The 72,089-nt window shown below is 34.7% G+C and overlaps 1 protein-coding gene across 1 annotated transcript; it reads left to right on the forward strand.

The window, feature by feature from the left end:
• The first annotated feature begins 16,783 nt into the window (after positions 1-16,783).
• Positions 16,784-54,427, forward strand: LOC138309243 (pumilio homolog 2-like). Its single transcript, XM_069250397.1, is given in 22 exon segments — positions 16,784-16,861; positions 17,106-17,384; positions 18,727-18,786; positions 25,920-26,052; positions 26,442-26,548; positions 28,566-28,738; positions 29,704-29,965; positions 30,639-30,720; positions 35,742-35,825; positions 39,328-39,555; positions 39,905-39,996; positions 39,998-40,046; positions 40,616-40,729; positions 42,139-42,285; positions 44,971-45,156; positions 45,424-45,562; positions 45,850-45,984; positions 46,360-46,618; positions 47,065-47,202; positions 47,776-48,023; positions 48,350-48,433; positions 49,824-54,427. Coding segments are annotated over 21 exon segments (3,210 nt in total). The 5' UTR covers positions 16,784-16,861; positions 17,106-17,138; the 3' UTR covers positions 50,068-54,427.
• The last annotated feature ends 17,662 nt before the right edge of the window (positions 54,428-72,089 follow it).

Below are 72,089 nucleotides of genomic sequence, written 5' to 3' on the forward strand. Positions count from 1 at the left end.
CCGCAGTCTCCCAGTACACTCACCTCGCACAACATACACGCAACACACCGCATACATGGGAGGCCGTCCTTACATGACCATAGCTGTTAATAGGACGTTAATAAATCAAACAAACAAACAAACAAAATTATTTGCAAAGACCTGACTGGTTTGATTAAACAACTTTAGACAATATTCGTACCAGAGGCCGTTTCAAGTGAAATGGTAATTTTTGAAAACTACAAACTATAGACATATTGTAGAAAATAATTTACTAAAAAATCTATGGATTTATGTGAGAGAGACGTTATTCCAAAAACACCATCTACAGCACCTAAAGTAAAGCTTTACCAATGTGATACTACCACTCTATCCCGCAGACATTTTTGTTTTAATAAAGATTTCATTATAGATGTCTTGGTAATATTCTCTGAAGCCAAACCTTTTATTTAAAATTTGTCTACACAGGATGTATATATACCATATTTTAACGGCTTATCATGGTATTGATGCCGAGATGACACTCAGGACCGTACACCATTTTATAACCATATGATCTATCAACCCTGTATGCTAATGAGATTTTGGACCCGGTAGCTAGTAGTTTGGGAAAAAGGCAGATTTTGACAATGTTTTCTAGGATTTCTCCAGTTGTGTTGCAGTTGAATGATACGTTAAATGAAAGATGAACATTTCTGAAATACGGGTTTGTATAATTTGTAATATGTTCTGCCCTGCAGGTAGGGCTTTAAAATTGTACCTGCTGCCCCTATTGCATGATCGTAAAAGGCGACTAAATTTAGGAACTTATCTTTTATCTTCTTTCTAACTGACTTTATTATTCCTAACGTCTCTCTTGACGCCGCCTCACGTTTGGCCTTTTTGTGGAACGCTTGCACCTGTGAGGCAGGCTCTGGGTTCTGCCCCTTGCCGAGACACGCTAAAGTCTATAAAAGTGGTAGTTTCTGCTCCTGTTTAGCGCTCAGTAGAGAAGGAGTAGGACGACTGGTTCGCCCGTTGTCAGTTTAATGTGACCGGGTGGGGTGTGTTGCTTGGTGTCTTTGGCGGTATGCTTCAGTGATATAGCACTATAAAAAGGGCAATAGTTTTACTATACAAGAAGACACTCTACCTTCATTTCTGAAGGTTTTGTTTCGCTTACTAATGATATTACCAACTTGAAACCTGTGAAGTTTTTGCGAGATACTGGGGCTTCTCATTCTTTGATATTAGATGGCGTAGTGCCTTTGTCTGAGGAGACCTCATGTGGTAGTAGTGTTTTGCTTCAAGGTGTAGCGTTAGGTTTTGTTAATGTTCCACTCCATTGTGTTTATTTACAGTCAGACTTGGTTACTGGGCCTGTCACCATTGGTGTTAGACCGGAACTTCCCATAGAGGGCGTGTCGCTCATTTTAGGCAATGACTTGGCTGGAGAGAAAGTTAGGGAAGATCCCTTAGTGTCCAGTATCCCTGATAAAACAGGTGGTGCTCAGACTATTCAACATGAATTTTCTGGTATTTTCCCTTCTTGTGCTGTAACTCGTTCAATGAGTAAGAAGAGTTGCAGTAGTTGAATATCATTATAGTCCAGGGTTAGGTGACACGTTCTTGGCTCATGATATAGAGGGTGTCGGGGGCAAGTGAGATCTTTTGAGCAATCCTGTAGACTTTGATGGTTGTTCCTAACACGGTACTTCTTTGGATGACATGATGAGTAAATCATCTTTATCCGGAGAGGAGCTTTTAGTAGAACAGGAAAAAGATCCTAAAATACCCTTATTGTGTAATCGGGCTTTGAGTGAGGAAGGGGCTGAGAAAGTCCCAGTTTGCTACTTCCGTAGGTCAGGTTTTTTTATTCGCACGTGGCGCCCCCTGATGTATCTCCAGAAGAAGACTGGAAGGTTGTCAATCAAATAGTTGCCCCACAAGGTATAGGCAAGGTATTCAGAGTTTGTCTCATGATATACCTATGGAAGGGCATTTAGGTGTGACCAAGCCTTATAACAGAATCTTAGATAACTTCTTTTGGCCCAAGTTGAAACGGTATGTGGCAGATTTAGGCCATGGGCTAGGAGGGTCCCACATGCCACCCCCCCCCCCCCCCCAAACCTCCGAACCAATATTTTTCTGAACCCTTATGACCCACTTATCACAAATCCAAATGTTAACATTGCTTAAGTTGGGATGAACTTCCGGTTGTGACGTCATCAAGATGGCCGCCATCTCGAATTTCACTAAAAATTGAAAAATAGTCATAACATTAACATTTTTCAACCGAAGTAGACAAATGAGGTACCAAAATGACCACAATAGAACAACAAATACATATCAGGACCAAAAAATCCAATATACGTAGTGATTTCTACGCAGGAAATGAAAAAATCGGATTTAAAGATCAAAAATGGTGATTTTTCAGCAAATTTTTCATATTTTGTTTGACGCAGCAAAAATGTTTCCCAACAGCAATCTATTATTTCTAATAAGTTTTTTGACCACTTGTCAATCAGTTTAAGCAACAAAAACAACCAAAACCAATGTTAACATCGTATAAGTTCCGGTAATGACGTCATCAAGATGGCCACCATCTCGAATTTCACTGAAAAATGAAAAATAGTCATAACATTGGCATTTTTCAACTGAAGTAGATAAATGAGGTATCAAAATGACCACAATAGAACAACAAATACATGTCGTGACCAAATAAGCCAATATATGTAGTGATTTGAACGCAGGAAATGAAAAAAAATAATATTTTAAGCTCAAAAATGGTAATTTTTCAGCATTTTTTCATATTTGGCTTGACGCAGCAAAATTGTTTCCCAACAACAAATTGTTATTCACAATCAGTTATTTGACCTCTTATCAATCTGTTAAAACAACAACAACAAAAATATATAGAAATGCAAAAAAAAGAATTATTGTTATACCCTCAATTTGATAGATTAGCAGCGTCTCAAAAATAACACAACACCTACTGATAGCGTAACAAATGTAACCTAAGCTAAGCCTGTGTTTCCGTTAATATCATTAACAGTTCCCAAAGCGTTTGTGTCTTTGAAAATGAGCACATTCATTGTTTATTTCCTATGCATAGCATAAGCAAAATGCCATATGGTTACTACAATATCACTAATATGTCTTTCACTGGTTCTCAATGATAACCATTATCATTGTGCGTGCTTTCTCGCCTCACTGACCTATCCACTGAAGAGACTCGGCATATCTGGTAGCTGGTACATGCAGTCCGAATCAGAGTACTCGAGATATCAGTATTCAATTCGTCGAAATGTGACACTGCATAACCAGTGTTGTTCTAGCCTTTTATGACCCATCCATGACCAGAGTTCATATCAGGAACAACAGGTTCAGGGATGTGGGATCTCTTTCAGATTCTAACATATCGTACGTATATGCTGTTTCAGACTTCTCCGGCATAATGGAAATTACACCAGATGCACATTCTTCCAATGGTGGAATTGGTTCTCTTAAGCACATAACTCCATAATTCGTATGAAGTACTATTCATCAATCTTGTGGACCCTCGTGCAACCATAAATGGCACTGGTGATATCATCGAGGTCATTAATGAGGGCATAAATGTTAAATGTTTTTCATTGGTCTGACTTTTCCCACTCCCTTGAAGGTGCTGGTTGTGTCACATCTGGTGTATGCGCAAAGAGACCATTGAAGACTCTCCAGTAAAAAGTTCTCTAAAGTGCTTTCCAGACTTGGCAAAGAGTGAAACTTCACTGCAGACCTCATTTATGACCTCAAAGAATCCACCTGTGCCACCTATGGTCACTGAGGTTCACAAGAATGAGGAATTGTGCTTCATACGAATTAAGGAGAACCAACTCAACCCTCCACAGAATGTTGATCTGGTGTCTTTTCCATCATGCCGGGGAAGTCTGGAACATCATATACGATATGTGAATCTAGGTGAAACTAGGTTGGAAACAGGAAGAGCTCCCACATCCCTGAAGCCGATGTTTCTGATCTTAACTCTGACCATGGACAGTTGACAAGTTAGAACCACGATGGTAACCCGGTAATGTAATGTCACATCAGGTCACCGAGGTCGAAGACGACACTCTGGCGAGAAAGCACGCACAACGAAAATGATAAGCATTAAGAACTAGTGAAAGAAATATGTGACACTGTAGTAACCATCTTATATCTTGCGTTATACACAGGAAATAAACAATGGATGTGCTCATTCTAAAAGACACAATATGTTTCGAAAAGTGTCATGGTATTTACGGAACTTTAATTTGATACCCTATAGCTATTAGTTAGCGTTTTGCTGTAATAATTCAGTTTGAGAGGCTACTAGTCTACAAAATTTCGAGCATGAAAATGGATTATTTTGAAGTCCCACTTAGATATTCAGCCAACTTTAAATTCAAATTTGTTAAGATATAAATCGTCAATAGCCAATGTTATATTCAGGAAATTCCAATACACCAGGAAACTGTAGTGTTAGCGGTTTGGAAAAAAATAACAATCATATGCCGCATCCGGTGATGTTTTGTAAACCAAATGATGGTATAACAAATCTCTGTTGCATTTCTATATATTTTTGTTGTTGTTGTTTTAACAGATTGATAAGAGGTCAAATAACTGATTGTGAATAACAATTTGTTGTTGGGAAACAATTTTGCTGCGTCAAGCCAAATATGAAAAAATGCTGAAAAATTACCATTTTTGAGCTTAAAATATTATTTTTTTCATTTCCTGCGTTCAAATCACTACATATATTGGCTTATTTGGTCACGACATGTATTTGTTGTTCTATTGTGGTCATTTTGATACTTCATTTGTCTACTTCAGTTGAAAAATGCCAATGTTATGACTATTTTTCATTTTTCAGTGAAATTCGAGATGGTGGCCATCTTGATGACGTCATAACCGGAACTTATACGATGTTAACATTGGTTTTGGTTGTTTTTGTTGCTTAAACTGATTGACAAGTGGTCAAAAAACTTATTAGAAATAATAGATTGCTGTTGGGAAACATTTTTGCTGCGTCAAACAAAATATGAAAAATTTGCTGAAAAATCACCATTTTTGAGCTTTAAATCCGATTTTTTCATTTCCTGCGTAGAAATCACTACATATATTGGATTTTTTGGTCCTGATATGTATTTGTTGTTCTATTGTGGTCATTTTGATACCTCATTTGTCTACTTCGGTTGAAAAATGTTAATGTTATGACTATTTTTCAATTTTTAGTGAAATTCGAGATGGCGGCCATCTTGATGACGTCATAACCGGAAGTTCATCCCAACTTATGCAATGTTAACATTTGGATTTGTGATCAGTGGGTCATAAGGGTTCAGAAAAATATTGGTTCGGAGGTTTGGGGGGGGGGGTGGCATGTGGGACCCTCCTAGCCCATGGCCTAATTTATTTAGGTCTTGTCATACTTGTCAGATGGTAGGGAAACCTAATCAGAAAATCCCTGTGGCACCTTTGCACCCTTTTCCGGTATTTGAGGAACCGTTTAGTGGAATCATTATAGACTGTGTAGGTCCTCTACCTAAAACTAAGTCTGGGAATGAGTATCTTTTAACTATTATGTGTGCTTCCACACGCTTTCCTGAAGCCATTCCACTCAGAAATATTAAGGCCCCTAACATAGTCAAGGCTTTGGTTTAACTCTTTACACTGGTTGGTCTTCCAAAAGCTGTCCAATCGGACCAAGGTTCGAATTTTATGTCTTGTATTTTTCAACAAGTCATGTACCAGCTCCAGATCAAGCAGTATAAGTCTAGTGCTTATCATCCAGAGTCTCAGGGTGGTTTAGATTGTTTCCATCAGACATTGAAGAATATGATGATATCTTATTGTTTTGAAAACAAAAGAGATTGGGACGAAGGTATACACATGTTGTTGTTTGGCGTTAGAGACTCTGTACAATAATCTTGTGGCTTCAATCCCTTTGAACTTGCGTTTGGACACACTGTACGTGGTCCTTTGAAAATTTTGAAAGACAAAATTTTGGACGAAGATTCTACAGTGAATCTCTTAGAGTGTGTGTGTAACTTTAAGCAAAGGTTGACAAGAATATGTGAATTGGCAAAAGAAAATTTGGTCGTTACTCAAACCAAAATGAAAACATGGTATGATAAAGATGCTCGTGCCAGAAGTTTTGATCCAGGTGACAAAATTTTGGCCTTATTACCAATACCGGGTCAGCCCTTGCAAACTAGATATTTTTGGACCTTAAATTTTTGAGAAAAAGGTCGATGATGTAATCTACATTGTACAAACTCCAGGGAGGCGCAAGAAAATTCAATTATGACATGTTAATATGCTTAAGAAATATGTAGATATAGAAGAGAGCAAGACCTCTCAACCTATTGTTACTTTGGCCTCTGTACCATCACAAAGTGAAAGTACAGCTGATATTTGTAAATTAGACTTAGATGGTGGTGTACAAGATGTAGTCTTAGACTGTGGTGTTATGTTACGGAACTCAGATGTGCCCGCGAACTTGGACATGGAACTATGTCATCTATCGGAAAATGAACGAAATGAACTGAAAGGTCTGATACTTGAGTTTAAAAAATTGTTTCCGGATACACCAGGCAAAACAGATGCTATCTATCACGACGTGGATGTGGGCGATACACCACTTGTCAAGCAACATCCTTACCGTGTCAATTCTTTGAAAGAAGAACATTTAAAGAAATAAATTCAATACATGTTGGACAATGATATTATTGAACCAAGCAAAGTGAATGGAACTCTCAGTGTATTCTGATGCCAAAGCCGGACAAGATATGCCGGTTCTGTACTGACTTCAGAAAAGTAATCTCTGTCAGCAAAACAGACTCTTATCCAATTCCAAGGATTGACTCGTGTATTGACAAAGTAGGCAAAGCCAAATCTGTAAGCAAGTTTGACCTGTTGCAAGGTTTATACCAGTACAAAGTTATGCCGTTCGGTATGAAGAATGCCCCGCCAACATTTCAATGTCTTCGACACGTGGGAGGACAATCTACGCGGTATTCGCGAATTCCTCGAGAGACTCACTACCATGAAATTGACTGTAAACTTACTGAAATTTGGATTTTGTCATGCAACTGTTTAATTTTCAGGTCATGTTGTAGGACAGTAGTAGGAAACATGTTGTAGGATGTAGTAGAAACAATTACAGATTTTTCCAACACCTAAAAGCAGGAGAGAGCTGATGAGATTTCTTGGTATGACTTGATACTACAGAAAATTTTGTCAAAATTTCTCTGTTATAGCAGCGCCACTTACTGCTTTGTCAAAGAAACATGTAAAATTTGTCTTGTCAGAAGAATGTAAGTCTACTTTTGAGAAATTGAAAACCATACTATCAAATTCACCAGTTCTGACTGCTCCAGATTTTAATATACAGTTTAAAGGTAGGTTTAGCCCAATGAAATATAAAAACCACTAAATTTAAATTTATTCTGTACATAGACATAATCTTCAGATCATTTTCAATGCATACAGTGAACAATATGGGTGGGCAGTTGCCTAGCTTGACCAGGAAAATACTCCTCTAAAATAGGCGAAGTCAAGCTCTACATAGAACATGACATATTTTTTCCACAACGAGGCCGCATCATCAAACGGAAGCGTGCAACAAAAAGTCAGATAGCAATGACAGTTTGCCACGGCATGTTTATTGAAAAAAATAACAACAACAAATCGAAGTGCGATGGACTGTTTATACATATCATGTAATCTAAAACACTTTATGTTACTTACATCACTCGCTAGCTTAGTACAACAAACATATATGTAATTAGTCTGCGGCTGTATGTGCGCTAGCATATGTGTTGAAACTCACCACGTGCAACACTAGTCCCAAGAGATCCGGGTAAGTTCCGCTTGAGATGTGGCTTCTGTTTCTTCTATTGCTACATGCCATTTCATTCATGTTTAGCGTTGATTTCAATCTGATTAAAATACAGATACTTATTATCTCTACATTTGATAAGAGGATCTGACAACATCCCATTAGGGGTCACGTTCTGGTGACCTTTGAAAATGGCCAATTAAATTGCTGCTGCCAGAATCTTGACTGGGGACGAAATAGTTTGAAAAAGCTGCCAGAATTATTTTCCTGTATATAGTCATCTCGCCCAAAGAGCACTCTGCACTACAGTTGTGCCCGTGTTGGTCTTCACCGACCACAACCCTTTGATAGTCATTGGGGAAACTTGTGAACTTAGAGTTTTTGGGATATATTTCGGTGACAGCAAAAATATCGCTGTCTAAACCTTTATTATCCATCTGATTTCATCAATTTTGTTTGGAAGACTATTAATATTTGTGTAGGTACATTTAAGTTTTTTCTTGTTCTTTTCTCATCGTTACTGTTCTGCGGTTCCATGGTGGGCCGCGTACCCAGTATATGAATTACCTCGATGATTTGTTAGTTTTCTGCTCGGCCTGATTTCGAAATTCAGTTTCTTCATCTCTTTCCTGTTTTGTTAAGTCATTATTGATGGAGATGTTTTGATACTTAGCGTGGTCATGGATTTTGTGTATATTTTTGAAAAAGGTTCTCTTGTCTTCAGCTGAACCAAAGCTGACCAGGATTGGTCTCCCCCTGGTTCCTGTTGCTTTTTCTTTATCATATTTCCCCAGCCTCACGACCTTTTTCACGCCATCCATTAATGTTGGCACTTGGCAGGCAGAGAGGATATCTCTGACTACTTGTTCGTCTGCTCTTTTTCGTTCCTTTGTGTCCTCGTTTACTTGTAAAGTGCCAACATTAATGGATGGCGTGAAAAGGGTCTTGAGGGAAGACAAGAGAGTCTTTTTTCAAAAATATACACAAAATCCATGACCACGCTAAGTATCAAAACATCTCCATCAATAATGACTTAACAAAACAATCACGACTTCGTGTATATTAGGCAAAATGAATAAATAAACTAATGATATAAGTATGTGTAGCGGACTATGTAGAAATATGTAGAGCATGGTCTTTACCGATTTTTATGGAGGCGTGTATCCGCGATTTCATTATAAAATCACTTTGATTCTCAAGATCACTGGAACACTATACCTTGGTAATCTTATCGGCAATCTCCGTAACTACGGGAGATAACTTTCACTGTGTATTGTAACGTTCGTTGTGTAATGTGCAGAGGTTAAGAACTGTCATTGGCTTTCTACATTTTATCACATGCTTCACCTTTTACACATACTTTATACTTGTCTTATTATTTCCCAAAGTCATGAATGGTTCAAAGACAGATTCTCAAAGAATATTTGATTCGATACTAGACGCCCACTGTTACACCCACCAGTTTCTGATACAATCGTTCTGCTAGAACCGTTAGCTTACAAACTTCGAATCTGATTGTATATGAAAACGTGATTGTTAGCTAAATTAATCCGATCCACATCATAAATGTATTTTAATCGCCGGTATTCAAACGAATATTGAAAGAATATAAGAATCTGCTTCAGGCTTGCGCGACAGTTTTACAAAATGTCAGCTACATAAGTAACGTTTACAGCTCAGTACTAGGATTAATCAGCACAAGGACGTGGATCCTTGATCAATATATATAAACACAGCTATATTTTATCAATATCAGATATCTACAGTTATATTACATTGTAGTAATTTTCATCCTATTGTAAATAGATATCATAGCGTCTCACTGGAACAAATTTTGAGATAACTTGATGGCCACGATCTTTTGTCTGTCGACTCACTGTGGTGTACCCGATCTGGAGTGGACACTTCAAGATGGCGGCCGGTTCAGAACGAAAAAGGTAGGTGTTGGATACAAAGTGAGGTTTCTGCAGAAATAAGGAGCCGATTTTTCCATAGCATGGCTAGATGTTGAGATAATTTGACAAGGAACACGCACATCCATTCCTCTGGATCCATCATTATGTTTTATGGTTGTATCACTGCTCAGAAATTGGCGTTAGTTGCGATTTAAAAATCGAAGCGTAATAATCATTGTAAACATGCGATTTTCGGACGTTTTGATGCTTATATACCGAATGTTTCATCACGTATATCACAAAATGGCGTTTCTACTTAATTCTGCTAAAGCACGACTCATTTGGTCAACTTATTAATTAGTTATCGATGTTTAAACAATTTCGCATTGACATGGAGTGGACCCTGAAAATTTACGATCTTTTGATCACGGAGTGGACTCGAAATTTTGGGTACTGAGTATACTTTTTGGATACGGAGTGGACACATTTGGATACGGAGTGGACAATTGTAAATGATAATAATTACACCCATTCATGTGTACGGTATGATATTCATACGAGTTGCATTAAATTACTTTCGTTTAACAATTATTGTATTAATTAATAATTGATGTTTGTAGGGACCATGAGTTCTATGCAGTAGAAAGGGCAAGGGGTGCGAGGTAACGAAGAAAAGGAAACGTGAGCAAGCCAGATGAACCTTCTCGAAAGCCGCTTTTTAGTTAGGGAATTTCACCGAGCCCACGACACCAAAATCCTTTCACGTGTTAAACGTGGATTCAATCTTTAAGACTGTGAATGAGTGTATTTAGGTCCAATTTTGTGAAAAACAATAATCAGTGTTGATCGATGCTATGAAAGAATAAAACAATTTCACTTGTAAAACAACTTGGTTTCTTTATCAAGTTAATCAACATACATGGACATGTATGATTATGATTTTTGCACAACAGCACCTAACCGAAAAAAAAACTTATCAGAGAACTTTCTCTTCTTGAGTCATTAAAAACTCCGGACAATATTTCGTAAAACTATGAAGTAATAAAATATTTCAAAGCCATGCTAAAGTAAATCATTATGATTCACTATTAATTGTGATGACAATATATAATACAAAATGATATTATGTGAAAATAAACACCGATAGTCGGCGAGAGCTCCACTCTAAAAAACTGAATATATTTCTGACTCCTGGTTACGTAAATTCTGAAAATCAAATGAAAATAAAAATTATATCTTTTAAGCATATGCAGTCATCAAAGTGAACTTGTGTCAAAAAGAAAAGTAAAGGACTAGCTATATTTTAATACAAAAAACATCTGTTCTGCAAATGTTCCAACCAAATACATGTATGTAAATATTAATCATGGGTTAGGATGTCCTTACGCAACGTGTCTTCAAAGGCCAGGGGCCCACCTGTACTGCTTGTCGCAGTGTCGACATGGATATTTCACAAAGTGATGGACACGCCTCTGCTATCGGCCCTAGTAAAATGTTTGTCACAGTTCGGACACTTTAACGCTTCCTGTCAATGGCTTTCCATGTGCCTCTTGAGATTACAATTGTGCAGTCCACTCCGTATCCAAAAAGTATACTACGTACCAAAAATTTCGAGTCCAATCCGTGATCAAAAAATCGTAAATTTTCAGGGTCCACTCCATGTCAATGCGAAATTGTTTAAACATCGATAACTAATTAATAAGTTGACCAAATGAGTCGTGCTTTAGCAGAATTAAGTAGAAACGCCATTTTGTGATATACGTGATGAAACATTCGGTATATAAGCATCAAAACGTCCGAAAATCGCATGTTTACAATGATTATTACGCTTCGATTTTTAAATCGCAACTAACGCCTATTTCTGAGCAGTGATACAACCATAAAATGTAATGATGGATCCAGAGGAATGGATGTGCGTGTTCCTTGTCAAATTATCTCAACATCTAGCCGTGCTATGGAAAAATCGGCTCCTTATTTCTTCAGAAACCTCACTTTGTATCCGACACCTACCTTTTTCGTTCTGAACCGGCCCCCATCTTGAAGTGTCCACTCCAGATCGGGTACACCACAGTGCGACAGGGTCAAGCAGACGCATGTTTTATGCATCAAAACTATTAATTTTCACTACAGTGAATGATGATAATAAAGAAACTGCCAACTTACGCTTAATCAGTGAGATACATTTCTAATCTAAACATTTTGACAGAAAAATCGTAAGAAAAAGACCGCTGTCAAATGGAAGTAACACTTCAGTATTGTAGGGGAGGTAACTCTAAGTTTAAATTGGATTAAAGTTGAAAAATAAGTTAAAATCAAAATATGCTACTCTGCTATAACAAATCAATGTAAACAAAATAGATATACATAATATTATTTTGGAAAATATTTAAATATTAAAAATAAAATAAGATTTTCATCATTTTTTAAAATGTTAAATGATGACATTACTTTTACCAAAAGAAATATACAATGAATTTAAGACTTGCTTTTTAATAATAGTCAATAAAAGGTAAAACTGGTAAATGATTTCTTAAAGGCCCACTACCTTTCCGAAACGGCTATCATTTTTTTAAATGGGAATGTAAAACGAAATTGATAATTTTGTAGAGTCGCAAAAGTTATTAACTTACCGTTTATACTACATTTATCATCACCTTCTGAACAAAATTATTCAAAATAAATAAAATGTAAATTTTTTAACGCGGGTCGTCTTATGTTTCCCGCCGTCGTCCTTATTACCGCGCGGTAGTTGAATATCACTGCGCCAGACGCCAAAACAGCGAAATGAATCTTCATTGTTAACATAGATTATAGAGGGAATCTTGCATTTATTTGGTGTTGTAACCTCCTTTTAGGCCATCAATACACATTTTCTAATGTTATTGTTGTTTTTTTAAGAAACTTCAAATTTTGGTTTCGGAAAGGTGGTGGGCCTTTAAAATGAAATGAAAGGGGTGATTTATTTTATTAAATTCCATATATATAAATCTTTTTCTTATTAATAATGATTGATGTCATGTCTCTTTCTTATTAATAATGATTTCATTTGTTTGTTCAAATGAAAATAACTTGTCATTGATTTATTCAAGGTCGCATGAGTTAGATAGTCTAAAATATTTCAAGAAATTTTTGTTAATTAATAAGAGTTATAGAGACCTGTCTTTAGGGCTGTAACAAGTTGGGATGAATGGCTACAAAAAGTGTTTAAATGAATAAACTTAATTAAAGGTCACATGGATCAAAAAGGCAAACATGTTTAACTGACTTCTTGTCATTAGCTAAGATGCCAATTGACTTTATAAAGTATGGAACTGTAAAAATTTTAATATAAAGTACAGGGCTTCTAATTATGCCCAAATAATTTATTTATCATGTTGAACATAATTCAAACAATGTCACAGGAGTCAAATACGCTATTTTTTTAACAACTTCATATCAATATTATAGCTAACAAGCTTAAAGACCCGATATTTAACATGTATTATAATTCATCGAAAAATTAGAGATGCAACTCCTGAGCCAGGTACTAAATGGTACATTCTAGGTTCATCTGGTGCTGCTGGTTGCCGACATGTTTCGGACTTAAAGGCAGGCCGTCATCAGGGCACAGCTTACATTGATATTTTTTACTGTATTATATTTATTAGTATTAAGTAAATACAAATTCGTCCTTAAGATTAATGACTTTGTTTTAATTATAAAAAAGTCTAGTCTTGTGACCAATGCGTTCCATTGCACCCATGTATTTACTTTCAGTCACAATGAGGAAATTTTATAACGTGCATGAATAAATTAAACTAACATAGGTAGCAAAAACCACAAGGAATCACTTTAACAAACGACTTAAAAGGTTATTAGGTTATTTGGTGGAGGACAGATGGCAGAAAAATGTCAGTCTATGTCAAAGTTAAAGTTTGTTGAAGTCTTTTTAGTATAAAACACCGGGAAAACTTAGTTCATTATCATAAAAGGTCAAGTGTTCCTGATGAATATATTGTCATTAAATCTATTTTAATGGTAAATTATAGAAAATATATAGCACGGCAGTAAAATTAAGAAACCTGGTGTAATTATTACTATGATTGATATGCATTAAGTCTGCCTTTGGGACAAGATATTTGAAGAATATACATAAATGGACTTAGAGGAAACTGTTGTATGATTTATCTTAATTAATAAAATATCATTCAGGTTTGAAATTGAGACCATTTTGTCTGTTTCATGAATTTTTAACAACGCCTCCTTCAGTACTTACAGTACTTTGATTTAAAATAATAATCTTGTACGTGTTTTATCGATTTTTGATCTAGACCCATCAAACGTGTTTTTATCGATTTTTGATCTAGACCCATGAAACGTTTAAAATGCACAAAAAGGTGTTAATCACATATATCTGCAATGTATATATATATCTACACGCAGGGGCGGATTCAGGTTTTGAGGTTAGAGGGGGCGTGTGACCAAGCAAATCAGGCGAGGGGTCTGGGGGCCGCCTAGGCCCCCAGAAGCTCTAGAATAAATGGTGCAAAATCCTGCATTCTGAGGATTTCATGAACAAATTTTCCAGAAAATAATTGAAGCCATTTAATGATGTTTATTTATGGTTTTCGTGTCAAGTGTCATATTTTTTATTTGAAGTTTTGATTTAAATTTTTACTTACAGAATTGCAATATCAAAATCTTAATATTTATATGGACATAAAGCGATGAAGGGTGCGGGTCTGGGGGCCGCCTAGGCCCCCAGAAGCCCTCGAATAAATGCTAATAAATCCTGCTTTCTGAGGACTTCATGTACACTTTTCCCAAAAAATATTTGAAGCCATGTAAAAATGTTCGTTTATTATTTTTGACGTCTAATGTCATATTTTGAATATAAAGTTACAGAATTGCACTGCCTAAAATCTAAATATTTGTAGAGGCACGAAGCAAAGAAAAGGATGGGGGTCTGGGGGCCGCCTAGAACGAATATACGTACCCGGCCTACTATGCATTTACATATTATTTTTGTCCAAAACAAACATAAATACCATGCTTACTATCTACCGTACCGCTCATAAAACGTCAAAATCACATTTTCTGAACTTGCCGTAAAAATTCCCTTCTGAAAGACCTTCATATGTATAATGTAAACAAATAATGCCTCGATGATGAGAATTTGATATTTTATGTGGTTCGTTTTTATTGCCTAGTAGGTAAGCTATATCAAACAAGTACGATAAAATGTAAAACAAACGTTTTATAATGGTTTACATAATCATCACTTTGCTCCATTTGCAGTAATAAGGAACAATTGTAGCTCTAAAGAAGACACCATTTTCAGTCTAAAATACTTTTGAGCTACAATATTGCAGCTAGGGGTCGCCTATTGAAGGTTTTTATAGGACTAATAAAAATGTATGTGAACTTTTTAACGATATAAGCTTTTACTTTTATACATTATTTGTCGGATTAGATAATTTATTTTCACTAACATACACAATCTTCATAATTCGTGTATTGGACAATGACAGAAAAGTAGGCTAGTGGTCTGTCTATGGCCAGACGCTGCCTGGAATTATTACTATCATCCTGTTTTCTAATAGGGAGCCTTTTGTCATGTGCATTAATTTTTTAACATCGTTTGTCCCATCTTATAACATTATCGGTAAGATATGTTTTTGTTGAAACAAAAAAGGAAGGCATCTGGCCATGGTGTGCACCCAGACCCCTAGAAGCTCTCATTTTCTGTCGCATTTGGTTCTCCATTTGGTTTGATTTTCCACTTTTTTCTTTACACACATTTTCTTAGGACAAATAAAAAGCTTCTAGAAGCATTCGACGTCAGTAGTAATCTTGTAACTGGCGTTTTGAAAGTACGCACACATTTGTGAATTGATAGTCGGATTTAATACATGACTTTAATGCTGAATCAAAAATGTGTATTATATCATTTACAACCTAGAAAACGAAGGGCATGACATATAGTCAACCAGCGAAGACTCATGGCCAGCTACAATTCCTTATACCCACCCCTCCCCCTTTTCTTTTATTTGCTATGGATATCGAGATATAACCTGTCAATATTGAATATTAATGACAATAAATTATCTAATATATTGGGATTTTATCGGGTTTTTTTTTAGGAAAAAGTAAACACTTGAAGGAATTTACATTGTACCTTTTAAGCGATGGAGATAAAATCTATGTTCATGCATGTATGTACCACAAAGTCGAATACATTTAGATTTTAAAATGATAACATCAAACGGTAAAGGTAGGAAATGGAGCTTTCTGTCAAATTCTCACTCTTTATCTAATTCCTTATTTTTTCCCCTTTTCCTTTCTCCCTCTATTTTTTCTTTCTTCCTTCTTTTCCTTCCCTCCCCTCTTTCTTTTTCCCTTTTTCTCTTTTTTTCTCTCTCCTATTTTAGGGGGGGCGTACGCCGGGTCCGCCCCCCTAGGGATCCGCGCCTGACACGATTAAACGTCAAATATTGTTCAAAAGACGAGTAGCGTTAATGCTATGTCGGCGGTGGAGCATCTTTAAATGTAGGCATGACAATAAAATATGAATTTTTATTATTTTATTCTATATATTGTATCTGGGTGCATTGCACGACTAGTTTACCTGTAAATGTACTGTAATATTGTGTATAGTGCATGATTCGGTCAACAGGTGTAAATGTAAGCTTCACACTCAATTATATGATGTATGTAAGACAACCTGCGTTATCGTAAATTAACAATCATTTGTTTCCCTTTTAAAAAATTATGGTGGTATTAAGTAAAGTATTATAACAGGAGGAAATTAATGTGCTGCTAGCCGGGCTCGAACCCGCATCCCTGGACTAACAATATTATGTAGAGCTACTGGTCGCCGCTCAGTGCATCGATTTAATCATTTTAATTTCGGATATAAAACCTATTCCATGTAAAAGATTAAGTTTAAGACACATTTAGAAATGATCTTTCGCGTGGGTATAATAACAGGGAAGAAATACACAAAGAACACCTTTACTTCCGCAACCTGTCAGTCATTTTCCCTCCATGTGACGTCATTATTGTGTCTGGCACATGTTACCCAGAATGCACTATCAAATCAAAAACAATGTCGATCGTCATGAAGTGAAAGAACGGATAGGAGGGTAAGAAAAAATCCTATGTCATCTAGGTGAGATTTGAGACCATCATCCTTTTATTTATAGTGCATATTGATTATGAAACTTAGAATTTTGCATATTTTTCCTCATTTTCTCGACGACCTTGTCCATAACGGAAATAAATGACTATAAATACCAGCTTCCTGTCTCGACTCCCGCCATGTTATTATTTATCGTTCATTGATAAGAGGTGAATGCAGATATCTGACGAAACCGTTTGTGTCATGCAAATATTTTCACATTTGCATGTTTCAGGTCGTGTAAAGGTTAGGATAGAATGTGTAATAAATGCCAGTTTTAAGAATGAATGACGTTTCATGGAACAACAACCCTGGGATGTTGGGAGGACAGCCCGAAATGGCGGGTGTTGTTGGAAGACAACAGAACCCTAATGTGAACATGGGCAACAGGTCACAGCATTCGCAAGACGATGCAACTGTCGGTTATTTCTTCCAGCGACCACAAAACGAAGCAGAAATGAACAGTTATGGAACAAAACGCTGGGCCGTGGGAGATGACAGTGTTATTGAACAGGTAAACAAACCGAGAATGTGTATTGCCTTCACACATGTGTACTATTAGGGTCACGGGACGAATGTCAAGTATACAGTATAGTCACTATAGAAAGGTCGGGCCATTTAGTTATATTCGCCGTTATATTTAATTCTACAGATATATAAATTTGTGAAACATAATACTTCAGTGCTTACGGCAGTATAAATTCTTGTTTTGAATTTGAGTGAAAAGTTATCTAGTGCAAACGGGTCATGTGAAGTTTGATATGGACTTTTTTGTGATTCACATGTCAGCATGTGCAATACTCTATAGGTAATATTGAGTAAATGTATTTGATACTGTTTACCCATCATTAAACATCAATGGCTGGTACAATGGAGACTTGTCTAATAAAATCTGTGAGAAAAATAATTCAAGGTGTACTAAGAATGAAATTGTTATTTAATTGTTTAAATATCAATGAAAAAGAATCGTTCAGCTTATTCTTATCGACCTAAAGTTTTACCCACAATAAATCATTATGCAACTTTGCCAGATAATTTCCCATAACATCCTTTCAAATTTTATCTCCAAGCTTAAAAGTAAATAGTCGGGCAAAGGATGGTTAAAGTTGGTAAAAATGGTGTTAATATATCCAGTATAATTTCTTATGAAATTAAAGAATGAAATTTCCGGTCAAAGTAGCTCCGCATGTGAAGAAATTAATCGATATTATAGGAATCCAAAAACGTCCTCCTGGCTGGCTTTGTCCATGTTGACATTTCCACACAACCTTTCTTTTAAACAGTTGGGTGAATTTATTTTTAGAACTGTGCTAAATTTACACGGGGCTTTTCCATGCTTTCAGTGGTCAAAACAGGACAATGTAAGCAGAACCTGGTCATTGTTTTGACATGTTATTACTTTTGGAAGGCAAATGAATGCATTTAGACTGGTTTTCTTTGCCCGATTATTCACTTTAAGTAAAAAGGAGGTATTAGTCTAAGTTAGCATGAACTCTCTTACAGTAAATCACAGTTATAACTTAAACGAATATCTAAAAATTTGCCTTGTTATATATTTCGAACTACTTATAATTACCTTATTTGCCGTGATAAGTATCCAGGGCCTTTAAAACTTGTAACAAAAAGGCTGGGCACATTTATATAACTTCTTAATATTCCTTCAGCAGAGGAGAGGTCTATGGGTATTTATAGAGGAAACGGCGCTAATTATGGTGTATACAATATATGAACCATGATGAAGATCAAAATAAATATTATTACTATTATAACAATTACTTGTCTTGGGTGTAAACATGATTGATTTAGGTTTAGATTATAATAACTTAATCTACATTTATCTTTCCTTCCTTATGCAGAGAAATATGGCAACAGTTCAAGAACTGGAGAAGGAAATGCAAGGAGTGTCTCTACGCGAGGTAAGTCGACCTAGGGGTGATATTAAATTTTATTCGATTGCCAGCAACACCACCAGATATTAACTTTTATTCCGTGGCCACCAGCACCACATTAAATTAACTTTTATTCTGTGGCCAGCCCCACCATATATTAAATTGTATTTCGTGGCCAGCACCACCATCAAACCACAGGGACTTGTAACGTAGGTTGTGAGAAAGTCTGCTGTGTATACATGTGTACTATATACTATATAAAAGGACAAGGGAACCAACGGCTCGCTTGGAAGAGGTACACCTGCCTCTACAAAAGTCGCCGGTATTCCGTCAAACATTGATAAATATGTACATATTTAATACCAATATATTCTTAAATAAATTTTCGACATGGAAAACACAACTTCAAACACGAAATAATATATTAACATACCTTTATTTCACTATGAACGTGGAAAATGCAGTCAGATATCACCGATGTCGTTTTTGGTCACTGCTTTGAGAAAGGGACCCGTGGCTTTGAATTTGGGAAACTGCTACAAAACCAATATTTGAGGAAAATTATGAAAAAGGAAATAAATCAACGAATAAGATTTTTAGTGCGAGTGTACTCGTACTATTATTTTCCTTGTCGGGTGTAGAGTCTGTCTACATCCGCTATGCACAGATTCCAACTGCGCACGCGATACAGAATGTAAGTGTCTAATAGCGTTTAATTTATTAAGCCATGATTTAGTGACACCAAACTTTCAAAAACATATATTAAGATATACTTGTCAGCGATAATCTATTATAAATTACCAAAAATGACAGTACTCAGTACTAAACGCATTTGTTTTGTGTAAACGTCAAGCGGCGTATCATACAAACTCTTGCATTGGTCACAATTTCTAAGCATCTGATCGACTTTAGAAAATTCCGGAACAATACAATGCAATTTAGGTTTATACTGTCAATAAAAGAATGTAACGGATAACTTTTAGTACCGGCCACATATTTAATTATTTCACATCATCCTAGCTATAGGTGTGCGTTGCACTATCGCTTACTAAACCCTGTGACCATAGACCGCATTTGCTGCAGTTCTAATTAATATTTATAAAATTAAACAGCTTGGCGTAAGAGAAACAAAATAAAGAATGCATCATAAAATATTAGTCTGAGTGTCTGAGCTCTAGATCTAATGTACCCCAGAAAGGCGTTCAAGCATGTCGCAAGTAAGTCACCACGTTCCCAGAGACTGGACAGTATTCTAGCGGACGACTATTTTGAACAGCGAAATAAGTGAATCGTATCAATATCAATATGATAATAAACACACTTTTTTGTAACAAAGAACTTCAAAGTAATTTCACATTTAAAGTTCTGATGAAATAAAGGACTGTATTTATTACAATGCACAAAGGGCGTAAACCATCTCCTTACAACAGTCCCAAGGATAATGAGCAATAGTGCTACGTACACCTGTTACAGAGGATGATTTCATAGCGGAAATTAAGGTTGGAAAGTATTAAGCGAGCACTTAATGTCTAACAGACATATTTCTAGGTTATTTCCAATGTAGTTAATATACGTTTCTGAAGCCAATTTACAAATATTGAATCCTTATTTAAGACTTGAATTGAGAAAAATTATAAGGCTTTGTCATGGGGAATGGGGCCCGTTCTCTATGGATGCATTTGAGTGTGAGCAATCTTACACAACTAGCTCGTTTCCAACACTACGCAGCTAAACTTATTCTTTGTGTACACCTGCAGTGATCAAGATCGGACATGATTGAGCCCATACTTGGGTTATTTCGTATATCTGCCAAAATTGACAGAAGAAAGTTGCGTTTCCTTCAAAAACTGATATCCTTAGAACAGTCGTTTTTGGTCAAGCTAATCTTCACCGGAAGATTGTATTCCTATTTGAATGTACAAGTAGTAAAACCAGGATCTTGTGGCAAAGGATACTTTCTAGATATCGTTGGAGTCCTTCAAAGATACGAGCTACTCTCATATCTTGACACGTACCTCAGGACATATACATTCCCCTCTTAATGTAAATGGAAGTCAATAGTGAATACCACAATATCATCTACTGAAAACGCGGCCTTGAAAGTCCGTATGACAAATGATTCAGATTTTGAGATGTTTCGGCTCTGTCATTCATCCTACAAATTTAAACAGCACGTCGTGTTGCAAGCAGCAACATCCTTATTGGATGTTCAGGTTATTTACTCCTTGTGTTCCCTGTTGACATTATCAGTCACCCATGACACTACAGTGTGTGTTTTGTGCCTTCAGCCCTTCCACGACGCCATAGATCATTTCTGTGCTAGTTGTGATCATTCCAGAGCTCTCCATGACAGGTTTCTGCAGGAAATCATGACTGAATTTGGGCCCTGTGTCTTCAACACTATCCTAAGCAAAAATGACATTTCATTTGCTGGAACCCTTTTAGGCGAAACGGCAAGAGTCCCTTAATTTCAAGGATGATGCTGCTAGAAAGACCTCGGTTCATCTTGAACGCTTCGCGTTTATTCCATCCGTGAAAGTTACTTTGATAAAAATTCGCGCAAAAGAGTAATGGCTTGCCTATTATTCTTAATTTATACTGATTGAACTCTCTTTGTTCTCTTTTTGTCGATTTATATTGTATCTCCACCTGGAGGAAATAACGTTTGATGATGACTGGCTGTTTATTTAAAATTTTTGTCATATGTTTTGTATTGTATGTTGTATAATGTGTAAATTTAAGAGAGAGAGAGAGAGAGAAATATGAAAATAATATATTTGCATGCTGCTACATACAGTATATGTATATACCCACCTGCTTTTCAACAAATTATTCCAACAGTTATAATAATCAAATGGAGTGCAGATGTTTAATGTATAATATGCTCATGGGCATTACTTGAAAGTCCTAACAGTACATATAATGCTTGTGATTATGGTGGCATTTAGTTTTAAAGGTCAAAGTTCATATTTAATAAAAAAAAAAAAAAAGGAGAAGTAAGATGATATTTCTGTAAGATCTAGAGCCAAATCTAGGCCCTATTAATTGTCAATGCAAAAGCCTAATTTTTTTCCCCGATTCATGCCATCATTTTACCAAAAATTTAATTACAGTATCTTCAAAATTACCATATTCGACCTAATTATCTCCTGGGGCATTTAAAATACTGAAAAATGAAAAGGTACTGACGAAAATTTTTGCAAACCTATACAGTTTTGATTTTATGGTCATATGCCTGTGCCATTGAAATTGAGGCCTCACAAGTGAAGGGAGAGGGGCGCTTATTGGGTCGAATACGGTATTCAAACAAGTTTTGATGAACAAGTCATTCACATCTTAAAATAATTATTTTCTTCATAGAGGAAAATAAATAAAAGCCACAGTAGAGGTAAAAATTCCTTCAGTTTTAATTAAAATAACAAAAAAAATTATTTTGTCAGAAATTTTTCCAAATTCAAAGCTACATGTCTCATTTTGAAATTAATATTCATTCACTACTGGAACTAGCAATTTTCAATATAACCTGCAAAAGTAGGTCACTGACCTACATTTTGACCTTGAACATTTATCTAAGAATTAGAGAGTTTAATATATTCTCATTAAGGAACTAAATCACCTACGTTATTTGTAAAATTGCAATTGGAGTATTACTTCTAAACCTTGAGACAAAATGTGGAGCACAACAATTTGAGGTCACTGCGACTATGATCTCTAGGTAAATGGTCAAAGAACTTGAAGTGTATATTTTACAGTAATTCCTTGTCCGGGCTAGTGGAGTTCCGATTAATTGATTTTGTCAAGTATCGTTTGTTTGTGGTATTCACCATGTTTGACCTATTAATCAAGTAAGAAATCTGTGATCGAGTTTCGTCGGAATTGTTTGATATCATAATAAACAAAAGTGTAATAGTAGCCAATCATTAAAATGTGTGTGTTCATATCATTTCAAGTATCAAGCATCTTAACAAATTCAAGAACGTATAAGCACTATGTAGAAATGTAAAGGTTCAGAGGATTATGTTTTTAATTGTGGAAATATAAGCGACCTGAGAACATGTCAACATGTGTAAAAGAAAGTTTTACAATTTTCATAGAAAATGTTCGCTGTCTTCAGTGGGCAAGAAAATATAATCAATTTTAATCGATCATTGATTGGTTTCACAAAACCGCTGATCGATCATAAAATTTCAACCAATTTCCATCACTAGTCCGTGCCTTTCAAAAGGATATATTCATAGATCTAGATGTTTCATAAAACTTTTACACCAATTACTCTTGTTCAGATATATTGTATAAGAGTTAAAATTGAAATTTGTTAAAGCCACTTGCTAATATTTTGGATAACTTATTTTTAATTAATAAAGATGCTCCACCGCTGACAAATAGTATTTTTTCACTATTAAAAACAAGAGCAGACGATTTAGTATTTTTCTTCAGTTACAAAAGTTACTTACTTTACACCATTACCACCATTGAAAAGTTTGAGCTTCTAATTTTACTTCAAGTTTAAAATATGAAAAATAATTAATTGCATCCCGAAAAAATTCTGTGCCACTATATCCTATATGGAATGAAGTACTGATTGCGCTTGCACCAAAGGCAAAATAAGATATTTTATATCATTTATATAGATATATATAATATATTGATTTGTAATATAATTATTGAACTTAGCAGAAAATCTTCAAATTATATAAAGATGCATGGGCCTGTTATAATGAAAAGAGGATGAAACCCTAGCAAAATTCATTCTTATTGTCTTGGAAATGTCTGGTGAATGATAAAAGATACAACTGATGAGAATTGGTGGTAATGGTCGACTATATCCTGTTGCATGTACATGTGAAGTTCATCCGACCATTAATTCAATTGATATTTTATTCTGGTACTACTGACTTTATAACTACATTCATGTTTCAAATGATATATAGTTTAAGGTAATTCATTTGCTTGGCGATTCAGTTTGGTAACCATGACAGAGGTGATGAGTCATCAGCTGTGTGTGTGAGTTGGTGTAGTATGGCTGTGTGTACGCTGCAGTATAAACATTGAAAAGGGAGATTTTGTGTGCACCACTGAAAACTGTCTTCTCACCAGCTTCTCCAAAAAATGTGTGCTCTTTCACTATACAGCTAGCAAAACCAGAGGCTTATATTATTTTCTTTGACTGCATTTAACGGGATTGCAATTATTGTTAAGAATTTCCCAGATTTTGTTCCAAATACAGCTTCAAAACCAGAGGCTTCTTTTATTTTATTTGACTGCATTTAACAAGATTGCCATTTATTGTTAAGAATTTCCCAGATTTCGTTCCAAATTCAGCTAGCAAAGCCTGACTTATAGACTTCATAGACTGCACTTATTTTAACATGATGGTCATTTACTGATAAGTATTTCCCAGATTTTGTTTGTGGAGGAAAATCGAGTTCCAGAAGGGATAAAAGTTGGAAGCTGACATGCATGCTATAACCTTGATCAAATGTCAAACTGTACTCTGCCACCCCAGTTTTTGTTCCATCTTGTGAATATTATTACTGTGATATGCATATAGCATAACTATCTTTTATTTATTGATTATGAATTAATCATTGTTATATGTTGCCAGTATTATTAGTTGCAGAACTTTAACTTATCCATTCAAGGAAGGTTAAATTTATTGATCAGATATTTATAAGTGACTGGCTTGAATATGTATGTACATGTATATCGGTATGATATACTTTCTTCTGAGTTTGTGTATTATATTAAGTTTGTCCTGCTGTGAAACTGTATAATCTTATAAATGAAAAGTGAATTCAGTTCAAATTTTGAAGAAATGTCTCTTGAAAATTTTCAAATTATCTTTCCATTGCAATATTGATTTAAGAAATGTTATATAATGAACTTATATCACCATTGCCGGCTTGTCGAGGAAAACAAAATATAATAAGTTTGTTTTGAACAATTAAGTACAATGCTACATGTTCAATTATAATCGACAATTGCTCATAGATCTAAAGGTCGAGTAGTATATATAGCATTAGTCATAGTTAGTTAACCTGATTTAGGGCCTGTTCTATAGTTTGAAAAAAATGGGGTCTGGTCCTTTTTGAATTGTGGAATTTTAAGTCATAAAATTCCACAGTTACTGTAATTTCATTTTATCTATCGTCAGTACACACATGTATACAAACTATACGTAAGTCTGAGTATCATGGCAATGGGAACTGTATGCAGCCACCAGTTTGGGGGTGGGGGTAATTATGACCATTTTTGATTTGGAATAGGGTCCTCTTTAAGTCCCAAAATGAGATCATGGCGGTATTTTAATTTTTATCGGCCCCACTTCAAAGTGTACGTACATAGATTCATGACTTGGTAGTCAGAGATAGATCTGTGTATATTTTACCCCAAGTCTATAAATAGAATTGCTTACTGAAATTTGTACAGCAATGAACTAGAATGACCTATATATATATATATAGGGTATACTTCTGTATACACACAGGGCATGGGCTACAATTGTTATCATGTAAATAAGGCTTAAGATAGTCATATGACTATAGTATTCATGATCAGCATAGTAAAATTAAATTAAGTAGAACAAATTGCAAACATAGGCAAACTCCATCAGTGTAAATGTATCAGCTATTCATGTGACTCTAGTATTCTGCACTGAAATTAAGGAAAAGTCAACAAATACACATAAACTCCATCAGTGTTAATGTATCAGGTAGTCATAAGAAGCCAGAAAAGGTTGGGATCTGTAGAACTGAAGAGGTCAAACCTTTTTACCTGTTGACTGACACCTATTAAAATGTTGGTTGAGTCACTGCATGCATAGGTCTATACTAACTTCATTGGAAGTGGAGACTGCAGATCTCCCTAAAATAAGGGGAAAAAAGTGAGGGCCCTGATAAAAATATATCTAGGGACTCAAATGCTGGACATTTAACTAATTGATAGCTAATCATGACAATTAAAGGTCCATTTGCCTCCGAGTATTTGAGTGGGGTTTCAGTGGCCAAGTTAAAAGGTGTGTGATATTCTCTGTGCTGCTGTTACAATCGGAGCTGACTATATTTTACTGTGCATGTAGCCTGAATAAGATAAATGCTGTATTACTTTATTACAGTAAACAGATATGGTCAAATATTAATTTTAGAATTGTTATATTCCAGTTTCCGCCAAACCAGTCAGCCAAAAAGTTATTATGGGAAGACAGAGCCAAACACCCAGGAGACCCAGGGAAGCCGGTCTTTCCAAGTCCATGGACGACAAGTGCCAGGGAAGACACTTGGGGAAATCCCCAAGGTAATCTATTTATAGAACAATATTATTAAGTATTGGCATCCTTTTGTTTCTTAATTTGTGTGTTCATTTGATATACAGGTATATCTCATGTAATTACAAATTAGATAATTACTCTTATTTATTTTAAATTTCATAAAATATTTTCAAATTAACAAATGTCTTAATTTTTGCAGTATATTTCAGTGACTTACAAGAGTTGATGTTACAGTCTGTTAATTACTGCTTTACTGCTTACATAGCACTGCCTATTGCTAGATTTTGTCTCCTACATGATTGCTTATTGCCAGACTTTGTCTCACCGATTAAAGTCATTGTTCTGCTGTATTATTTAAGGCTATTTTGTCCATTATATGAGGCTATGTGCTAAATGATTGTGGTTGTGTTGACAGAGCCTGTGGCCCTCGGAGTAGACCTGGTGGAGTACGTTTTAGGGGGCGGGTCGCCTGGAAACAAAGACATGGATCCCAGGATGAACCGCATGCCAAAAGGACCATATGTAAGTGTATACTGTAATTATGTAAACATCATCAGGGATCAATCTAGCTCTGATTTATTACTATTTATGGGTAAATTTCCACTCAAGGAATGAATTCCCCTCAGGCCTAAAATTCCCCTGAAGATTTAATAATTCACCATTTGAAGCTAAAAAATGACCGTTTTTGTAACACAATTTCCCATGTGACTTATTTTTCATTAATTTTTTTTAGACTTTTGTTCGCAGATTTCTTCATATTTATCATACAGCTACTGCATATTTTATGATAAGCTAAAAATTTTCATTATTGAGCTTAAAATCTTGCTTTACGAAATCTAAAAATAAAATTAGTTGTTTTACAGTACTTTTTCGTCAAAATGAATATAATTTTGGACCAAAATAAGAAGATTCAAATTCACCTATATTTCGCCAAATTTCCCCCTCCCCCTCCCTATTTTGAAAGGGTAGTTTCCCTAAAAACCTAGATTGATCCCTGATCATTGATTTGTTAGATTCTGTTTGAGAGAGTTAGTTCAAATGTACCATACGTAAGTTTATATACTTTTAAAGACTATATCATCAGAGCTCTAGATAATTATTTGAGGGATGGGTAATTTTACTCACACTTTTGAAAGAGAGGGATACAACTCTGACTTCAGTGTGAACCCAAAAGATAACTGAGATGTTTTTAGCCCACCATCATCAGATGGTGGGCTATTCAAATCGCTTTTTGTCCGTGGTCCGTGGTCCGTGGTCCGTCCGTCCGTCCATTAACAATTCTTGTTATCGCTATTTCTCAGAACGTACTGAAGGGATCTGTCTCACATTTCATATGTAGGTTCCCCTATGGCCCTAGTTGTGCATATTGCATTTTGGGACCAATCGGTCAACAAGATGGCCGCCAGGCAGCCATCTTATATCGCTATTTCTCAGAAAGTACTGAAGGGATCTGTCTCAAATTTCATATGTAGGTTCCCCTAGGGCCCTAGTTGTGCATATTGTATTTTGGGACCAATCAGTCAATAAGATGGCAGCCATCTTGGAATTTGATACTTAAAGATTGTTATGGCTATTTCTCAGAAAGTATTGAATGAATCTGTCTCAAATTTCATATATAGGTTCCCCTAGGGCCATAGTTGTGCATATTTTGATTTGGGACCGATCGATCAACAAGATGGCCGCCAAGGAGCCATCTTGGATTTTGATTGTTGAAGTTTGTTGCTGCTATTTCTCAGAAAGCACTGAAGCGATCTGTCTCAAATTTTATATGTAGTATGTTTGCAAAAGTTTGAAAAGCAGAGAAAAGATCCCTCTTTCCATTGTCAGACATAGATCATTCTTTGGTGGGCGCCAAGATCCCTTTGGGATCTCTTGTTATAAAAGTTATGTGAGTATAGTGTAATGTGCTCGGTGATGTGCTAGCAATTGTGAAAATATCTATCTACATCAAGGGCATAGTTGATGCAGACTCTTAAAATGACTGGAATTAATCTGATTTTCCTAAATATCTTCTGAGTTTATTTCTGGATGTAAGCGCTCATACTACTTGGGTTGAGTAATAACAAGTATTGTAGGGGTAATTTGTACATGTTCATACAACTTTTAGGGGTAATTGACAGGTTTACAATGGGTATTTTACCTGTGTATGTATCTGAACTGGAAAAAACAAGGAAATAAAAGAATCTGAATCTGAACTGGAGCACTGGACTACGTATACTGTAAACATTAGTGCAATTAGAGTGAGCTATTTGATGCACACGATTATGTCCCCGGAATACTTAAATAAAGTCACTGCTGAAATATGTATCTTGCTCCTGAACACACGTGTGATCCCTTCAATGTTAAATGCTGGAATAGGTCATTATGACCAACTAAGGTTCAATGTGAACTCTGTTACAGCAAACTCATGAAGTTTGACTACTCCAAGTTTAAAGAAATTGTAGCATTTTCAGTACTTAGAAAACGATAGGTTCAATTTAGTCAAGTAAACCCTTTCTGAAGCTGGCTGTAGATGTAGAAAATGTTAAATTCTGTTTAGATGTCGAGAAAGTATCCAGGACAGCAACAAGACCATGGAATCCCTGATCAGGAGAAGAAGAGTAAAACACCGTCACCTTTTGAAGGTCATGATGACCGCGGCGATGAAAACAAAGAAAACCTACAAAGTAATGGACTGATGCAGAATGGGCTTGATGACGACCAGGGATACAGGTATACATGGTACATGTGACCATGACGTTCACTTCTTAGGACGAGTCGCGTGTGCTTGTTAGGGTCCAGTATGAAGATGCTGCAGTGCTGTCATAACCACTATGTAGTTTACCGATGTTTTTCACAAAATATTGTTGCTGTTTGTAAAATCTGTATTCTGTCTTTGCATATTACAGTACTTATCTGCCCTTTGAGAGTAGGAATAGATTGCTGCGTCATTATATTGTGGGCGTAATTATGTTGTTTTTCCTGAGAAAAAAATGTGATGATACACTAACAAATTAATGTCAACATTCAATACCTATACCTGGAAGGGCAAATATATCTATAATATGAAAATGCTGAATATCCTGATGGCATGAACTCTGAATGATGATAACAAAAAGATGGTGTAAATTTTCACAGGGTTTAATGTTATAAATATTTCTATCAGACAACAAGAATAATTTCATATTTGAATTATACTGTGTAAAATGAAATTTTTGGTCTGTAAAAACTTTGGTTTTATATATTATTGTCACAATGGGACTCATTCACGTACCATGTGATACTCGATCATGTTTGTGCGGGACTATTCTATTGGTGATAGAATGACGTTATCGCGGGATAACGTCATTTCAGCGGGAAGATTACAAAGAGCTACGTTCCATCACCACTGGAGATACTAGTCCCGTACAAACGTTATCGGGTATCACGTGGTCCGTGAGTTAGTTCCATTGCTCCATCAGTAAATTATAAAAACGTATATTTCTATCGACAATTGATAGGAAAGCTCCAAACCACAGATTAAAGTACACACAAAATATTTCATGTTATACAGTAGATATTTGCTTACACTCATTCTTCGTTTGAGATTTGTAACTGATAACAAGGAATAAATCTGCTACAACTGGTTTGAAAAAAATACACAAAACAGTAAAGTATCCTGATGAGGTCTAGGGTATATAGTGAACTATGTGTTACAGTAATCGACGAAGCAGTCGACAGAACTCGCCTCCTGGAGAGGAAGGGAAGTCTATGATGGACAACCAGAAAATGTCGATGAACAATAACAACAATGAACACGGGGACTTTCGTGATGGCCCTGCCCCTCAGTTCCAGCAGCCTGGCTTCCAGCTCGATCCTCCACACTTTGAACCTGTGGGTATAGACCCTATACAATTTGACTACAGCAATCAGCTGATGCAGTCAATGGAGAGTCCAAATTTTAACCTGGACTACTCCCAGGTATGTAGTATACAACCTCCCAGGATTAATAACAGGCTTTGGGATAACCATTTACAAATATATTAAATATGTTTCCCTAATGGGAAAATGATTTACAAATATATTTAACAGGTTCCCCTCATAGGAAAACTATTTATAAATATATTAAACAGGTTCCTATCAAGAAAACTATTTACAAATGTATTGAATAGATTTCCCTCATAGGAAAACCATTTATAAATATTTCTAGCTTCAAGATCAAGACTTCAATCATCTTAAACACACTTTTAGATTCTCCTTCAAATACTTTGAACAGTCTGTTAGGAAATTTTAGCTATGAATGAGTTAATATAAATACGTTGGTACATTAGCACCAAGCTGTATATGAAATCATAACTGCTATGGATTTTTTCAAAGACTAAAGAAAAACCATTCTAAGATGTAACAGATTCCACTCAAACCTTGACTATTTTTCTAGGTTTGAAACTTTTAAAATCAAGACTGTCTGAACACTTGGATTCCAATCTATTAAAGAAATATCTATAAAACTTACTCTTTTATTTAATTTACACACACTTATGCACATTTGAGCTGCATTTAGGCCTAATAAGCGATTTCTTATCCTGAGTGTAACATGTTTGATTTATATTATACAAATAAAATGTAATTTCTGTGATTTTTTTCTATCCAACAGCAACAGTTACTACAGCGACAGCAACAGCCGATCGCAGTGCTGACACAGCAACAGTACGCACTGGCACAACAACAACAGCTGGGTAGGTGTTTCTATAGTAACGGTGTTGTATCTTATCCTTAATCAATGTCATCCAGATGTTTTATGTGCCTGGCCAGACATTCACCATTTTAAGCATTAGCCTATAAGTAGATTGATCAAATATTGTGTGGTAAAGTTGTACTTCCATGCAAAAATGCTCCTGATCCCATGGTAAGATCTCTTATATACAAATTAGAAATATATACTGCTTTGAATAAGAAAATATGCCTTAGTTATTAGGTTACAAGTCTATATACATAATTTATCTTCCGTCGTTGCATACAGAGATATCTGCTCTAGTAGGTGTTGATTAACGTCAAATAGAGGATCTGACAACATCCCATAAGGGGTCATGTTCAGATGACCTTTATACCATGTGTACTTCAGATCCAATGCATTTTATACACCTCAGTACATCAATTGAAAATGCTATTTTGTCCCAGCATAGGCCAAACAAAATCAATTCTTAGTTTCTCAGGCCCCGCCGCATCAACATTTACCCCCCGCACCAACGTTTTTATGCGCCATAACTTAAAAATTAAAATCGAGACCGCCGTATTGAACGCACCCCAAATTTCCATTCGAACTCGCCCGAAAGTTCCATTCGAAAACGCACCCGGGAATTGGCTCCAAATTTAGTATGCACCTTTCATTTCCGGTAAAAAAAATGGCTGCTGATGTCAGCATTTGCTCAAAACGGAATGTTTCCTCCCAGGATTATGTATTTTCAACTGGTTTTCTTTGGATATAGTGACGATTGAGATATTTCAAAGCTGTTCTTAAAGACTGAGTAAGAATTTACATTTTCTACACGTGTTTTCATTGATTTTCATGTCCTTCAAGTGAGAAAAAAATAAAACTGTGTCTGCCGCATTTGTTTTCAGAGAAATAAAAAATATTCCCGCCGCCCGCACTGACTAAAAAAAAGTGGCCTGAGAAACTAACAATTAATTTTTTTTGGCTATACATATACAATTAGCTTTTTTGTGCTTTTTGGGCCAGATGACTTAAATAATTACGTCCACAAAAAACTATATGGTCCCTTGAAATTCACTGTCAAGATTCTGCAGGCAGCAATTTGGTCATTTCCAAAGGTCACCTGGACATGACCCCTAATGGGATTTTCTCCGATCTGCTTATCAAATGTAATGATAATAAGAAGCTGTATTAAAATCAGATTTTGTATTTGCCAGCATAACGTCATAATTTTCAGAGAAAATGAGGTGAATTTTGTTCACAAAATAGTAATAAGTAAAGATGGATTAAGATAGATAAAATTGATATGACTTGGTATCCTGGAGCACATTGTTATGTATTATCTTGTATTGTGGTATATTCTACCCAACTTGTGAAATAAAAATGGCAAGTATCAAATCTAGTCCTAAGGTTCATATAAACTGACCTACTTGATCAAATCATCCTGGCTGCCAAATAAAAAGAAGAATGCAATAGCCAATCTGGGGTAATGTTATATAAAAGTTAGGGAATGCAATACCAATTAGGGAATACAATACTACAACAACCAATCAGGGGTAATGTTATATAAAAGTTAGGGAATACAATACTACAACAACCAATCAGGGGTAATGTTATATAAAAGTTAGGGAAAAATACAATACTACAACAACCAATCAGGGGTAATGTTATATAAAAGTTAGGGAATACAATACTACAACAACCAATCAGGGATAATGTAATACAAAAGTTAGGGAATACAATACTACAACAACCAATCAGGGATGATGTTATATAAAAGTTAGGGAATACAATACTACAACAACCAATCAGGGGTAATGTTATATAAAAGTTAGGGAATACAATACTACAACAACCATTCAGGGGTAATGTTATATAAAGTTAGGGAATGCAATACTACTACAACCAATCGGGGATAATGTAATATAAAGTTAGGGAATGCAATACTACAACAACCAATCGGGGATTATGTAATATAAAAGTTAGGGAATACAATACTACAACAACCAATCGGGGGTAATGAAGGTTGAAGGCTTATTGAAGGTTGATGACGGTATAATGTTGTGTATAATACTGTTGTCAAATTTGATTTACATCTAGCTGAAATACAATACTGCCACTATTTGTACAAGTTTTGGTTTCTATGGATCCCAGTTGATAAATTTGGTGTTAGCTATTGGTGAATGTCTGGCTTGAGTTGTTTTCCATGGATTTCATTAGGAGATTGCATGCTGTTTTAAAATATGATCACTGGAAGATCTACCAGATATTTCCCTTCAGGTTTACTGTTTGAACTGCTATCAAAATTACTCATTTATGAATGAATTTACTCTTAGGTTTACTGTTTGAACTGCTATCAAAATTACTCATTTGTGAATGAATTTACTCTTTACTTTTGCACAAAGAAAGGAGAGAGTGACCTCAAACATCATAGTGTCTTCAAATGTTACCTTATGTTTATTATAAGCTTTCTAAATGCATGTACATTGTAGAGTGAGGGCTGAACATGGAAAACAACTCAATAGGGCTAAACTGATATTAATTCACTGTGAATATATCTGGTTATAAAACCTGTCAAACATTGCAGATGTGGGTTTATAAATTCATCCAATAGAGTAGGACATATTAAAGCTGAAGAAATATGTCGAATAGCAAGCTATTGTAATGAAAATGGACAGTTCTAAATTAGAGTTTTAGTCATAAATGTATATGTAGATTAAAAACATGATCACTTTCTTGTTGCATGGCTATGTTAGACCTATAGAATTAAATAATGGACATCACCTATCATAATACAGTGATCTTCTATTTTCATGGGTAAATTAAAGACATATTTGTGATCTGTACAATTTGTACAGAAACTGTTTCTTATATTAAATGGTCTAATATTATAATATATTGAAATTAAACTGCATCGATGAATCTGTCCATTTTCATGGAATGTTAGCAAATGATAGTTATGTGCATAAAATGCAAGAGGTCTATAAAAATAAGAAGTATAGTGTAACAGTGGGAATTGTCTGTTTCTCTTGTGTATAATGTCCTAATCATAGTAATAAATATCTGTATATTATTGAAATATGATAAATAAATGTTGAATATATCCTTGTGATGGAATTTGAATAGAAAATTAATATTGAAATATTCTAGACTTAGCAAATTGTTGAAATATTATAGAACAATAGCGTTTTCTGTCTTTCTGTTAACTTTGTGTTGCTGTACACAGGAGAATAGAAAGTTTTATTTCATATTCAACATCTAGAAAAATCATCCCTTTGAAAAGGGATTGGTAAGTTGTTTAGGTGACTGAGCTCTAAAAAATACTTGCCGCTATAGTACAGTGGTCTTCCATTGCAATCAGCAACTTAATTGCCCTAAACCCATTCAACCCTAGAATTCCATTATGGATTGTTCCGGTCCTTGAAACAGAACGGTCTAAATGTGTCTTAAGGGGTGAATGAGTTAATATGCCATAAGTGTGACTGTCAAGAAATCTTGTACAATAGAATGTGGGGAGCAATCATGGCCCCATTCCCCAGAGAACGATTTACTTCTGAAAAATTTCTTTATTTTAACGTGGGCACATTTTAGGTTGAACTCAAATGTTCAGGTTGAAAAAATTAAATAAATTTAAAAAATTCTGATTGAAAGTATACATCAGAATATTGTGTCAACATTTAAATTTATTTGACCATGTCATGAATGTAACATATCATCTCTTTATACATAGCTGGTCCAGTATATGTGCGTAATTTTGTATCAGATTCTGAAAAACCTGAAAATATGTGTGCATCATTTAATAAATAATCAACCATGAAAATCACTAAAAATATAGGAGAAAAAGGTAGCGTTTTCTGCTGAGTACAGCGACTACAAAACCTAGTGCTTTCTGCTGAGTACAGTGACACAAGTGACTAAAAGACAGTTGATATACTACTCTCTAGTTTGTTATGCTTACTTTTATTTCTGTTATGAGTTATAACCTTATTTAAGTAATTTGTTATTATTTTGTTATTATCAATATTGTCTTCCATGTGATCATAGCATGCACGTTTCTGCAACTCTACAACCCCCTTACTCCCCGCCCAAAATTGGTTCTTCAGCTTGATCTGTGTATATGTACACACAGCAAAGGTTATGAAAAAAACATTTACTTATCTCATGGCTGATTTCAAATTTCATACACTTTAAAAATTTTATTTGACTGTATTATAATTTGCACATGCACTCGTTTTGTCCAAAGTTTAAGTAAAGTTTTGTGATATTTTTCAATGGCATTATTGAAGAGTTTGTGCTGATAGTATATATAATATAAGATATTTTCCTTTTGATATTTGTCAGCACCTGTGTTTTGTTTTCCCCTATACAAACCAACCTGATATTTTACCTTTAAAAGAGATGCAGATTCGTTATAAAAGACAAATTCAACAATAACACCTTTACTTCTGCAGGTGGTATGCACCCGTTTTTCACCTATTGGGTGGGGGGGGAGATTGTCTGATGGAAAAGCTGGCGCTAGGCAACTTAAACAAAATGTGTGGTATTCCAATGCAGTATATAGTTAATCAACCATGTATAAAAAGATGGTATAAAATCTACATCATTTTAGAAAATGCTATCTGGTTTTCTTTACATTCTTTTCTTTTCGAAACATCTTAAAAGAAAGTTTGATAATTTCCCATGAACAGTTCTTAATTTGATTAATATAAGATGAGTACTCTAGAATTTAAAAAAAAAAAAGTTATTTCTGATAAAGTTTGTTCAGAAGTAAGACATTTCCAAATTGAAATCATATTTTTGTTAAAGACGCAACATAGCTGGATTATTCGATTTATGTAGACAACTACTTAAAAAGATTTTAAATATTTCCGAGGACATGTTAACTAAGATCACCACAGTTAAAACGTGCAGATAATTTCCTGTGATCAAACAAAATGGACTTATCTGTGTAGTGTGCGGGTGCTACCACTGCTGGAGTGGGGGTGTGTTGTGCATGTGTGTGATATTTGTGCATGGCTTACGGTGGCCGCTATGCTCTCTACGTAGGCTTGCCTCCCAACGCTCTTACACCTACTCCTTATGTAATCAACGCGCAGGACCCATACGCCGTTGGGATTCCCATCGCTGCAGGTCAGATATCTTTTCTAATTCAGATTTCTCAATTAAACAATAATTTCAAGTATAGACGAAATTAAATTTTATACATTTAAGTATAAAAATATAATGGTAATAATTCACGTACTACGTGATACCCGATAACGTTTGTGCAGGGCTATTGTTTCAATTGGCGATGGAATGATGTCAAAAGATGATATTCTGCGCTAACGTTATTTCAGCGTAAAGATTACGTTTCATGTTCCATTACCACTGGAGATGCTAGTCCCGCACAAACGTTATTGGGTATCACATGGTACATGTATTAGTCCCATTTGAAGTAAGGTAATTTCTGTGTGTAAATTGTTTTTTTTAAAGTTGTGTGCAATATTTCATTAACATTCTTAAATGATTATTTAAAAGGTAAAGACATTAATTAATTAAATTTTGTATATTTTTTTTTAATAGATTACGTGATGATAGAAGTAAAACCTTTCTCCTGTAATTCACCCCGACTCCACCATAGCCTCTGCACATGCCAGTGTTTCAAATTTTACATGCAAGCCATCACAATGTAAACCTACAGGCTCTATTGTTTCTACAATTATTGAGAATTTTTTAAAAGATTGCAATTTTTAAACATTTTGAATTTAGTCCTTCATATGTAACCCATACCTTGACCGCTGCATTTCAAAGAGTGATGTTAGCGCTTGAAAGCAGTAGTGCTAATGTATACAGACACATGATTGCAGACTTTGCTGAGTAGCTATTTGATTCCCTTTTCTGTCGACTTCTCTTGCAAGACAGCGTCAGCCTCTTAATACTGCAAACCTATTTACTTAACAAACTCTTGTTATATCAGCGCAAAACAGAAGGAAAATAACATCTAGTACCGACATGAAAAATAAAAATACTGAGGCATTTACAAAAAGACCAAGCACACAAACAAGACTTGACATTAATTTGAAAGGTTTGGCAAAGGCAAATATTGTCAAATGTTAAATAATACATAAATTACATATACAAATCACAAGGTTTCGTAATATTTTCAAAACATCTTACAAAAGCAGAAACAGAATAAGAAGAAAAAAAAGAAATTGCATAATATCAAAATATTTTTTAACGCGAAATAACACAAAAAATAGGGAAAATCATTTGATCAGCACTCAAATAGATAAATGTAAAATATTTTTGAAACATTTGGCATGTTGAAACTTGGCACTTGGGTCTGTCCACGCTGGCCTGTCTAAGTGTTAGTAAGGGCAGAGGGGTCACTGACAGTGATAGCGTCCAAGGTCAAAAGTTCAAGGTCAAACAAAAATGTCATGTAAAATTTGATAGAAAAATGAATAAAATCATGCACAAAATCATGTTATATATAAGTGTGATAGCACAACTTTACGTAAAAAAAAATATTTTGAAAAAGTTTTTTTGTGTGAATATAATTTAAGCCCGACTGTTCATCTTAACTGTCACCTTTATCAAAGCAGATCATTTGCACTGTGGATGTTTGGTCATATTTATGGTTATAAATGGTACAACAACCTATGTATCACCTTAATCTACATACACTGATGTGTACCTGTTCTCTAGAAGTTCTTGACCCAGCACATCCAACCACATGTTTCAGCTCACTTTACTGTGGATGTAATTTACATTCAACAGCATATTTGAGCCAAAAATATGGTTCAGTTGTTTGATACTAGCCGCCACACTTGTAAAGTACTGCCAAGTTAACAAAATTGAAAGCGACAAAATTAGTGATAGGCTGTCATATAAGTGAATAACAAGTAACCATGTTGCAGGCAATGCCTGGTCATTCTGACATTCCTCTTGGGAAACTGATACATTCTGAAATGGACAGAGCTGATCACGTGACATGATGCAAAGGCATACATAATCGAAATGCTGAGTAGCGAGCAGTATACAGAATATTGGTTAACTTTGATGTGTACTGTAATGAAAATTTTAACCCCCTGGGTTGAACTGCTCAAATTTCCTTTTCAATTCCAAGCATTATAACTTTTCCAGGGATAGAATTTAATTTTTAAAGCCACTATCCATTTTCGTCAAGTTGGTAAAATTTCAACTCGCCAAAACAGTAATTTGCTTGCCGCTTTGAATATTAAAAATTAAGATCAGAATTAAAAGCAATCAAATTCTTTGACATTCATTATATATTTATTTATTGTAGGTAGCAATAAATGTTGGACATTTTTAGTGTCAATGTAGTGTAGTGTAACAACAGTTTATTTTAAGAATGTGGCATTTTATGCAAATAAAAACTAGTTAAATATGAATAAAGTATCTCGTCTGATCCTCTATCTATATATTGAGAATAAGGACTGATGCATACGCTGGTCAAAAATTACAAGTACAATATTTTTCAACTTTCCAAATAAAAAATCAACTCGCATTTGGCCAGTTGGCGAGTGTCAATTTCGAACCCGAATTCAAGTCAACGAACTTCAACACTCCAACAGAATATTTGTGGTCCAGCCAACTTCAGGAGATTGGTTTTAACTTATTCACCACTGAGAATTCAAATGTCTCTTCGGGGTGAGTGACTTAAATTGAACAGTGCTGCTGAACCAGTCATTTGTCAGATAAAGATGACAATTTAGTTGATAAAACGTCAGGCCTAAATCATACACTGGCGGTAATACATCAGTCAATCTACATTGATACAGGTGGAAAAAAAAATATTAACCGTTTGTATGCATTGTACCTTGGATGCTATTCTAGTTTTCAATCATTTCAACTTTTTGATTTCTATATTGTGATTTTGTGTTTTCGATGTTTCAATGTCATTATTGTTTCTTTCAATCAGCCAATCAATACATTTTCCCATTACATTTGTATTTTATACTAACATGAATATTTTACATTATAAGTATATAATGTATTCCCTTTTTTTCCTCCGTTTAGTTTGCATTTTTGAAACTTTTTTTGACTAACCAGTTTTAAGATTTTGATACCAGTATTGTTCTATAGTCCCATCTATTGTTAAATTATTTTTGTGTGTCTCGTAAAATACACCAATAGTAGTTTGACATGTCTACCGCACATCACATGGTGCCGATCTACAAATGTGAAGAATAATAATTAAGAAACAATCATTTTTGAATCCTTGAAAGAAGGGGGAATTATTGCTATTTGAAATGAGTAAGAGAGATTCATAACTGGAAATTGAAAAATATTGTTATAATCAAGTTTAAAAATGAATGCAGAAGTTGGAATGAAATTTTAGACCATGATATACCGGTAACTCTATTCATAGGATAAAGCTATAGAAAAAGTATAATTAAACTAGATGAAAGTTTTGAAATAAACAAAATTGAAATAAATGAAATTAATCTGAAAAAGATAATATCTGCATGCCAGTGTTAGATTAAGAAAAAGAAATTAGAATTTTGAAATAAAAACCATGTGATGTCTCAGCAATGCAGAAGTCTACTTGGTGTATTTGTTGAGTTGTTTGATGTTGAGGCTGCGTCAGCCTTTCCATACATTGTGTATAACTGGCTGTCCTCTTTAGGTCCGACCGTACTCCACCCTCAGTACTACGGGGTACAGGCCCCCTGGGGTATATACCCAGCCAATCTCATACAACAACAGGGTCAACAGACCCCCCAGGGTCTCAACCAACAGCAACAACAACAGGTGCTCCGGGGTCAGTCCGGGCGACCCATCACACCTTCTCAGCAAAATGAAAACATGCCTAGTCAACCTTCGTCTCTCCAGCATCAACCACTTCAGGCGCCAAGTGAGTAATGTTAACATAACCATGTGAACTTTGTGCATTTAGAGAGAAAATAAAGTACTGATAAACGGGGGAAAAAATATGAAGATTTGCTGTAAATTTGCTTTCTAGCTGTTATATTATTTTAGCGCTTTTAAGATTCTCTTTGAAGCACTGAATTTTTAAAAAGGGTATTTCTGGTTTTGAATCACTGAAATCGCACTAATTCATAGTCGCACAAATGAATCCTAATTTATAATTTTCCATACTTCTGGTAAATTTTACTGATCTAATATAAGTTTGTTCACAGTCTAGAACGACAGTAGTGCAATAAGTTTCTAAACTTTAATATTTTATCATTCTTTAATTACAGATGCCCAGTACCAGATCATAGCTCCCGCCTATTACGACCAAAATGGTCAGTTAGTGATGGGTAATCCTCGCGGCATAGGTACACCGGTCCGTTCTTGTCTCTCCTGCCCCTGTTCTAGTCAGCGCAGCAGCCAATCAGCAAGGTAAACTCTTAAACCATTATTCTATCTATTTGTGAAGAGTTGATCAAAAAACGAATGTTGGATAAAGAGTTATAATATATCTTACATGGGCCTGTCAACCATGGTGAAACATTTTGGCAGGGCAACCCGGGGCTTGCTGAGGATTGATAGTCAAAATCTTTCATGAGAGTAGAGATATCCCTCTCTAGCTCATGTGAGAAAAGAGTTATCTTTTCCCTAGCAACTGCGTGCAAGATAACCCTGTCAAGTATCGGAAAAAGAGGCTTTACTAACCTTGGACAATTCTAGTCTATTAAAAACACATCAGCTCAGATTTGTAAGCCCTTTAGACATTTTAGTCTTTGCGATGTAATTCATGTACTATGCAACCACTTTGTCATTGCCTGATTTTGATTTCATCGGGACCAGCATATTTGGCTGGTATAGCCAGGTTTCCAGATTTTACAGGTTTAAATAATATGACTTATAAAGGAAAATTCTGTACAATAATGGTAGAATACATGGGCGTCCACATTAAACGATAGTCGGTTTAGATTACACAGACATGTATAATTCTGTTCCTTTTATAGGAGGGGGGAATAACTCTCTCGGAAGTAATCCACTGAGGCTGCTTACAACACAAGCCCAAACCACGCCACCAGTCTACTCCAGCTCGTCAACTTCCTCTACACAAAACTCTTTAGGTAAGCTGAAACATCTTCAATGTGATTAATAAGTAACCAGCTCAGAAAGTGGACAATATTACCATGGTTAATGTACAGAATTTTGTTTTCCTAAATCTGAACTAGCGTTTTCCCACCGATTTTGACTCATTTTGTGATATTCCGTCTTTGCATATTACAGAGTTACTTCTGTTGTGTGTAGGTATCCATTATGACGTCATTATTTTGTGAGCAAAATTTGTTCTCTCTGAAAAGTATGACGTTAAGCTCACAAACACATGCTGTCATAATCAATACCTACTTGCAAGGGCAGATAACTATGTAATATGCAAATACAGGATTGTTATTTGAAAGAAATTTGAAGAGAAAAATTTTCTTAGGGTTGTCAAAAGTTGAATTGTAACAACAATTGGTGGCAGTTATGTCAAAGAGCCACATATACATCCTGGAATTTACATGAACTTTTTGCCTTTCAAAAATCATAAACATTACTTAAGCTGAAAGCATTCCTTAATGTTTGAGGTTCATTGGCTCATAGCATGCATATTCTATTGTAAATGACTTTCCATTCTAGTTTGTCATACTAATGTATATTAGGAGTAAAAAGCTAGATGTTAACAGTTTGTCTATGTGTAGGCTTGAATACTACTTATAAGTACTAACTACAGTTAATAGTCATTTCTATTATGTGTGTGTGTGGGCGTGTGTGAACTGTTTTCTCTACGTTAACACTAATTTACTCTAATAGCAGCATGCAAGCACATAGAATTACTCACAAATTCTAGACATGTTTGTCGTCATAGATCTAATGTTACTAAACAACTGTTTTGATTTGGTTAATTCTGGCATCTAATAAAAAAAAAAGTTTCAAATGGCAGATGGAACATGTTTAAAGATCATGCTTTAAGAAATGAGATGTCAATTTACATTTCAAATCTAGCAAATTAGCAGGGTTGATCTGGTTGTAAGTCCTGTTAGGTCAGAATTTTTCTACCATATAAGCTACCAGGTTAATTATGTACTAGATACGTTATGAGATGGCAGAGAAATTCTGTTCTATGGCAGTTCATAGATTTTGAATTCATGAAGTATTCGGGTAGGTGGTCCAGTGGTGTAGTGGTTAAGCTGCTTTAAGTTTGATCAGCAGCACCTAAGTGAAAAGATTGAGTGTCACCTACCCGATCATGTAGGCTTTCTCAAAGTATTGTGGTTTCCTCCAAGGTCTAAGACGGCTCGCACGCTTTATACATCCAGGCTATCAAAAGTGATTTGTATGTAATTCGTTTTGCATTTATTTAAAATAAATAAAGTTTACCGCTATATAGAGTAATGCAGTTTGAATCTATGACAAAAAGATCAGGGAAATTTTTAATGAATTTATGAAAAGGACAAAGACTGTACTGTGTAATTCAGATGTTAAATTCTTGTAGGCTACACTCCTAGCAGTAGTTTGGCCTACACACAAGTAACGGCCAGTCTCTATTCACCGATCAGTGGAGTCAATCCGCAACATGGTAACTATGGCAACACTGGCTTTAGCAACATTGGGTCGACAGCGCCAGGAACTATAGGCTCTGGTGGGTAGTTGCTGAAAGTTATATTTCTAAATGGAGGAGTTGCCTCCCCTTTGCTTGGATTGTACATATTGTCTCTGTTGTGCGTTTAGTCAAAGGAAGATCGGGGTTAGCTTTTATGTTGGAATGAGAAGTGATACTCGTTTTCTGTTCTTATCTGCAAGCACCGAGTTGTGTTAAAGTAAGAATGCCATTGTTGACTTATATTTCTGCACATTTTTCACACATTTTCCCTTTACACGTTTGATATGTATTAAATGTATAGCACCTGAACGATATGAGTATATGCTTTGTTGTGAAGTCCAGCTTGCTTTAGCATCTGTATTTTGTGGTAGTCGATAATTTGACATTTATGTGGTGTTGAATTTATATGTGATCCTTATAAATCAACTCCATTGGTATTAAGAGAGCAGAAGGTTAAGTTGTAGCTCAGCATTTGTCAATTCTTAATATTCCGTTTATACCCACTTTCTTTTCCAATAATTTCAAACTTGGTTTATAGGTATGCCTGGTCTCCCTTGTACTTGCACCAAGGATAGAGGCTTGTATGGGCTTTATTCTATTGAAAACTAGAATGTACAATAAGGTCAGGATCAGTTTGCCCGATAACTAAAATTAATTGACTAATTTAGATATTGTCCTACATTAATGCAAAATAGCTTAAAGATCAAGGGTGAGATTCAGAGTTTTACAAGCCAGAAGTAGGTTACTGAAGTATTTCAACTCACATTTCTTTTGTTAATTACAGAAAAAGAAGCCTTAGATGTATCTTGTACTAGGCTGTTTGTATGTTTACTGCACCTTTTCAGCTTAATCTTTTACTTACTTCTTTTACAAGACAGATGGGGGGGATATAAATGTTTCCTTAATTATTTAAAGATGCTCCACCGCCAACAAAGCATCAATGATATTCATAATTTGAACAATAATTGGTGTTTAATCATGTATATATATGCCTAATTAACACAAAAATAACATGAAATAATTTATTTTGCCTAATTAACACAAAAATAACATGAAATAATTTATTTTGCCTTTGGTGCATGCACAATCATTACTTCATTCTATATAAGATATAGTGCCACAGATTTTTATCGGTATGCAATGAATTATTTTTCATATTTTTAACTTGAAGTAAAATTAGAAGCTCAAACTATTCAATGGTGGTAATGATGTAAACTAAGTAACATTTTTAACTGAAGAAAAAATTCAAAATCATCTGCTCCTGTTTTTGATACTGAAAAAGTACCATTTGTCACCGGTGGAGCATATTTAATCTTTTACTTACTTCTTTTACAAGATTGATTGGGGGGGGGGGGGGGGATATGAATTTTTCCATAATTACTTAACTTTAACCAGCATTTGTTTTAATGAGATGTTTTGATCACTTTATTTTGATCAGAGTATTTGTAGGTCATGTGAAGCATATATACAAATATTTTGTTCACTATTTTTTTTTCTTTGCAATCTTTGATCCATTTTTGTTGTGAAATTATTTTCTGTTTTAAGAATAAACAAGAAGATAGCATGTTTGTATAGTGGCATGAATAGGTGGGAGTTTGGCATGACATGGAAATGAATGTGATATGTATGAGATGAATTCTTGTGTTGGTAATTAATCCTGTATTGTCTTACTGAATATCATTTTCAGTACTTCAAATATGTAGCAAGAATGATTGTTGTTCTTCTGAATATTGTGTTGCTTTGTCTTTCTTTTTGGAGAGCTGGGGATCACACCCTATCTCTCTCTCTCTCTTTTGATCAAAACTTCATTGAGCCACATTTGTTTATATATGTACAAAGTTATATAATCTTAAAAACAGATTTTTAAGATTACTTAAATACTTGTAATAAAAATAACAATTTTCATATATTCTAAAATATGCTTTGTGTATGAAGTCTTATTGAATTGCATTAGAAACTATCCATTTAACTTGTAGAGTTCTATAATTCTGTAATGGACGGGTTTTGTACAATTCTGTAATGGATGGGCATTTGATTTAAAAAGCCTAAATGTATATCTTCAGGGGTGAATGAGTTTAAAGAGTAAATATTTTACTTCTTAACAGTAAAGGAAAAAAGATTGAAATTATTTTCAGACCCATTCAAAAATAAACAAAAGAGCCTTCAATTTATCAGAAAAAGTTCTACTATAATGTTACGGAGTTAAAAGTCCCCAGCAACATATTAATTCAAATGTTAAATTACAAATGTTTCTTAAAAGATCCAGCATTAATAATCATTTTGTCTGGCAAAAGAAATTGTAGCTTGTATTTCTTAGGGGTGCTTCAGAGTTTCACTACCCTGACTAATTACTGTAGTTCTGTACTGTAAACCAACTTATTTTCAGGTGGGATTTTATTTTGTGGACAAGAAGAAATTGTGAAAACTAATTCCAGTTAAAAAGTGTCACACATTTGTACAATAGTATCATAGGACTCTTCAATTGCAAAAGAAGCTGTTTATGATGAGAGTACACTCAGATTTTTGTGTTATATCTCCATAACATAAAAAAATCTATTCAAAAATTCAATGTAATATCTTTTAGAAAAAGTAATTAAGCATGCCATCATGAAATTTAGTCACCATGAAAATGAAGATGGGTTACAATACATGAAACATGAAATATTTGTGATTCAAGGAACCAAAGCCATTGTAAACACATGCATGGTTTTTTCTCTGTTGTAGGTCAAAGAAGAGACTCGATTGATTTCAAACAGAGGCCTCAGTTGCCGATCAACCAATTCTATGGATCTATGGGTTCAATGTCCGGGTCACCTGCAGGTCCTATGGGCCTAGTCCAGCCGGGTCAGTCCATGACCCCGCCCCCATCACTGTCTGGGTCCAACACAAACCTTGCTATTGGCATGCATGGTAATGTATCCTTTCAGCATCTTCTAATTAAGATTTGTATCTTTAGGTCTCGAGCACGATGTCTTGTTGTCAATAAAAAATGTAATAAATAAAACAATGAAGTCAATTCTGTTGTTTTAGATAGCATGAAGTTTGGATTAAACTTCAAATATTTTTATTTGTCTCAAGCATTTCAGTTTTAAAAGTTTAAGATGCAATATGCTAAAATTCAGAAATAATAATATAGCATTTGTTACAGGGATGTAGAATTTAAAATGTAATTTCCAGGTATGACGGCTGGAAATCGTCTCTACAATGCTGCCCCTGGAGCAGAAACAAAGTTTAGAAATGGTTCTTTTGGCTCAGCCAATGGCCTCTTCCCTGGCAATACACTTTTCCCTAACAGAGCGAACTTACAGTCTCGGAGGTAGGTCCTGCTCAATGTTATCTTTAACCAGAGTTCCAACTCTTCAGGAAAGGTTTTTCTGGGATGTAGTGTATTATATAAAATGTACTTATTTATGCGCAGTCAAGACTAAGCGCAAATGCGGAAAACTATAAATAATAATTTATTAGCGCTGATATAAATACATGCAATTTGATGGTTCAATACCGGAAATACCCCTATACAAAATTTAGCACTGAACGACAGCACAAAAAGCGCTGAAATAAAACTACGGATAAATAAATAATTTTCTTGCAATGTCTGTTTAGTGCCAGTTTGTCAAAAGAAGTAACAGGAAGGAGCAGACTGCTGGAAGATTTTCGTAACAACAGGATTCCTAACCTGACGCTTAAAGATTTGACCAATCATGTTGTAGAGTTTTCTCAAGACCAACACGGCTCTCGGTAGGTATGACCAATAAATGTTGAGAGTTTTTATGACATGATCGAATGACATGGTTGAACATGAGCACCTGATCATGATATAAAATCTCTCAGAAATATTTAAGCATTAAATTGCTTTCTTGGGGGATTTATGGTCCTATAATTATCCCAGGATTGCAGATCAATTGAATAACGCACGTCAGAACGATGTCACAATACATGTTACAGGTGGATGTACATATCCCTACACCAACAGGAGTTACAGGAGAATTATGATCTCATAAATTCCCTTTTTGGTTGGTAACGTTATATAGTGTCAGTCCCAAGCAGAAGGAAATATTACTTATTTCTTAGATCTGTTCATGAAACTAAAATGTTATGATGATCTTTTCACAGGTTTATCCAGCAGAAACTGGAGCGAGCCACTCCACAGGAGAAGTCCATGGTATTTAACGAGATACTTAACCATGCCTATAGTTTAATGACGGACGTGTTTGGTAATTATGTCATTCAGAAATTCTTTGAGTTTGGAATCAGTGAACAGAAACAGACGTTAGCCCAGAGACTACGAGGGCATGTGTTACCACTGGCCCTTCAGATGTATGGCTGTCGGGTCATACAGAAGGCCTTGGAGACCATTCCCTGTGAAATGCAGGTACGTCAATCAGTTTTATCATCCTTGGGATAACTGAATTAAGTTATTCTCCCCTGAGAATGCATTTGAACTCTTTCAAGTCAAAGACAGGGAAAGTTTATTATGAACTTAGGGGTAACTGAATAAAGTTATTCAACCCAGAGAACACATTTGAAATGCTGATATTAATCACATAATCCTGTTATTTAGCGAAATATCTTGCTTGTGTTATGTGACTTTGGGTTTTCTCCGTGACTGTGCGTTTGCAGAAATTTATATCCTGTCTGGAATGGAGACTTTAAAATTGTCTGAAAATATAAGTATAGGGCTCGAAAAAGAAATGAAAAAAACCAAACTGTTTGTTAGAATCATGTTTTATTTGGACACTAACTTTACATCATGTCTGTGTATGAAATTGCTTTGTTAGAAGTGTTCCTAATCTGTATTATTTCTGTTTGTAATGTTAGGTGGAGATCGTAAAGGAACTTGACGGCCATGTGCTAAAATGCGTCAAAGATCAGAACGGAAATCATGTGGTACAGAAATGTATTGAGTGTGTTGACCCCATACATCTACAGTTCATCATTGATGCCTTCAAGGGACAGGTAGTGTATTCTCGTTACAAAAAATCGCGACATGATCATGGTTATTATCAAGTAGTAGTAGCCTCTCTAGGTCTTTATACTGGACCAAGTGTCTGAGGCTGTCATAGGATAGTTGTCTAGCACTGGCCAGAAGATGATGGGCTATAGGTACTTTTGGAAATTAGGAACTCATACTTTCTTTTTCTACCATCTTGAACATGCTTTCTTTTTCTAACATACTAAACATACTTTCTTTATCTACCATCCTGAACATCCACACTATTCCCTATGGTTACAAAACACTCATGACATGTGCAATATTCAAATTGATAAGAAGTATGAGAAAATCAAGAGCATAATTTATGGGACCAAATGAACATCTTTTAAAAAATTTGCATAAAGAACAGCTACATTTGCAAAAGAAAGAAAAAAAATATACAGAAATTTTATTGTATTCATGTTTCAGACTGTATTTGATAAAATTGAATTGAAAGTAGGCAAATTTTAGGCTTAAAAAAATGAAAGGTGTCACTTATTGTGGGACATGTTAAAACCACAACAACCAAATTATTGATTCTGAATTTTATGTTTTAGGTGCATGCTTTGTCGACCCATCCGTATGGCTGTCGAGTGATTCAGAGGATATTGGAACATTGTAACATGGAACAAACAAATCCAATACTGGACGAGCTACACCAACAAATAGAGCATCTGGTCCAGGACCAGTACGGTAACTACGTCATACAGCATGTCCTGGAGCATGGACAGCCCGACGACAAGAGTAAAATCGTACTCGAGCTTCGTGGCAAAGTCCTCGTTCTCAGTCAACACAAATTCGCCAGGTAAGTTTCCAAGTTTAACAAGTTTGCAGACTGGGAGAGGTGTTTAAATATAAAATTATGGTCAATTTATACTCTTAATATTTCAATATTAGTGAGCTAAAGTATCAAACTGGGTGAAATTTTAGATGAGAGTGCCGTTGGTCATAAATTGGTAGACTGAAAATTGGTAATACAGATATTGTATAGAAAGCAGAATGTCTTTAAGTGAAATATTTATCTGTTGTCCATATGCTGTAGAATTCAAATCAAGAAAAGTAAATCATGACAGACCCATGTATACATACACCTTATCTAAACCGTATTTAATTCATTATTTGTTGTTACAGTAATGTTGTTGAGAAATGTGTATCGCATTCGTCACGAACGGAGAAAGCCTTGCTGATCGAGGAAGTCTGCTCAATGAATGACGGGTAAATAGTTCTTTATTAAGATTCAATTTTCCACTAACCATTGGGTATTATGGGCTCTTCTAACTATTATTATTCTATATTTAGCACCATTACGATAATATTAACCTTTGGGATTAGTGAGCTTTTCTAACCATTAATAGTCTATATTTAGAACCAATGGTTACTATTAAAGGGACAGTTCACTCAGACTAATTCTTTTCCATAACCAAGAAGCAAAATGTGGCATAAATATATTGTTCTATATTTCTTATGAAACATATAACGCAAAATATTGACAAATTTCACATCATTGTTTAGTATTTTAATTGATACCGTTGTGATTACAAATCGTTGATCAATACGATTCAGCAGGTACAATTTATACGCTGTACCCATACCCACGCACCTTAAACAAATGTGCTACATAAATACCGAGGAGGTGAAAAAATGATTTTTAGGCAAGACAATTTACCTAAAAAGGTTAACACACCACTGTCAGAGGGATTTGAGCAGTTCTAGACAAAAGTTGCTTTACTCTACGAGCAAGGGACAGGGTTCGGCATACAAGTGTTCGACCACAATGTGTAATGGCGGACAGCGAGCGAGTTTGAACATTTAACATGCATTTTACCACCATAGGCTTTTCTGGCATATCACAGTAAAACCGACTGATCTAATTTCCATTAAAACCGTGTTTGTCCGATATATGTACAAATTTTAATGTTCTCTTAGACTGAATTGTCTCTTTAAATCATTGGGTATAATGGGTTGTTCTAACCATTAATAATCTATATTTAAAACCAGTATGAACTAATTACCTATTATATATAATGGTTGCTATAGAACTTCTAACCGGTCTAACCATTACTAACAATGCCTGTTATGAAGTGTTATGGAAATGGATTTTTTTGCAGATGTTTAATGGGTTGTTGGATACATTTTCTGATAATTGGATGTTGGTGTTACCATGGAAATGAAATTTGTATAAAAAAGCTACCAAACACTTTGTAATCATTGTATACTAGATTTGATTGAAAAATTTTATGACAGTTACCTCAAATATCAGTATTAATTATAATCATTTAAATTTGTGTAAATTAATTTTACGCTTCAAATCAGTAAACGTTGCATAGATGTCAACAGTTATGTTCATTAATTGCTATAAAATAAGTTGAAATTTGTCATGAACTGATGAAGAATTGTGTTTCATGCAAAACATTGGGGTTTTTTAAATTGGAAAAAAAGTAATTTGTATTGTTATTCAACATACATTTACAGATATGTCTAGTTAAATGAATTTGTGTGTGAGAGAAAAATAAAGTGGACAAACTTTTAGTTGTTGACAGTTCCCCTTGGGTAAGTGTGACATGTATTGTCTGTTTTGAAGACAGAGGTTTTCTATACATTGCAGACCTCACAGTGCCTTGTATTCAATGATGAAGGACCAATTCGCCAATTACGTGGTGCAGAAGATGATCGACGTGGCCGAGCCCACACAGAGAAAAATCCTGATGCACAAGATCCGTCCCCACATTGCTACACTGCGCAAGTACACCTACGGCAAGCACATTCTGGCCAAACTGGAAAAGTATTTCATGAAGAACAGCTCAGACCTTGGACCAATTGGGATGCCACCGAACGGAGCCTTGGCTTAGTAACATCCTACACAAAACTGGGACCCTAAAGCGGCCATCGAGAGACTGAAATTTCTAGTGTCAGTCAACTTACAATATGGGACCTATTTAGGGCCTCAAATTGCTAGAATTTGCTTTTTAAGTTGAATATGAGATTTAATTTGTAAGGCACAAGTTTTTGTTAACACTTTCACCCCTGTAATTTGATAATGGACTGTTCCAGTCTGTGATTTAGCAGAGTCTACATGTGTTGTCAGGGGCGAATAAGTTCAAAGTTCCAAGAGATGAGGACTTCTGATGTATGAATTGGATCCGTTCCTATTAAGTGGTATCAGAATAGAGCTGCGTTCTATAGTACCATATGAATCCCCTGTTGAATATTGTTAATGGGTGTTAATTTAGGTGTGAAATGTTGACATGTATATCATAATCAGAACCTCTATTTATAGATCACTTACAGAGAAAGGTCCATTTTTGTCTTGCATTGCAGTAGAATAATTTGGGTGTGAATCTATTTGGAGGCCTTAATTAGCGTTCTAGTCAAAACTATGGATGTAGCATCGTTAAAATACAGAGAAAAGTATATTTAATTCACATGAGAACTTCGCCATGCATGTGTATATCCAATGAAATTTAAGAAATAGAGGCATGCTAAACATGATAAGTGCTGCCTTTATATCTTAAATATGAGGTTATAAAAACTGGTGTGAATTAAGAACAAGGAAAAGAAGAGAGTCGATACCTTAGGTGTAATGGAAGGTTTCCTTCACTTGTGTTTTTGTCAGAGTATTTTTGTTGGTTTTTCTGAAGCTTTCATATCAGCAAAGTTTTTATTGGCATTCACAGTATTGATAGATGGTGAGAAATTCTCTACTATGTAGTGACGTAAAATACCTTTAATGATTTAAAGATTTGAAGAAGTTATCTCCCTTTAGAGAGTTTTTCAGATATTTGACATATTTGTTTGCATTTCCAATACAATACTTTTTTGTGATTTTATCATACCATTAAGTCCTTGTAAACCTTTTCAAAGGTGTGTAGTAAGATTTACACCAGTACAATGATATAGAGATGAAATATTAAGACCTCGAATTAAAATACAATGTAGGTCATAAGATGCTGAATTTGATCTAAAGATTTGCAAGTTCAAAGCATCTTTCAAGGATTATTTATTTGATGTCAAAAATAATAAAAGAAATTTGATTAATCAATTAAAGCAATTATCAATTTGACGAGGCATTTAACAAAAATTAATTGGGATTAGGCACACGTTATTGTTTTTATGTATGAAAGGTCTATATGGGCAAACTTAAGAGGTTTGTTACTTATCTTTTATAATTAAAAGTTTAATACAAATAATAAACCCATCTTGACCTGATAAGATGTTTTGATACATCAGCATCCTTTTGTTGTTATGCATGCCTTGGATAAAATCAACAATATCTTCCATTATATGGAAGTCCGTAAAAGATGGTGACATTGTTGATATGATGTAGAAAGGCATAGAATTAAGATAGGGTTGATATGATGTAGAAAAATATAGAAGATAAGTTGCAGGGTTTTTTGTGCATTTTCAGTGTTAGATACATTTAATTTTTTAAATCAATTATTACGATAGAACACTTGGGATAGGTCTTGCAATATTCCTAGATGTTCAACTAAGATTGGTATTGTCATGATTTGTTTTGAATGTTATACGTTGTCAATTTTGTTTTGGATTAACTTGTGCTATATTGAGTATATTCCCCCTTCATTTTAATTTAGATTATGTGCCAGGATTGGCACCAGATTTTGTTCTTGCCACTCGTTGTGTTGTGTCGACCTCAGTGTATGTACTGTACTATTGACTGCTGAGTAGGCGTACAGTAGTGTTTTCGCTGGGAGACAGGCGACATCTATGATTCAAATATTGAATTGATAGCTCCTTACCTTAGTGAGGTAGATTTACTCTTAAAATCATTCTCTGATGATGTGTAGCATTGCTAGATCCAAGTAAATGAGGTCTTTTGTCTCAAACTCTGATACTTTTCAATATTTATGATGTTTCTGAAGGAATTTTTAAGTTTGTGCACTTGGGGCATGACGGCCAGTGCTAACTAGAGCATATTTAATGTGCACTTGGGGCATGACGGCCAGTGCTAACTAGAGCATATTTAATGTGCACTTGGGGCATGACGGCCAGTGCTAACTAGAGCATATTTAAGTATTTCCTATTACAGAGCTACAATCAAACTTCCATGTGTATATAGAAATTTAGTATCCTTTATTGTTAGATTTACATTTATTATACCGGTAATGCTGAAACATTCATAAAATGCTTGATATGTTACATAAAATATACTACATTAGCATTAACAAAGATGGAGTTCACAAGTTTAAAATGAAATGGATGGGGATAATTTTCATTGATTAATAATCTACCAACTTATACTATTTTTTACAAGGGAGATATTAAGTTAGAGTTATCGCCCCTAAATAAATTTTAAAAATGAAAAAGGAATAATAACTATGGAGCAATGCTTCCTGACTTAAACCCCATTATTTGAGGGAAGTGGTTATTGTCTGTGTGATATTATACATACAAAGGATACATATAGATGAAATGAATTCACTTGATATATAGGTAATGTTTACATCAATATACATAAGTGTTGTTCATAGATTTCTTATAAAATACCTCAACACTATATTTAAAATCAATTGCACAGTTCATGAGCGCCAAATCTTTTAGACAGAAATGAAATCATTATTAGTAATCAGAAATTATACTTAGAAATGTAAACTTTTCTTCTTTAATACTTACTACTTACATTTTTCATTACAATTTAAAGCTGAATATGAATGTAGAACTTATTAGGAATACATCTTGATGACATTGTGTACATAAAACTTTTTGTTTTTACCACAACTTCTAAACAGATATATATGATAGAATTTCGGATTTGCACTAGAATTATAATGACATTGTGTACATAAGACTTTTGTTTTTCCAGGACTTCTAAGCAGATATATATTATAGAATGTCAGATTCTTAGTGGTTCTCCTCTTCAGGTAGAAAAGCAGGTTGTTATGTACAGATATAGACTCCTCGGATGGCTGTTTTGTAATTCAACTTTGAAAATTTACTTAATAATGGTGCAAAAAAGTGTATATTGAAATAAGCCGTGTTGTGAGTGTTTGTATCCGTCTTGAATGTCTCTAGCATCAAATGCAGTTGTGTCGTCATTGCTAACAATAACATAGCCAGGTCTATTGTTGCCTTTCATTTCATTGTTTTGTTGGGGTTTTTTGCCACAAAAAAAAGAGATGTGTCATAGTTCTTTTAACTGGTAACTATCAATCTGATTTACTAAGCTATACATTTTCTGTTTTCAGAAATAAGTTGTTAATGTACAATTACTTTGGAAAAGGTTTTACTAAAATATTGTAGTAAATTTTTCTTAGTATGTCATTATTAAGGGACAAAAACGAAACAGAATGAAATTTGTTTTACCGAGACCATGAAATCAGTGCAGACTTGTGCAATAGATGTATGTTATATCTCATGGATCATAATGTTTAGTTGTTGATAAAATTTCCGATGGCTTTAAAAGCTATTTCTCTTTAAACATTTCATCATATTGGTCTTAACTTGTTACTTTTTGGAATTGAAACATTCCGTGGTTTCATCATTATTTTAACACGTGTACAGAAATTTAAAAAAAGCAACTTGTAAATATGTATGTAGGAAGGATGATGGGAGATTGTAATCTCTGATATTGTTAGATAAACGCAAAACAGTCATTCGAGGAGTAACTTAATTGTTCCGTCTCATCATGAAGTGCTACACAGCAGGTAATTATTCTTTAATTTGATAACTGCTGGTGTACATTGTGTATTTTCATATTGATGTGAAATTTTGGAGAAACGAGGATTGGGAGAAGGTTCAATATCTGAGAAAGCCTTGAACTTTCTTTGAATCCTGTCTATTTTCTGTAAATAAAAATTGTAAATTGAAGCTGTAAAGGAACCTCCATATATATAGCTATCGATAACTAGTCGAGTAGGTGTCTTGCATTACGAGTGAATAGACTTTGTATCGCTGTACAGATGAACTTTCCTCCAATCAAAACAATATACAAAGGTCAATATGGTCATATCTAAAATGAGGCTTGCTATGCTAGGATTCAAAGGCCCTGTTTTTTGTTTTGTTTTTGTTTTTTATCAATACTATCTAATATTACACTTAGGAACTTAAAGTTAGGAACAGTTGGTTTGTTATGAAATCATAGGTGTGAAACATTCAATTGTTGAAACCTGAATACTTCGAATGAAACACATGCAATTGTAAAATATGTAAAATTGATAAATATTTTAGGGATAAATTTGGTAAAAAGATAAAAAAGATACCTTAAATATAGTTCCTTTCTATCATAGATTTGCATATTAAAAGTCTTTGCACTCTGATGGTAGATATAAAAGTTTACCAACTCTATTTCAAATATTCATTATCAAATTTCTTAGTTTCTCCTTTTAAAAGAATATCTTTGAAAAAAATTGCTCCTTTCTCCCTCCCCAATATTAGGTTTTTGAAGGCGAGTCCAGAACATATTTTTTTCAAATTTTAAAAGAGTCTCGGTGCAGAGGTAAAGTGAAGTCTCGCAGAAAAAACATCTGTCAGGGGTTTGTCTAGGAGGCTCATCAATCTATGTGCTTATATTAGATTTCATTTCAAGTGAAAATCTTGGCAAAAAGCACCTCTATTAAAAATTGATGAATTGGTTTCAATAGAGTTAGATTGAAAGAATTGATGAAATAAATAACATTCTTTTCTAAGTTTTGAGGTAGAATTTAAGAGAACACCTATACCAAGCTGTTATATTGTTGTCATAGAATTGGTTTCTAGGCCTTCACCCTTGTCTCTTTCTAAAAAGGATATGTACATAAACAAAAAAACCTTTTGCAGTTTTTTACGAAATTTTGTTTAAAAAAAACTTTCCCACCTCTTTATTTGTCAAACACATAGATATAAACAAATGTATATTTGTGTACATAGTCAATGTCGAAGACATTTATCTTGTAGCAAAGACAGATTTTGAAACAATGGCATGTATATATATATACTAGAGAGAGATGTTATTTTTTTAAAAGGAGAACACAACACTTGTTGTACATAGACAGATCTGATGGTGGCCAAATTTTCAGGAGTCAGACTCTGAAGTTTATCTCTCGATGCCTCTGAATATCCATGTTTTTTAGACATTTTAAATGTTTGTTTTTGCCATGTGATTCTGTTATTGTAATGGGACCAAGCTTCAAATGCAACAATTTAAGAAAGCAAAATATATGCTCCTTTGGCCAGTACACAGAAACACTTGTAAATAGTAAATCAATATTTGAACTGAAGCCTTGAAAAGGGTAGAGGATTTATTTCATTTAATTGCTTTTGAAAGTATGAAGAAGGTAGGGGTGTAAAATAACTTTAGCGTTTTCCAAAATTCCTATTGTCATAAATATATTTCAAGAGTGAATACGTAAGGGAGGGGGATCAAATTATGTATGTATATATATAGAATCAGTGATAAATTTGACCAATTCGTCCATTTTGTAAAATAATCTCATTGATGTACAAAATAGTGTTTTGATGTTAGTTGATATGTATATATCACATTGTAGCATATTTGCCTTTAAGCCAGGAGCATAATGTTACAGAATAGTAGAATCAAAATGTATTCAGAGGCATCGCTCGTCAAACACTATTTCACAATGTAAACCTTGTACAATATGTAAAAATAGACTTGAGATGTGTGTCATGAAGTTTAATAAGTGCGTGCGACACAATTTTTTTCTGATCTTTCAAACATTGACCCCTATGTCCTAGCATTAAACCGTCTCCTTCATTGTAAAGGGTATTTCGGTTTTAGTGGGATTGTTGTATCATTAACCTCTAACAGCAATAAATTAACCTTTACCGACAACTATGTATAAATTCATCTGTACATAACACTTACATTATCGATGAAGAATATATTTCACTTTAATTACAATTTCAGGGTATTTGTCAATACTACATTAATAGTAACAGATGTTTTTTGTTCTGTATGATATATCTTTATCTTAATTTCATTGTTTCCCTAGATATGAAATGGATTTAAAAAATGAAAGTTAAATTTATTGGTAGTTCCCTGAAGATATCCGATTAATTACGGGGTACCCAAGTTGATTTAAACGTATTCAAGAATGTTATATTGCATGCAGTGAATAATTTTGAAAATACTTTTAAGGTTTATCACTATTTGTTCCTGTGTTATGAATACTTACTTTGTAGATTTTGTGTAAATCCACCTGTAACCATGGTGATAAGGATTTGTAGGTGACAATGACAGGATCATTCCCATTGCATGATTCTATGTATGATGTATTTTGACCAATGGTAGTCGTTCCGTTCATTGTCTGCTTTGGGCGGTGTGTTGTGAGTGGCCTTCTAATAGAAAACATTACCATTTGTACAGTTTGATGTTACTGACATTTGTTTTAGATGATGCTAGATAATAAGTTTTGCAGTCATTGATAATGTTATGTATATGTAAACTGAAAGTAGATTTCATTTGTAGAGTTATGTACAAATAGGTATAAAGTTTAATTAGTGTACAGTGTAGAAAAGTTGAATCATGTCTTGTTTCACAACATAGATAATTGTAAATTGCTTTTCTCCTTCCCTTGATGATAATAACATGTTTTATTTCACAATACTGAATGTAAAGATTTTTTTATCCCCTTCATGTTTTTCATATATTTACATTGTAGCATTCTCTTACATAACTGTATATTACTATAGCAATGCCAGCATTACTTGTGTATTGTGTAGATTTTGTAGCTTAGCAATGGTATTGGTATATATTCATTGGTTAGTTGTGTGGGAACTCTGTCATTTTTTGTATATATATATTGGTAGTCACATTGTTATATAATCGTGTTTGGTAGATCTATTTCCTCTTCTTTAATATTCACATCTAATATAGGACGATTTTGATTGCCATGTAAAGATATTACAAGTCACTCCGTTTGTAGAGTAAAAGTAATACGACTTTAGATCATGCACCGCTAGTAATCCACGTGTTGACAGTTACGCGTCAACACAGCTACATTGTATCCATCGAACACAAGTGAAGTTATTCAATCTATCGATGGCGATGGATCTAAGCGTAGATTATTATAATCACATGGCTCCCAAGGATGTAATATCGTCAAGTCAGACGACAATCTCAAACACATTGAGCTACTTGAAAACCGGTTTTTTGACAACTTCGACGAACTCCAGTGTGTAAGCGTGCGTCAGCTTCGCCTCGCTGCACAACGGTCACCGAGTTCACAACACATGTGGCCGAGTACAAATACTTTATGTTATTACGCTATATATTAACTTTTAGCAAAATTGAATATATATTTAAAAATCTGATCTGATTAAATAAAATTATCTCATAAATTTACTTTTTTTTGTCATAGTTTATTTCACACTAAAATATTGAACTTTTTTGTCGTCGCGGATGGACAATTCTATCTTACGTGAAGCGTCATAATTCGCTGTTCAATTGAGTAAGCTCCTCCCACTTTTGACCGACTTTTATTGAATAATTACGTCACTTTCAAATGACAATTTTATTGCATAAAGTATAAATATAAAAAGTCGTGTGAGTGTAAATATAGAATATATTCTTAGAGGAATTGCTCCATACAAGCATGGTTAACATAAAAGCGCAATCCAATCCCTATATGGTCTTTTCAGAGAAGTCGTCTCTAAGACAGGTGTAAACACTTTTTAAAAAGACTCTTTCCTGTTTTTAATAGCGCCTTCCAGCTCTTGGATTACAAAATAATATGACTTAAAGTTACATGTGCCATAACTAGCCCAAGATTTTGACATGCAATTTTTCTTCATAATGTATTGAAAACCATCAGATTTAACGAATTGAGCTGTGGAAATGCGTGATGCGTAAATGGTATTTGCATTAACGCAGATTTTTGCACTGCAATAGTTCACATTTTATGCTTTATGAAAGATGAAAATTTTTCTGAAGAAGTCACTTTCTAATTACTTATATTACAGTGAAAATGTGAAATAAAATTGTAGACCATAACTTGACGCCTTGGATTGGCGATGTTTTCTACTTTTACTGCGCTGTAGACACAATTGATACATGATTTTTGGCAGTATTGGCAAAATTCATTTTGGACTCTGATTTCACTTCTAAAATGTTGTAACATATTAAAAGCTCTTCATGATTCGTGAGTATGAAATTATGGCACATATAACTTTAATTTTTGCGTAACTAATCATACATATACTGATTTGGACTATTTTATTATCGCTGTGTCCAGACATGGAAGGATATAATTTACCAGGTTTGAGTGTTTGAAGAAATCTGTAGATTGCTAATATACAAAATGACAGTTTGTAGAGGTGATATTTTGATTATTATTAGATAATTTAATTTCTTATGTTACATCCGTTTCTATTGGTAACATCTTTGAGGTTATTTTTCTATAGACAAAAATAATTGTACTTCACGTATTATGACGTCATCAATACAAAACGTTTTCGCGGAGGATTTGGCCAAACTGAATTATTGGATAAGATATCAATGCGACACAACTCAATTTTTTTATTGTAAAAAGTAAGTTAAATTATTGAAATTTATGCCTACTTAGTACCTGATTGAGTTATCTGAATTAAATTATAAGCATCATTCTCACTATCTTTTTGGGTTATGAAGTCATAGACAAAATAAAAAAGGACGGTCATTCTTTTTCATAGACGCGAAGAGAATGTCCTTCCGTTTTTTGTCCATGACCCCAAAAGATATTGAGAATAATGCTTAATTATTTGTTAAGACATTTTGCCAGCATAATTTGATGTTATCTTTATGGCGAAATTCTATATTGTTCTATACCAGGGTTTGTATTATACTTACCATTTTTCACACAGGTGGAGTCGGAGGAAGCTCCCACACATATCTCATCTATCCCGCACGCATGCGTGGTACAAGACGAACAGCTATCGCCTGTTTCATAATAGATTACAACAATATTTAACAAAATTGTTTTCTTGGGGTTTTTTCCTCAAGATTTCATTTTGCTTGAAACAACCATTTTTGTTTGCTTAAAATATGATATCAACTCACTGCCTTTCCGAAACAGCTTTTGATTTTTTAAAATGGGATTTGTAAAACGGTATTTATATTGAGTCGCAAAAGTTATTATCTTAAGGTTAATACTACACTTACAGTTATTATCAATTCCTAAAAACAATTTAATTTAAATAAATCAAATGTTATTTTTTATAACGCGGGTCGTATTATGTTTCCCGCCGTCGTCCTAAATACCGCTCGTTAGTTTGTCTATCAATGCGGCAGACTTCAAAACAGCGAAATGAATTTTTACTGTAAACATAGATTACAGAGGAAATCTTGCATTTGTTTTGTGTTGTATAACCTTATCTTAGGCCATCGATGTAAATGTTCTTTTGTTAGTATTGTTTTTTAAGTAACTTTTTATTTTTTGTTTCGAAAAAGTGGTGGGCCTCAAACGTAAAAAAAAATCTCGTCGTTTAGAGTAGCATAATCATTTTTCAGAGGAAAAAGGTCCAGCAATAAAGAGGAATTGCAGGTAAAAAGATTAAACCATAAGCATTAATTAAAAAAAAAAGTTTTAGAGTACACTGAGATTTTTTTATATTATATCCCTATAACATAACAAATACATTAAAAGTTAATCGTCAAGAAAATAAAGTAATCCATTACTTACCAGCGTGCAATGTAATTGAGTAATATAACTATTTCAGTTTAAAAGTTTAGTTTTGATATACAATAGACAATAAAAGGTTTTTTTAATATGTGAACTGTCAATTACATCACGTGCAATCAACGAATTAATGAAAACAACAATATTTTAAAACAAAAATTAAAAATTAAATAGCAGAAGGATGGGGCCCACGTTGTAACAGTGACATGTAATTAAAAAATAAAAATATAATGTATAAAAGGAACTGACTGGTAATTGATAAATTAAATAGGACTAGTAGTATTTATATCCACTTGTTATCTACAATCATTATATATTTAAATGACCTCCAAGACGTGACCATTGACATCAGTAATGTCAACTGATCACTGTCACGTTTCCTATTACATCACTAATTAATCATCGTTGTTAACCTCGACATCAGACCCCCCCTCTCTCCTCCTCCACTGACCCCCTCTCTCCTCCTCCAAAGACCTCCCCTCCTTCCCAGACCCCCTCTCTCCTCCTCTCCCCTCCTCCCCAGGATCCCCTCTTCCTCCTCCTCCACTGACCCCCTCTCTCCTCCTCCACAGACCTCCCCCCTCCTTCCAGACCCCCTCTCCTCATTCCCAGACTCCAAGACCCACCTCTCTCCTCCTCCACAGACCTCCCTCCTCCTTCCCAGACCCCCTCTCCTCCTTCCCAGACTCCCAGACCCCCTCTCTCCTCCCTCCCAGATCCCCTCTCTCCTCCTTCCTGTCTTATTCAACAATTTGAGCTATTAATGACATCATTATAAATAATAGATTTCTGTAGTAGGAAAGTTTGCTTAAAACATATAGTTAACTTAGGGTCTTCAGGGTGATCGGGGTGGTGTAGTGATTGAGCCGCTCGCCTTTCACCTAGCCGGCCGGGGTTTGATCCCCGACACGGACGTGAAAAGGTCATGGGTCACCTGCCCGATCACGTGGGTTTTCTCCGGGCACTCCGGTTTCCTCCACACACTAAGACCCCTCGCTGCGCTTACATCCGGGCCATCGATAGTAATTTACATAAGCTGTATAACTTGTTTCTATTCAATCGATGTAAATATAAATAAAGTTTATATATTATATAGTTGACTTGACATGACTTGACTAGGACATGAACAGAAAAACAACAGAGATAACCAACTATTAATTTATTTGTGTTAACAAATTAAGTGTAAAAAATATGACTGTAAAACACCAACATTTACATGTAAATAACTAAATATGCTCCACCGCTGACAAATGGTATTTTTTCACTATCAAAAAACAGAAGCAGACGATTTAGTATGAGTTTGAGCTTCTAATTTTACTTCAAGTTAAAAATATGAAAAATAATTAATTGCATCCCCCAAAAAAATCCGTGGTACGATATCCTTTATGGAATGAAGTACTAATTGCGAACGCACCAAAGGCGAATAAATTTATTTTATATGTTTTTTTTTGTTAAAGGGATATTCAGTCTAAGAAAACATTAAAGTTTGTACATATATCGAAAAAAACCCAGTTCTAATGAAAATTAGATCAGTCGGTTTTACTGTGATATGCATGAAAAGTCCGTGGTTGTGACATGTGTGTAGGTGTTCAAACTCGCTCGCTGTCCGCCATTACACATTGTGGTCGAACTTCTTGTATGCCGAACCCTGTCCCTTGCTCGTAGAGTAATGCAACTTTTGTCTAGAACTGCTCAAATCGCTCTGACAGTAGTGTGTTTACCTTATTAGGTGAATTGTCTTGCCTAAAAATTATTTTATCACCTTCTCAGTGGTTATGTAGTTTATTTGTTTAACGTGCGTTACTTTGACTCGGGTATGGGTAAATCGTCCATATTGTACCTGCTTAATCGTATTGATCAACGATTTGATATTTCAACGATATTGATTAAAATACTTAACAATGTCGTGGAATTTATCAATGTTTTACATTATATGTTTCATAAGAAATGTAGAACAATACATTTATGTTATATTTTGCTTCTTGTTTATTTAAAAGAATTAGCCTGAGTGAATTGTCCCTTTAATTAGGCATAAATAGACACGATTAAAAAACAACTATTTTTCAAATGATGAATATCATTTATGCTCTGGCTCTGTCGGCGGTAGATCATCTTTAACCGTAACTAAAGTGTTACCTGTGGAACGTCTGTCCTGGACGGAGAATCGAAAGCGTAGCCAGATCTAACCTGTCTATCCTTGCTATCCGAATTGATACCACATTCACCCTTTCCATTGTAGTAGATAGAGCGACATAAAGCAAACGCCACGCATAGCTCCATACATTGGTATTTCGTGTGGCAGGTCCAGTTTGAGGAAATGATGTTTGAATACCACATTTTTTTTTTATTAGTGGAACCCTAAGTGTGGTGTCGACATCAAACACTAGGGTTATCAACGCTGTCACCAATAGGGTTACTTCAGACCAAGCGAGATCTCTCCGCCACATGTTGGCGGATAGCTTCAATATTGTATAGCTCTGAAGACTTGTCCACGGATGTTGTTGTCGTCCGACCGAAAGTTATAGTAGGCAGGGTACTAGTTGTTGCCACAGTTACCATCTTCAAAGTTTGTAACTTAATGAGGCGGAAAACATGGTTTGTAAGGCATTAGTAAACTTTTCTCACATAAAATATGCATGCCTTCTCAAAATCGTTCTTAAAGTAATTACTGTGCATGAAGATACTATCTTTCGCAATATTGAACGCAGACGATATCTGATGTTTATGTACTTGAATTAAGATCACCATATTATGGCGGTCTCTTGTAGATTGATGTCAAATTTATTCTATCTGTATATCTAGTCACACATCAACATTAAATATGTATTATCTCGAATGCTTTGGTACTGACATTACAGATAACATAAATTGATACATATAGTTATTCTAAAATACGTTTATTAAGACAGTGATAGTGGGTAATTTAGTGTAAAATTACCACAGCTATAAACAGTGTGCTGGTTCTTCCTTTAAGACCTTGTGGGGTCAATTACGACCTAAGGGCAGGGTAGTACATTCCCTGATTTATTTATTGAGTATGCGTTATTAACACACCTGAAGTATTTTTATGTAGGATTCTAATGACATGGTGATGTCTTTATGACTTGGGAAAGCAAGGTTCTGTGTGAAAGCCTTACAAATAGTCTATAAATCTAACCAAAACGATTACTGAAGTGAGTTTGATACGCACCCTAACGTACGTACAGTGGTCGGTTGGTTGGGCAGCTCAGATGCCTATTTATCGAAACAAAAATGCAGAGACTTAAGTCAAACCTTACAGATGTTCCACCGTCGACAGAGCATACACGATAATTAGTGTTTAATTATATCTAATTAATAGAAAATTATTTATTTTGCTTCTGGTGCATGCGCAATCATTACTTCATTCCATATAGGAGATAGTCTTGTGGAATTTTTTTCGGGACGCTGTTAATCATTTTTGACATTTTTATCTTGAAATAAAATGAGAAGCTCAAACTTAATGGTAGTAATGATGTAAAGTAAGAAAATTTTGTAACTGAAGAAAAATACTATTAATCAGCGATGGAGCATCTTTAGCTTTTCTTCGTTTTATGGAAATCTATGACTTTTTTTCTCAGTTCGTTTCCAGCAATCGGGACAGGGTCAAGTACATCGTAGTGTCTGTACCATTTTTGGGTCATCTTGATGATGGATCGATCAATATATATGCAATATGTACAACTAGGACTTATGTGAAGCCTATTGTAATCGCTATAACACATAAATATGGCGGTCATATTTGAAAATGGCAGCCATGGCGTCATAGACTATTTTTGGAAGAGGCCCGGGTCCTATTTTTTTTTGTCTTTTGTTATGTTCTTGCTGTGTGCCAAGTTTCATGCTTTTATCAAAGTGCATAATTTGGCCAAATTTCTGCACGAATCTGCTGGACTATATGTATATTTTGAAAAAATTAATGATCCCTTCATGGCTTTCTAAGAAATAGCAGTAACAATAATCCAAAGACAAAATGGCTTTCTGTCAGCAATCTTGTTGAATGATCAATCCCAAAATGCAATATGCACACCTAGGGCCGTAAGAAACATATGGAATTTAAGACGAATCCCTTCAGTGTTTTCTGAGAAATAGCGGGAACAAGAATTAATTATCAAAATCCAAGATGGCTGCCTGTTGGCCATCCTGTTGACCGATCGGTCCCAAAATGCAATATACACAACTATGGACCTACATATAATATATATGAGACAGATCCCTGTGGTACTTTCCGAGAAATGGCGGTAACAAGAATTGTTGACGGACGGATGGACTGACAACGGACTATGGACCTAGACCTTAAAGCAAACCTGAATGCATTGTGTGCGAGGTCGGATAAGCAGGCTGTGATTTGTCTCTCCTGAACTGCCTTCAGTTTTGCTTTAGTATTCCAGAGGCGTAGAGATCGTAAGCGATGGTAACCCCTGGAAATCGAGGATGTTACCAAGTCTACGAACATAAGAAAGTATACAAATTTTAAACATAAAATGAAAGTTACAATGTTGACCATACGTGTTTTAACAGTTGCAGCGTCATTACCGAATGATTCTGAAAGTGGGCGAAAGAACAGCGGCATTGTTGGTTCTCGTTTTGGATAGTAACTTACTAGGACTTATAAAAGTTTCAAATACATAATAGTAAAATACACTACTGTATCATGGTTCTTGCAACATAGATTTTGCAAAGATGTCAATAATTCTTTACAAACCTGCGACCACAGGTGCGACCATTCACTGACGGTAACAAGTTATGTTACTTGTTCGAGATTAATATAATCATGATTACTCTTCATTTTGAATCTTGTTGTTAGTCCATTACCGGGATAAAACATGACGAAGTACGTCCGCCACAGGACAATAGCCTGATCACTTGTCTAGCCTCGATACAATGTTATGATCAATGAAAGAAAAACCCTTATTGTCCTCTGTATTCGAAAACAATGTTCCATAGTGAGGAACCAAGAGGGCCAAATCTATGCTGCGTAATAATGCACGGGTCATAGCTACCAAATAGAAGAGTGGAATTATAACTTTAATAACAACGTACCCAGCAAGTAAGTCGTTTAAAGATTTAAGCCTATTAGACCCCTATGACTTTGAATGAAGGTCAAGGCCATTCATTTGAACAAAATCTGTAGCCCTTCATCCCAGCATAAGACAAGTCATGTATCAGGTCCCTAGGCCTCTTGGTTATCAAGAAGTCGTTTAAAGATTTTAGCCTATTAGACCACTATGACCTTGGATGAAGTGACGGTCATTCATTTGAACAAACTTTGTAGCCCTTAGTCTGAGCATGTCATAGCCCAATATTATGTTCCTGGACCTCTTGGTTATTAAGAAGTTCATATCGGGACCATTATAATTCAATTTATGTAGTGATTTCTAGGTAAGAAATGAAACAATCGGATTTTAAGCTAAAAAATGATAATTTTTTAGTAAATTTTTCATATTTGGCTTGACGCAGCTAATATGTTTACCAACAGCAAACTGTTATTCGTAAACAGTTATTTGACCTCTAATCACTCAGTAAAACAATAAAATATATAGAGATACAAAAAAGAATTATTGTTATACCATCATTAAGTTTACAAAACATCACCGGGTTCGTATACTGGGTATATGCTATTTTTCTAACTCCAAACCGCTGAGTTCCTTAAATAAGTTTGACTATTGGCGATTTATAAGTAGAAAACATGAATGTAAAGTTGACAGAATATCTAGGTAGGACAAGTCACAGTTTTGTATATTTCCTATGCATAGTATAAGCAAAATGTCAGATGGTTACCACAATGTCACATATTTCTTTCACTGGTTCTCAATTATAACCATTATCATTGTGCGCGCTTTCCCGCCTCACTGCACTATTCTCTGACGTGACTCGGCATGTCTGGTAGCTGGTACATGCAGTCCGAATCAGAGTAATAGCGATATCAGTATCCAATTCGTCGAAAGCCAGAGCGTCGTCTTCTATGTCGATGAGCTGATGTGACACTACATTACCAGTGGTGTTCTAGCCTGTTATCTTTTATGACCCATCCATGGCCAGAGTTTATATCAGGAACAACAGGTTCAGGGATGTGGGATCCCCTTCAGATTCTAACGTATCGTACGTATATGCTGTTTCAGACTTCTCAGGAAATTACATCATATCCACATTCTTCCAATGGTGGAATGATTCCATAACTCCTTGATTCGTATGAAGCACCATTCATCAACCTTGTGGACACTCGTGCGACTAAAGATGGCACAGGTGATATCCTCGAGGTCTTTAATGAGGTCATAAATATTAAATGTTTTCATTGGTCAGATTTTACCCAGTCCCTTGAAGGTAAAATATTGCGTTTGACTATATAGACATCGTTTATATGCTTTTGCATGGTATGTGTGTGATTATGGATTATCGGAGGACTGATGCGTGACCATGACTCTAGGAGAAAAGGTATACTATTGTGAAAAAATTAACTTTAATCGAGGTGGGGGTAAAAAATCCAATATGGCGACTGTCGTCCCTTTCTCTGTTTTATAGTAAATATCCCGATTTTTAAAAAAAAATTCAAATCTCGTATTTTTAAAAAAAAATTCATATGACTGTCATATATACTCATCAGTCCATCCACCAAATACAAAAATGAATGAGAACATCCATTTTCATTGAGTTGGCCCCCTGTGGAACTGTCGTATATTTTAATGAAAATTTTAGGCATTTATTCTAAGTCAAGGACTAGATATCGTGAGCTTTACATTGATGTTTCTTTTGACTCGATAATTCAAGCATTTGATGAGAATGAAAGTACTGAGACTTAAGCCTAAAAAAACGTTACAAATCAAGAATTCTGATTTGCATTGGTAACATAAATGATAAATCTCAATGTACAACAGCATGGCCATCAATTGTTGTCAAATTGCAATGGTAAAGAATTTTTATGGAGGCGCAGCCTGCCATCATGTAATCACTCTGGTTTTCAAGTAGCACCGGAACACTATACCTTGGTACTCCTATGGACAGTTTCCGGAACTACGGGAGATAACTTTACACTGTGTATTGCAACGTACGTTGTGTATTATACAGCAGTCAGAGGTTCTCCGTTTATTACATGTTTCAGTCACATTATAATTTCCCACTTAATTACTTTAGACTTATTTTCAATGTTACAATTAGTTATTAATTATTCTCACCGAAAGTGTGTCTCAATATCGGCGGTACTTACACTAGTGAGTGCGCTGCATCTAGATCTGTTAGCCTTACTAACCTACGGAAGACTAACTTGCAAACCGCGAATCTAACAGTAATTGCATATGAACTTGTTTGTAAGTAAAAATAATTCATCTGACAATAAATGCCTTTTCAATTAGGGGTATTTAATCGAATATTGCTAGGCCTATCCACTAATATTTTATAAAAATGAACTAGAAATCCCCAAACTAACGAACATGTCAACAAGAACAGTCCGTACAAAGGGAGACAACTGTTACAAACTCTGCCGACGCACTACAATGCAGAGTGTTAAATCACACACGTGTTCACTGCTTCACTCATGTTACCGGGGACGCCATCATGGCTTCTGCTGTTGATATTACGGTATATATTTGTAATTATAAGTACGATGTCATGATATTTAAATATCACAGGCCTAAAAGGATATAATCTGACAATGATTTTGACGATTTTTTTATTCAATTTGACCGAACGAAAATTTGACGTACATGAAAAACGGCGAGGTCCCGTACTATCGCCATTACCTGACGCCGCGTTGGTCCTGGAATGGCTGGCGAGTTTACAGTCGTGAGTGTTGATAATTTTGTTAAAAACTTGCTGTCAAAACTTCAATAATCCTTTAATATGCTTCATTTACAGTTGATCAGATTATTTTCGTGCATTTTTCAACGGCAAATAATGTACTAACATCCTACAATAAACACACTACTCGGAACGATAGAAAGTGAAAGAAGCGGTGAACGGACGGTGAATCGGCACGGACAAAGCAGAAATAACAGTGTTTTATAGAGCAAATATATTGATGGAGCAACGATACAAATATTGATTAGTTTGTTTACGATATTTCAGATAATTTGCGCATATATTGTTTTAAAAGTTATAAAAAATCGGCAATATTTTGAGTATTTCCGACAGAGAAAATCGACCATTTTCTGACATGTATACGTTTTAATTAATTTTTGAAGTCCTCATGTCGAATAATATTTGGAAATGATAGCATCACTGTGTAATTTGATTCATTCTGAAGCAACATTATTAACAAAACATTTCTCAAAAATAAACATAAAAGTACGGCGGCACAGAAGTGACACGAAAAATATTTTTTTTAATGTAGGACCAAAAAAAAGAAGATTTTATGTAGGGTGAAAAATATTTTTTTCTTTTACGTGCTCACGTAAAACTTATTACGTGAGCACGTAAAAACGTTTACGTGCTCAAGTAAAACAGTTTGTGTAAGACAAGAAATATTTTTTATGTATGGTGAAAAATATTTTTTTTTATGTGGGACGAAAAATGTTTTTTTTTTATGTAAGACAAAAAATATTTTTTATGTAAGGTGAAATATATTTTTTTCTTGTTTTTAACAATATCTTGTTTATTTGCAGATGTTGTATATTCTATACAAAGGGATATTCCGTTAAGATATTAAAGGATTTGTGCAGCCAAAATATTTTTTGATAATACGTCAGGATATTGCTTTGGATGAATGAAAAATTAAGTCCCACCCAACGAATCGCCTAGTTTTTAGCGCTATCGGTTGGTTTTGGTCGTGATTTACGGGTAGTGTCGACTACGGTTCAGAGATAATGAGATAATGATGTAGATATTTTCAGTTTCAAAACTTTCCATTTACACCATTTCAAACATTCAAACAAGCATATATCTAACTTTAGATTAGATAAGCTGTCCAATTTGATAGCGATATCAAAATGATGTTCGGATCAGTCTGGACTGAGATTTAGATAGCATATTATATAAATTTCTGGTTTCCATAATTTAAGTATCATAAATATATATGAAATGTTGTACCTTTTCAAAATTATACTTGGTGATATTTAAATAAGTATATTTAGTGTGGTAATGCTGTAACCCTTCTTGTATGACTATACATGTAGATTCGAAACGGTGAAAATACTAGAACGAATATACGTACCCGGCCTACTATACCTTTCTAAAGACGACGCCATTTTCTGTCAAAAAGTCTTTTGAGCTACAATATTGCAGCTATGAAAATACATGCTTAGAATTTTTCCTAAAACCTTAGAAATTACGGGTGATTGCTATATTCCATGATTCCGTAATTACAGTACTAGACTGGAATAATTTTTAAGGTTAAATCTTTAGTTGAAATAGTTCTTAGAACCATTTTTGTTTCTGAATAAGTCAACTTCCATTATTGTTTTACCTGTGTACGACATATATATATGTAATAATATATTCCTAGGTACATGTATGATCAGGGATATTTTATTTCCATTTGCTTTTACATCTTCATTTTAAAAATGGAGGTGACAATAAAAAAACCTAGATCATAGATGTACGGGGTTTCCATAATTCAAGTCACTATCCAATTAACAGATGTCCTAACCTGATTGACAGTAAGACAATAGCAAATACCCGACATAGTCCACCGAATAGCAAATTGCCCGCGGCCAGGTACTTACAGGTGAGTTCGATGAATGGCGTTTGGTACAGGTAAACAACATCCTGGCCCAGGTATTACATAACCAAAGACATGGCTAATTATATATCTATATAGGGGTATCTACTCGTATATCGATTAAAAATTGAAAGCGACCGCACAGTCTGAAAAAATAGTTTGTTTTGCTAATATCTCAATATTTAGATCTTTTATAATATCAAAGATAAATTCTTTCTACCACATGTTGAAACGTTTTACGGTATTGTAATAAATGTATCTCAATTTATTCGGTTAGCAACACACAACAGTTTAACACAATGTTTGTAATGATCAACCATCGGTGTGTATGTACAGAAACATATACACCTTAAAGTTCATTACTCATAATATGTATAATTATGCCCGTCGCGTATTTCTGGTATGTACGTCAACTATTTATATTTTTTGTGTAATTAGCATATATAATAAACATAAATGTAGAGTATGTTCGTCGCGAGACTTTAATAAAGGATTTCTGAAATTGTTTCATAAAATTTCATTTTACAGTCACAAACTTTGTAATTCACAATGTATCGAAAGATACAGACTACAGGAAAATATTATCTAATTAAAGCTTATTCGTTGCTGAACTCCTCGACAAAAAAATCGAAACTTTTATTTCTGTGTGGATTTTCTTTCATAATTACACGAAGATACCTGTTATTAGAGCATAAATTAGAGTATTTGAAACATCGAATTTCACTCTTTTAGTTATTTACATTCGAGCCAAAGTTATTGTATGATTAACTTCACTCAAAAGTAATCATAAAAAATCGTTGATCGGCTTTTCCTGTGACCGTCGATGTAAGTGATAGCACATCAGTTATAGTACAGCTATAAGCCACGGACTATTATGATGTCACACGGTTTAGAGCTAGAAAATATGCATAATCGGGCGGTCAGAAGTTTGGACCTCGATATCGACGGTTTACAGGTTATTCCGGTCGCGCGCGGCACGGAGAGGTTTCTACACGTGCTAATAAAGCCATTTCCAGCATAAACTGAAACTATAATTTTTTGACTGCACAATTCCTTTAACTAGTACTTTCATTGCAACAAAATGTAATATTCCAATCCAGTATTAACTTCTGAAATTTAAATCAGGGGTATCAATGTTTATAATATCCTGAGTTGGGTTAGATGTTTTAATGGAATATCCCTTGAGAGGAAATTGGACATTGATTTCAACTTCACCTTACACTGTTGTTAACATTGACAGATTGACACTGGATTTGGCAATATTTGATTGTTGGGTTCATTAATGGCATGGACGGCCTCCAATGTATGTTGTGTGTAGCATGCACAGACTGCGCTGTATTTGTTGGGTCTTCTTGTATAGTGGAACTCTTGCCCTTTCATTGTGCTACATGTATTATGATATCACTGGAACATGCCGCTGAAGACACCCAAGCATCCCAACACACCTGGTCACATTAAACTGACAATGGGTCAGCCAGTCGTTCTACTGCCAGTATATGCTGAGCTCAGCAGGAGCATAACTACCACTTTCATACACTTTGCCCAGATGGTAGAAAGTTCAAACCATGATTTAAATTTAAAAACATGTAAAAACCAACACAAACTTTCAAAAGGAATATATATTAGTCTTGCATCATTTTTAATCTATATATCATTATTCATTGTTCATATTTATTTCGCATACAATATTTTCAAGATCTTTAGAGCATTTGTTTTTAACAACTTTATAAGATTAAATATTTCCATGATTTAACCAATTTGCAAATATTTGCTCCACATTATTCTATAATAAACAACAGTCATTCTGCGAAAGCACAGAATTTTCAATCTGTTATTTCAATCCATATTGATTGAAAATAACCTGAACATGTACTATTACCTCTTTTATGATATATCTTTAATATTTCAATATATCATTACCCTGTCTAGAATCTGAGCTACGCCTCCTTCAGTACTTTCAGTACTTTGATTTATATACTTTTTTAGAGTTAATTTTCTATTTCCTTCTACTCAAAAAAACCCAACATGCGTTATGCAATACAATAATCCAAAAATATTGCAATTCCTTAGATAAATGAATTTGATATTGGTGTACATCATATCATACACATCTTGTAAATTCCCAGTTGGGCAACAATAAATTCCAGGTAAAAGTGTTGTATTATAAATGCAAGCACTCTATCATAAGATGACAATTTATTTCATTATAGATAAACAAATAGCAAATCACAAAGTAGGGTCGACCATGAGTCAATGATTTATAAATATTTCCTTCTCTCTTTCTTTTGAGAAAATGGCAAAAAAATGTCATATGTCACTCCACTTCAATTTACTCTGACAACATCAATTGGATAGCATCCTATATATAACTTATTCGTGCATATGCATATTATTTCTTTCATTCCTGCATATTTAATCGATATTGATTGAAAGGCTTTTTTTGTATCATTAGCAATGTCAATAAAGCTAGAGCGCATCATGAAATTTGCCTCCCTCCAGTTGGTATTCATATTGACTATGAATGCCAACTGAGAGCCAATGCTTATATTAATATTTACAACCTAAACTCACTCAAGGTTATCTGTATTTTACA

The sequence above is a fragment of the Argopecten irradians genome, chromosome 15 (assembly GCF_041381155.1).
Source record: "Argopecten irradians isolate NY chromosome 15, Ai_NY, whole genome shotgun sequence".
Lineage (NCBI taxonomy): Eukaryota > Metazoa > Mollusca > Bivalvia > Pectinida > Pectinidae > Argopecten > Argopecten irradians.